Source organism: Salvelinus alpinus, chromosome 32, assembly GCF_045679555.1.
Source record: "Salvelinus alpinus chromosome 32, SLU_Salpinus.1, whole genome shotgun sequence".
NCBI lineage: Eukaryota > Metazoa > Chordata > Actinopteri > Salmoniformes > Salmonidae > Salvelinus > Salvelinus alpinus.
The window spans coordinates 29,717,477-29,777,058 of NC_092117.1; the positions used below are offsets into that span (position 1 = coordinate 29,717,477).

The following is a 59,582-nucleotide window of genomic DNA, read 5'->3' on the forward strand; positions in this document are numbered from 1 at the left end:
AACCTTTTTAAATTTTTATTTCATCTTAATTTAACCAGGTAGGCCAGTTGAGAACAAGTTCTCATTTACCACTGCGACCTGGCGAAGATAAAGCAAAGCAGTGCGAGAGTTAAACATAGACAAAAGTACAGTCAATAACACAAAATAAAAGAAATTGAAAAATCTATGTACAGTGTGTGCAAATGTAGAAGAGTAGGGAGGTAGGCAATAAATAGGCCCTACAGGCGAAAATATTTACAGTTTAGCGTTAATACTGGAGTGATAGATGTGCAGATGATGATGTGCAAGTAGAGATACTGGGGTGCAAGAGGGTAAGTAATAACATGGAGAGGAGGTAGTCTGGTGTGCTATTTACAGATTGGCTGTGTACAGGTAGTTCTTCTTTTGGTGTTTTTCAGAGTCAGTAGAATGGTGTCTTCAGTGTTCTAAGTTTTTATAACTGTGACCTTAATTGCCTACTATTACTCATGTTACTGAGTAGGTGGGTGTGATGGCTTCCGATAGAGAGTTGCTGATGGTTCCTGGGGTGAATGGACTCCATTTTGTGTTGACTGACACAAGAGAACTCCCACGCAATGTCACTGTCAAACACAGAGGGTTGACCAGGGCTGGGAGGGTGTAAAACTATAGTACAATACTGTTGGTCTACTGGGGTTAAAGGACTGAGTCTGTGTCTGTCTTTGCGTGTGTCTGCTAATATGTATGATGTCATGTATATCTTCTCTCCAGACTACCATGGTGGTTTCCAGCTTCAGCCAGCCCAGGACTTTAAGATAGACCGTCTGTCTGGCCTCTCTTAGGTCTCCTGCAACAAACACCACACCTTCCGCTCATGATCCCCTCACCGCTCAAATGGCTCCTCGCCAAGTCCCCACACACCACCCTACGCCAACGCCAACCGATCTACTCCCCACGTAGTGAGAATGGTACGCCCCGGCTCTATGATTAGACCTCATTGCTGTCGGAAGATACCACTCCAGAGCGGGGGTGGTCGCCTGTGAGGAATGGACACAGCGGGAGGGGCAAAATGGACCAATGGGAGTGCAGTGCTGAGAGGGGAGGTAGGAACACTCAACCCCTCCCCCTGAGCCCCCTCCGCAGGACTGAACCCTCTCGACAGGGAGGGAGAGGGGGGACTGGGACAGACAGGGAAGGGGAAACAAGTGAACAGATATTCGCCAGGACAGTCGCAGAATGGTCACCATGGAAACATACCACCTGTACCAGTTCAGGACATGAGATCGCCACGTTGACCATCTTTAAGACGAAACAGTCTCTGGGTGAGTATGCCCATCAGTCAGCCGCCCACTAATCAGTAGCCTAGTACCCGGCCCCACCAGTAGAGGTCAGTGCATCACCTGCTTATTGTTATTAAAAGACCCTTAGTAAGGCTATTTACTGTGTCTCTTTAGTCTACAGCAACAGTTGGTCATCTTCCCCTGTAGATGCAGGATTTCAATCTTGCCAAAGCAGTAACACAACTGATTCAACTTAGTCTTGTACTAAAGACTATGATTTTTAGTTGATTGGCAAAAGCCTACACCTACACTGGCACTCTGTGGAGATATTCCGTGTCTCTACAGGTATCAGTATCTCAGGTGGGATGGAGAATGAGATGATGTTTCCAGGAGGAGCTGCCTCTACCAGTGACGCTCTGATGGTAAGCTTCTTTAGGAGATCACTGTAATATTCCGGCAGCTCATGCTTTAATCCAAGCTGAGCCATATAATACAAGGTGATGTGTTTAGCGATATGTATTGGTCTGTGACGTTTGTAAACAACAGTCAAGTTTGGCCTGGGCTCAGAACTCTGAGTCTACAATACCTGAATGAAAAGGCTTTGCTAGTGTGTGTGCCTGTGTTGGTGTGTCAGGCTTTTGTCTGACTGACAGTCTTATGAGTGGTAGAATGAGAGCGAAGTGGTGGAGAGAGGAAACTATTTTAAGACACCCGCATGCTTCCCATCCAGAACAGTTTGCGTATACACTACATGACCAAAATTACGTGGACACCAGCTCGTCAAACATCTCATTCCAAAATCATGGGCATTAATATGGAGTTGGTCCCCCCCTTTGCTGCTATAGCAGCCTCTACTCTTCTGGGAAGAATTTCCACTTGGTGTTGGAACACTGCTGCGGGTACTTTATTTAAATATTTTTTACCTTTTATTTAACTAGGCAAGTCATATTTACAATGACGGCCTACCCTGGCCAAACCCTAACCCAGACGACGCTGGGCCAATTGTGCGCCGCCCTATGGGACTCCCAATCACGGCCGGTTGTGATACAGCCTGGAATCGAACCAGGGTCTGTTGTGACGCCTCAGGCACTTATATGTAGTGCCTTAGACCGCTGTGCCGCTCGGGATTGTTCAATAACTTGCTTCCATTCAGCCACGAGCATTCGTGAGGTTGGGCACTAATGCTCGCAGTCGGCGTTCCAATTCATCCCAAAGGTGTTCATGGGGTTGAGGTCAGGGCCCTGTGCAGGCCAGTCAAGTTCTTCCACACCGATCTCAACAAACCATTTCTGTATGGACCTCGCTTTGTGCACAGGGGCATTGTCATGCTGAAACAGGAAAGGGCCTTCACCAAACTGTTGCCACAAAGTTGGAAGCACAGAATCATCTAGAATGTCATTGTATGCTGTAGCTTTAACGTTTTCCTTCACTTGAAATACGGGGCCCAAACCATGAAAAACAGCCCCAGACCATTATTCCTTCTCCACCAAACTTTACAGTTGATGCTATGTATTGGGGCAGGTAGCGTTCTCTTGGCATCCGCCAAACCCAGATTCGTCAGTCGGACTTCCAGATAGTGACGTTTGATTCATCACTCCAGAGAATGCGTTTCCGCTGCTCCAGAGTCCAATGGCGGCGAGCTTTACACCACTCCAGCCGATGCTTGGGATTGCGCATGGTGATCTTAGGCTTGTGAGCGGCTGCTCGGCCATTTCATGATGCTCCCGACAAACAGCTCTTATGGTGACGCTGCTTCCAGAGGCCGTTTGGAACTAGTGAGTGTTGCAACCGAGGACAGACGATTCTACTACAAATGTTTGTCTATGGAGATTGCAATGCTTTGTGCTCGAAGCAACAGTTGTGGCAGAAAAATCTGAATCCACTAATTTTAAGGGGTGTCCACATACTTTTGTATTTATAATGCATTATAATGTTTTGTGATGTTTTTGTTCGTTTTGGTCATCAAAGGGTTTTTTCAGCTGTTCGTGCACACTTTTTTCCCCTTCTCGAGGCAAGACTAAGTTCAGTGCCGAAGTCTTCGCCCCTTCGTTGGTTATTGGTCAACAGTAGGGATTGTTCAATGAAGTGTTTGTCATTCAATGATAGCCGACTCGCTTTCATGCAAATTTTTTCACTGGAGAAATACTGCACCAAACATCTTAGTTAGATGTAAAGTTGAGTGACGAAGATATCCTCGGCAAAAACGGCAAAATGAATTCCTTAATTACATACATTGTGACTATTTTGAGGAAGTGTATATTGACAACGGTGTCTGAACATAGTACTGTCTTTCAAGGGAGTATTTGAGTATAATCGTTCGGTTCACCTCGCCGAGTTCGGATGGGCGCCAGCTGACCAAAACATGAGGAAGTCACCTTGCTCACAGCTCTGTGAGGAGAATAGTGTACAATAGCTGAGTGTGTGAGTGTGCGTCTCCTGAATGATATGTAGGGTGTCCACTCCACTCACCCACTCTAACCAGAGTGGGTGAAAACACGCTTTGGTGATGACGTTTCACTTTCTTATGTTATAAAATACATTTGACCAAGACAAATATGATTCTTCATGTTATGAATCGCTCAGTGGGGTCGTTCTCTGACATCATTAATATTATATCCTAGAGGTCATATTTCATAACCTAATACATCCGATAATAAGCACTGAGCTCTGTTGACAGAGTGGTGCAGCCTCATCGGATTTCACGTCTTCCAAGTTGTTTCCGTGGGTCGCAAATAGATAAGTTAGCATGACACGAGCTGAAATAAATGTAAAAGGCTTTGAAAATAAAAAGCTTGTGGTAGGTACGCTCAGTGCTCCGTTGACATTTCACAGAGATACGCCTGTTTTTGTTCATATTAAAATTAAAAGCATAGAATTAAATATGAAAATACAAAATGTCATGTCTCAACATTGATATCGATCTTACCTCTATATTGTTTTATGTCCTCCGGATTTGAGAAGAAAAATGAGTTAGCCTTAATTCTCTCACAGCATCCAGCCTGGCTGACACAATGCTATTCTCCTGATTTATGACCACTGTTCTCTGGCCTCCATTGATTTAGTCACTCTAATTTTGACCATCCTACAAGGGTAAAAACTCCAATAACTTTTCAACGGATTATGATGGAGACCATGGGGTTTCTTAGAGGAGTATCTACACAATTAACATATTATTTTACATATTGGTCAAAATGTTTTTGATTGGACACCCTATAATATCTTAGCCAGAGTGTATTACCAGAAAGAAAGATCCTGAATGAAGCAGGGGGATCAGGTCAGAGGTTACAGTGAGGTGAAATGGGGGTGATGTCTGAGAGACATACTGTAGCTCTGTAACCTAAGAGATACTAGGTCACAGCTCTGTAACCTAAGAGATACTAGGTCACAGCTCTGTAACCTAAGAGATACTAGGTCACAGCTCTGTAACCTAAGAGATACTAGGTCACAGCTCTGTAACCTAAGAGATACTAGGTCACAGCTCTGTAACCTGAGAGATACTAGGTCACAGCTCTGTAACCTGAGAGATACTAGGTCACAGCTCTGTAACCTGAGAGATACTAGGTCACAGCTCTGTAACCTGAGAGATACTAGGTCACAGCTCTGTAACCTGAGAGATACTAGGTCACAGCTCTGTAACCTGAGAGATACTAGGTCACAGCTCTGTAACCTGAGAGATACTAGGTCACAGCTCTCTAACCTGAGAGATACTAGGTCACAGCTCTCTAACCTGAGAGATACTAGGTCATAGCTCTCTAACCTGAGAGATACTAGGTCACAGCTCTCTAACCTGAGAGATACTAGGTCACAGCTCTCTAACCTGAGAGATACTAGGTCACAGCTCTCTAACCTGAGAGATACTAGGTCACAGCTCTCTAACCTGAGAGATACTAGGTCACAGCTCTCTAACCTGAGAGATACTAGGTCACAGCTCTCTAACCTGAGAGATACTAGGTCACAGCTCTCTAACCTGAGAGATACTAGGTCACAGCTTCATTTATTGGTCACGTACAGTAGAGTTTTGCAGATGTTATCGCAGGTGCAGCAAAATTCTTATGTTTCTAGCTCCAACAGTGCAGCAATATCGTGTGTGTGTGTGTGTGTGTGTGTGTGTGTGTGTTGCTGCCGTGAACCTGGTGACAGCACTTCCCAGGTCCGATTAGTGTCATACACTCTGGGGATCTGGTGTCGGCTAAGCCTTTCAGTTTCTAAGAACTTCCCCTTAGAATCCCCCTTTCACACACACATACATATGCATGCGACAGAGACCTTTGAGAAGGAGGGGAAGGACAAGGAGGGAGAGAAATGGTTGGGAGAGAGAGGGAAACAGAGACATGGTTGGTTTGCTCTACTCTGACCCCTCCCCCCCATCTCCAGTTTCTTAACTCAGCCTCACACCTCGCTGGCGTAGTCTGATAGCCGGTCCTTATCTTGTGTGTCTGCTGTCTGTCTCCCACACAGAGACCAAGTAGACAACTACAGCAGGCTTTCCTGTCCCCCTGTTCCTGTCTGAAAACACCCTATCTTTTAGCTAGCCACCAGGTGTGTGTGTGTGTGTGTCTCTCTCTGTGTCTCTCTCTGTGTCTCTCTCTCTGTGTCTCTCTCTCTGTGTCTCTCTCTCTGTGTCTCTCTCTCTGTGTCTCTCTCTGTGTGTGTGTGTGTGTGTTGCTCCTTTTCATCTGTGCTGTTAGCTGAGTAAGGTCACTGTGTAGTCAACAGCACCAGGATTATACTATTTACCCTGTCCTAGAGTTCTGGTGTTGCTGTCTCCAGACATATGACCTGGAGTCTGGACAGTGATCCACTACCTACTAGGAGCAATGCCCATCTAACTAATGTTAAACACACTTACATGTGGATGATGCCTATTGGCTAGACAGGGACAGGGCGAGAGAGAAAGGCCCAAAAAGATAAATATATGTTTACCTACGAGGATGAATGAGATTGTCTAATATTCAAAATTACTTTGCTTTATAGATAAATGGATTGAAGTATTTTGGTGCTGGTGTCACGGAAGGGAAGGCAGCAATGTTTTGGGTTAACCAACGCTATCAAACATTAGTTTCATGAGGGGAGATGTATTTTCAGAGTTCCAACAGGGCCCTGGTTTGGGGGAAATCGAGAAGAGACCTTGTAATGTCACATACCTCTTGCCTTGTGATTGTGTGTGACCCTTCATTGGGGTTGTCAACCAGGTGCATCCTCAGCGAGCCCTGATGACATCACAGGAAGTTCCTCTCCTCAGGGTTCTAGAACTCTTCCTGCATTAAACAATGCATTGTGTGTGTGTGTGTTTTCAACATAACCTTCCGCTGAGGGTAAACCTTGAGCGTGTGTGTGTGAGCGAGCGAGAGAATATGGTAATGAATGTACTGGGATGAAGGAGAGCAGTAGATGCTGAGTGGGAGCCCAGGTCACTGCACAGTAAGCATGTGTTGGCGTCTGTACCTCTAACCTGTCTTTGTGTGTGTCTCCAGGCGAGGTATGAGCTGGTTTCAGTGGACGGTGAGTCTCTGCAGCGTGTGACCCATCCGCATGCAGTGTTCAGCAACAAGGCCAATGACCCAGTGGTGTTCGTCAAGATTTTCAAGGGAACAGCTGACTTGCATCAGAGGAATCCACTGTCAGGCTTACACAAGTACTACACACAGTATTTTTATTGAACCTTTATTTAACTAGGCAAGTCAGTTACAATGACGGCCTACACCGGCCAAACCCGGAAGACGCTAGGCCAATTGTGCGCCGCCCTATGGGACTCCCAATCACAAACATATGTGATGCATTCTGGATTCGAACCAGAGACTGTAGTGACGGCTCTTGCACTGAGATGTAGTGTCTTAGACCGCTGCCCCACTCGGGAGCCCAGTACTACTGGCCTGTCTACAAGGATGCTCTGAGGTGCAGTTCACCCATCCACTGGAAATGATCTGAAATGGTGTTCAAACCAGAACACATGTCGACTTAAAGAGGAGGAGATGGCTCGCTCCAGCTAGGCTGCAATGGAAGGGAATGGTCTATTCTCAGAGGAGAGCAGCATGGGTACCTCGACACTGACCAATAAGCTTGCTTCTCCTCTAGGGCAAAAAGGATAATGGTTGTTTCCATAGCAAACAGGAAATACTGCCAAAATTAAAATGTTTTTACATTTTGTTGTAACTGCAGTCGACATGTGGGACTACTGTGCTTGCTTTGTGTATAACAATAATGTGATAAATACTATTTATCAAAGATGGACTTGATTATATGTATCCTTTTTCTTATATGAACTTACATTTTTGGAGAAAACACCCCATAGAATAAAAAGGTTATCTAGCATTGTCAGAAGTCAGCAGCTAGCTATCCATATTAGTATATGGATCATCAATGGACGGGAACTTTATTTTGTGAAAGCAGAGAACAAAAAACATGCACACGTAACCACACGCACCGTTCCAGGGAGCATCTCAGTCCGTAGGGGTCCTGCCAGAGAGCGATGACTGTATCCAGCGTTGTGAGATTTATAGTCCAGATTAAGCCTCTGTATTATGTCAAAAGTCATCGTTGTAGTTTAATAGATGTCTAGTACATTGGTACAAAATTCAGCTCTGTTTAAAGTAGTGTTTCTGGCCTGTTTAAAACTGTTTCTGGCCAACAGAGCCATGTTTCTGGATCAGGCTTGATGACAGGCTTGTGGACTGAGCCTGTGAAGACGTGTAGGAGTTGGAGAACCTAAATGTTAAATGCAGGATATGAGGACCAGTGGCATGGCTTAAACTAGGACTACAAGTCTCCCGGGTGGCGCAGTGGTCTAGGGCACTGCATCGCAGTGCTAGCTGCGCCACCAGAGTCTCTGGGTTCGCGCCCAGGCTCTGTCGCAGCCGGCCGCAACCGGGAGGTCCGTGGGGCGACGCACAATTGGCCTAGCGTCGTCCGGGTTAGGGAGGGTTTGGCCGGTAGGGATATCCTTGTCTCAGTATGTAATATATAAAATGTATGCACTCTACTGTAAGTCGCTCTGGATAAGAGCGTCTGCTAAATGACTAAAATGTAATGTAAATGGGTGAGAGAAGGTTTGGAGAGAGGGGCTGGGTAGAGAGAAGGTAGAGAGGGGCTGGGGTGAGAGGTGAGAGAGAAGGTAGGAGAGAGGGGCTGGGGTGAGAGAGAAGGTAGGAGAGGGGCTGGGGTGAGAGAAGTTGGGGGTAGAGAGAAGGTAGGAGAGCGGGGCTAGGACTGGGGAGAGAGAAGTTGGGGGTAGAGAGAAGGTAGGAGAGAGGGGCTGGGGTGAGAGAAGGTAGGAGAGAGGGGCTAGGACTGGGGTGGGAGAGGGACTGTGGGTCTGGTGCAGGGAGTGGGGCTAAGGCTGGGATAGATCCATGGAAAAGAGGGACTGCATGGGTCTGGGAAGGGCTGATTCCAGGTCAAAGGCTAAGTTTAGGTTCCTAACTCCAAAGAATCACCAGTGTAGTACATTACGCATAGTGCCTTTTACATTTATGAGACAAAGGGCCTGAGAGATGCTTACATATGACTTGCTGGAGTGTCTGGCTGGTGACAAATGCTGCTGTATAATGTTCAAAGGCAGTATGGTCAAATAAGCTTCTGTTATATACATTTAGTTGATGCATAATACGCACGTAACTAGCATGTAATCAGGTGCATCTATAATGCCTTTTGATCATCATACAAATTGATCACAGTAAATGTTCATTTTATTTACACTTTACACAGTCTTCCTGTGTCTCTGGATCGTGTTCTGTCTTTAATGGAAGTAGTTCAGTTATCAACTGATAAATGTGAATCCTAACTTCCACTTAAGTCACATTTTTACTAAGGCCGGGATTCGTCCAAAGGCGCATTGTGCACTGCACAGTGCTCCATCTCGCCTTTTATATAAATCCCAGCTCTAGTCCTGCATTAATATCAATGGCAGAGAGTGAAAATGTGTTAGGATTCGCCCCGAAAAGCCTTCTTCACTTCAGCCAGTTGCAACATATATATATATATATATATACAGTGGGGCAAAAAGTATTTAGTCAGCCACCAATTGTGCAAGTTCTCCCACTTAAAAAGATGAGAGAGGCCTGTAATTTTCATCATAGGTACACTTCAACTATGACAGACAAAATGAGAAAAAAAATCCAGAAAATCACATTGTAGGATTTTTAATGAATTTATTTGCAAATTATGGTGGAAAATAAGTATTTGGTCACCTACAAACAAGCAAGATTTCTGGCTCTCACAGACCTGTAACTTCTTTAAGAGGCTCCTCTGTCCTCCACTCGTTACCTGTATTAATGGTGTAACAGTATAACTTTAAACCGTCCCCTCGCCCCGACACAGGCGCGAACCAGGGACCTTCTGCACACATCAACAACTGACACCCACGAAGCGTCGTTACCCATCGCTCCACAAAAGCCGCAGCCCTTGCAGAGCAAGGGGAAACCCTACTTAAGTCTCAGAGCAAGTGACGTAACTGATTGAAATGCTAGTAGCGCGTACCCGCTAACTAGCTAGCCATTTCACATCCGTTACAATGGCACCTGTTTGAACTTGTTATCAGTATAAAAGACACCTGTCCACAACCTCAAACAGTCACACTCCAAACTCCACTATGGCCAAGACCAAAGAGCTGTCAAAGGACACCAGAAACAAAATTGTAGACCTGCACCAGGCTGGGAAGACGGAATCTGCAATAGGTAAGCAGCTTTGTTTGAAGAAATCAACTGTGGGAGCAATTATTAGGAAATGGAAGACATACAAGACCACTGATAATCTCCCTCGATCTGGGGCTCCACGCAAGATCTCACCCCGTGGGGTCAAAATGATCACAAGAACGGTGAGCAGAAATCCCAGAACCACACAGGGGGACCTGGTGAATGACCTGCAGAGAGCTGGGACCAAAGTAACAAAGCCTACCATCAGTAACACACTACGCCGCCAGGGACTCAAATCCTGCAGTGCCAGACGTCCCCCTGCTTAAGCCAGTACATGTCCAGGCCCGTCTGAAGTTTGCTAGAGAGCATTTGGATGATCCAGAAGAAGATTGGGAGAATGTCATATGGTCAGATGAAACCAAAATATAACTTTTTGGTAAAAACTCAACTCGTCGTGTTTGGAGGACAAAGAATGCTGAGTTGCATCCAAAGAACACCATACCTACTGTGAAGCATGGGGGTGGAAACATCATGCTTTGGGGCTGTTTTTCTGTAAAGGGACCAGGACGACTGATCCGTGTAAAGGAAAGAATGAATGGGGCCATGTATCGTGAGATTTTGAGTGAAAACCTCCTTCCATCAGCAAGTGCATTGAAGATGAAACGTGGCTGGGTCTTTCAGCATGACAATGATCCCAAACACACCGCCCGGGCAACGAAGGAGTGGCTTCGTAAGAAGCATTTCAAGGTCCTGGAGTGGCCTAGCCAGTCTCCAGATCTCAACCCCATAGAAAATCTTTGGAGGGAGTTGAAAGTCCATGTTGCCCAGCAACAGCCCCAAAACATCACTGCTCTGGAGGAGATCTGCATTGAATTATGGGCCAAAATACCAGCAACAGTGTGTGAAAACCTTGTGAAGACTTACAGAAAACGTTTGACCTCTGTCATTGCCAAAAAAGGGTATATAACAAAGTATTGAGATAAACTTTTGTTATTGACCAAATACTTATTTTCCACCATAATTTGCAAATAAATTCATTAAAAATCCTACAATGTGATTTTCTGGATTTTTTTTCTCATTATGTCTGTCATAGTTGAAGTGTACCTATGATGAAAATTACAGGCCTCTCTCATCTTTTTAAGTGGGAGAACTTGCACAATTGGTGGCTGACTTTGCCCCACTGTATATACACACACACACACACACACACACACACACACACACACATATATATGTATATGTATATGTATGTGTACCAATGCACCACAGGGAATTCCAACAACCATGGGGACATTGTGTATCTTTTAATAAAAAGTCATTTTGTCGAAGAAATTTACAGCATGAAAATATACATGAATGACTACAAACACCACAGATTAATAAACAAAACACTAAATACACAAATATATAATTGTATATTTATGCACTCTAAGGAAGAAAACAAACAAGACTAATAAACAAACGCGTTGCTTTGGTCTAGACGCAGTGGCTACATTTGAAATATATATTTTGTCTGCGTAAAGGACTAGAATGTCGTTCGTTGTTAGACATTTACACAGCAAATGGTTATTATGGGATACTGAAAAACAGTGAGAGATGTGAAAAGGGTTCACTACACCTGTGCTACTTATTCCACTTGTGTTAAAATCATGCTACAGAGGATATGATGGAGGTATCTGTTTCTATGTGATGAACACACATGAAATATTATTTGGATTAAATGCTTTGTGTTAACACATGTAGTCTGAAGATGCCAAACACAACAAATTATGAAGATATGTGACATGAATGATGATGATGACAGCCAAATGAAAGATCAATCTCATTGAACAATGATGACCATTAACGTGCTGACCAATGTAAACCTTGGCTAAAAGCTGGATATTTCCCAAATTTTTGTATATACACTGAACAAAAATATAAATGGAACATGTAAAGTGTTGGTCCCCCCCAAAAAATCACACATTTTCCATATGCACAAAAAGCTTATTTCTCTCAAATTTGTTTACATCCCTGTTAGTGAGCATTTCTCCTTTGCTAAAATAATCCAACCACTTTACAGGTATGGCATAAAAAGAAGCTGATTAAACAGGATTATTACACAGGTGCACCTTGTGCTGGGGACAATAAAAGGCCACTTTAAAATGTGCAGTTTTGTCACACAACACAATGCCACAGATGTGTCAGGTTTTGAGGGAGCGTGCAATTGGCAGCTGACTGCAGGAATGTCCACCAGAGCTGTTGCCAGATAATTAAATGTTCATTTGTCTACCATAATCCACCTCCCACGTTGTTTTAGAGAATTTTGCAGTACGTCCAACCGGTCTCAGAACCGCAGACCATGTGTAACCACGCCAGCCCAGGACCTCCACATCTGGCTTCTTCACCTGTGAGATTGTCTGGGGGGTATTTATGTCATTAATAAAGCTCTTTTGTGGGGAAAAAATTGTCTGGGTCTGGCTCCTCAGTGGGTGGGCCTATGCCTTCCATGGCCCACCCATGGCTGCACCTGTGCCCAGTCATGTGAAATCCATAGATTATGGCCTAATGAATTTATTTCAATTGACTGATTTCCTTATGAACGGTAACTCAGTAAAATCTTTGAAATTGTTGCATGTTGCGTTTATATTACAGTAAGTTGAATCAAAATGCAGCTTGGTCAACAAAAAATTATTGAGTTTGTAAAATATGATGTAAAAAATGATTTTTAATGCATGCAATAGATCACTCCACTCTTTCTAGACATTTTCCAATTCTTATTGATCATCTCATTGGGATATGTGTGGTCCTGCAAAGATATATAAAAATCTTTATTATACTTTGTATATTAAACCCACAATGGTACCGGTGTTACCACAAAATATCTTCAGGCGCTATATAAAAAATATACACATCATCATCATAGATCATATTGATTTTTATTTATCTGTTAAGAATCTTTTTTTATATACTTTGTTTTACTCTGTAATACAAAAGATCACACCTCTAGTTGAATCCATTCTTATGAGAAAGCACAACTGAAGACCACCTTATTAATTCATGGTTCCCAGCATAGACATAGAATTACATTATAGTAAGTGTCACGTTCCTGACCTGTTTTCTGTTGTTTTTTATGTGTGTGATGGTCAGGGCGTGAGTTTTGGGTGGGCAGTCTATGTTTTCCGTTTCTATGTTGGTTTTGGGTTGCCTGGTATGGCTCTTGATTAGAGGCAGGTGTTTTGCGTTTTCCTCTAATTGAGAGTCATATTAAGGTAGGGTGTTCTCACTGTTTGTTTGTGGGTGATTGTCTCCTGTGTCAGTGTCTGTATGTTACGCCACACAGGACTGTTCCGGTTTTTGTTAGTTCGTTCGTTTTATGTAGTCTGTTTTCCTGGTTCATGCGTTCTTCACGTTGTATGTAAGTTCGTGTCCAGGTCTGTCTACATTCGTTTATTTGTTTTGTAATTATTCAAGTGTTTGTCGTGTTTTTCCGTTTTGTCTATTAAATCATTATGTATTCACAACCCGCTGCATTTTGGTCAAATCCCTGCTACTCCTCTTCGGATGAGGAGAAGGAGGAAGCCCGTTACAGTAAGTTTATTTCTATGGTTCCCAGTGGCTGCCAATATGTTGACCAGAGATTTCAGTCCCATCCCCCTTGGAGCTCCCAAGGCAATAACATAACCAGTGTAACAGTTCCATAATGACCGGGGTGTCATGCCTTAGGCTAATCTATCATGCAATGTCCAGCACAAACCCCTACATTATCTGGACCGACTCTGACAGACAGGGAAAGACATGCAATCATGCCACCCACATTATCTACATGTCAGTGAGGGAGTCTCACAGTCAGGGATAGGAAGACTAGGAAGTGTTATTTGTTTTTTTTGAGTGAGGGAGGGAGAGGGGGGGATCTAGTAATACTCGGAAGAGTATTCACAGTCCAGAGTGTGTGACAGTGAGAGAGGACAAGGGAGGGAGGTCTACAGTACAGTTTGGCATTGATGTTTTGTTGCTTTCACTGTGATACCATCAGGGAAAGTGCCACCAAAGGCTTCCTGATCCACGACCCCTGACCTCACGGATCCAAGAAGGCTCCATAACAGTCCCAGCAGCCGTTGCAGCATCAATATCTTTGACGGGCAGCTTTAGTTTTAACCAATAAATGTTTGTTTTTTCCTTTGATATGAAAATCTGTGCTAGTTAACAGGAAAGAGAGAGAGATTTGTTTCTTCCTTTGATATGAGAGCGAGATCTCCCAAGCTGCACTCTCTCTTATTGCTACATGCTTCTATCTCTTCTGTGTCCATACAAAGAGGTCAACTACATGAGAAAGACAGAACAGTCACGTCCAGAACTGAAAAGAGCATTATGAATTTTTGTGCAAAATGATCCCAGGTATTCTCTTGGTGTAGCCTAGTTTGTGTCTTAGCCGGTGTTGATAACTGAATGGTTGCACTTACTATGTGCCAAGAATCCTTATACATTCCATTAAAATACTCCAGTGTTTCTGTAACTCAGAAAAGACCAGGCTGTAGCTTAAAATTGCTACGTCTAGATCAGTTGATGATCCATTGAATAGTGTATATGTAACATGAGAACACATTGTAAAAGTGGGACTTTTGCTCTGAGTCCTGTGGACAAACGTAAACACAGTCGAGGGGTGATGTCATCTTTATTGTGATGTCATCATTATGTGCTGGTCGTCAGATAGTCACCCCTGTGTGCTATATACAGATATGATTTCACTTGATCTGAGATCTGTGCCCTTTTTCTGCGACTCCCATTGCTTTCAATACCCTGATTTGAGCAAGGTTTGAGTGATGCCTGCTTGTTTCTCAAGTCAAAAGTCATAGTATACGTCCCATAGAGTGCTGGTACTATAGCTGGGAAATCAAACCCATGTGAGAAGGCAATGAGGATGTGTTGGTCTGAGGGTGAATCTCAATCTGGAAAGGAAGCCACTTTAAACTGTTGAGATACACCCTAAACTTCTTTCAAGTCCGAATGACGAAGTGATGGAGTCCTTTCTGACTGCAGGTAGTCAGCTGTTCCTGTGAGGGCCTAGAGGAGGGTGCATCCCAGTGTCTAGTAGAGTAAATCAACCCTGAGACAGAGATGCTCCCTTAATGTCCATGACAGCATACACACTTAGAAAAAAGGGTTCCAAAAGTATACTTCGGCTGTCCCCATGGGGGAACCCTTTTTGGTTTGAGGTTCTGCCTGGAACCAAAAGGGTTCTATCTGGAACCAAAACTAGTTATTCAAAGGGTTATCCTATGGGAACAGACAAAGAACCCGTTTAGGTTCTAGATAGCACATTCTTTCCCAAGAGTGTAGAGAAGTAAAGAGTGCTGGTACTGTGGTTAGGGGAGTAAGTCCAGGTACACCCTCTGTAGTCTGGATGCAAATTTAAAACGGTAACCTGTTCTCTATCCAAAATAAGTGCACTACATAGCGAATAGGGTTCCATTTTGGACGCAGACCTCTCAGTAGCAGTGATGGGGAAATCAGATCAAATCAGGGTGCTGGTACTAATTGTCATGGGAGCGAGAGGACACTGGGGTTAGACAACGCCCCTATCTGGTCTCTAAATCTCACTGGGGTTAGACTACGCCCTGTCTGGTCTCTAAATCTCACTGGGGTTAGACTACGCCCTGTCTGGTCTCTAAATCTCACGGGGGTTAGACTACGCCCTGTCTGGTCTCTAAATCTCACTGGGGTTAGACTACGCCCTGTCTGGTCTCTAAATCTCACTGGGGTTAGACAACGCCCTGTCTGGTCTCTAAATCTCACTGGGGTTAGACTACGCCCTGTCTGGTCTCTAAATCTCACTGGGGTTAGACTACGCCCTGTCTGGTCTCTAAATATCACTGGGGTTAGACTACGCCCTGTCTGTTCTCTAAATCTCACTGGGGTTAGACTACGCCCCTGTCTGGTCTCTAAATCTCACTGGGGCAAGAGGACACCCTTGTATGGTCCCTCTAGATCTCAGTAGCGGCGATCTCCTCGAAGTGGATGTCGTTGCTGCCGCTGTGGATGTCGTAGTCCTCTACATCTCTGTTCTCCAGCTCTAGACTGAGCTCTCTCATCACTCTCTCCAGATCTCTGTTCCTCCTGTACATCTGGATGTAGTTCTGCTGCAGCTGCTTCTGGTAGCGGATCACCTTTTCCTTTTCCTGCTGCCAGACCCTCCTCTCCTCCTCAAATCCGCCCAGCTGCTCCTCACTGCTCCTCCTCTCGTACATCAGCTCTGCCCTCAGCCTCTCCACCTGACACACAACACATGGATTGATTGGTTGATTAACTGATTGATGGAAGTTATTTGATCATTTCAAAATCCATATGAAGTTGTTCTATCACAATGTTAAAACAATACACAACAGAGCAGTATAAGTATTATTCAAGCACTATTCTGCAATGAAAATGGTAAAAAAATTATTGAAACATTGTTTTTTCAAGTGTGTGGTTTTAACATGTATTACAGTACAGGTTTTACTGTCTGAACACCAATAGAGAAACCACAGAAACTAGTGCAATGGTGTGAGGGTTGGGGGTTCATATGAGACTGAAAGAAAGTATAAACATCGTTGTTGTTGGAGCTCACCTGTTGCCTGAGTCCCAGCACAGCTTCAGCACTCTGCCTCTGAGCCTTGGTCTCATCACTCTCCCCTCCCCAACCCAGCCTCCCCTCCTCCGCCTCTCGGTGCCCCACAGAGGGGCTGAGGCCCTCCCTTCCACCCCCCACGCCCCTGGGAGAGGGGCAGGCTCATACATTGGCCCTTAGTGGCTGGTGCCTGGCCTCCAGGAAGATAACCTCCTTCCTGATTGGCCAGGGCATCTCGGAGGCGGGCCAACTCTTCCTCCAAGCGTCCGACTTTCTCGCGGAGCAGCTCGGCTTCGCTCTTCCTGCGCTGGAGCTCATTCTCGCAGACCTCCAGCTCCAGGGAGCGTGTTCGTAGGGCCGACCCAGCCTCCTGGGTCGTAGCCTGGCTGTTCTGGAGATCGGACCTGACCTCTCTCAACTGGGACTTCAGGACCACCAGCTCCCCGCCCTTCTGGCTCAGCTCTGACTGGCACTCCTTCAGTTGCTGTTTCAAAAGGGAGATCTCACCTGATTTCTGACACACCTGGGGAGGGAAGGAAGGAGGAAATGAGGGAGAATAAATATTTTGTGAATATTGAGATCACTTACTTTGAAATGGTGTACATGAATCAACCCTAATGTCTGACCCACCCACCTCCCACTTGGTCTCTTCTAGGCGTGGTCCCAGCTGGGTCTGCTCTCTCTGTATAGAGGCACACCTCCTCTCCAGCTCTTCCCTGTTCTGCAGCAGAGAGGAGAAGTCCTCCTGAAGCTTCTTCTTCTCTTGCTGCAGTTGGAACACCTGAAATAAAGACACAGACAGTTACATGCTGACCACACCGCTCACGTCGCATTTGCGAGCATTGCAAAATAAATTGTAACATACATGTTATTCAATTATTGCACCCACACTGCTCGCGTGCCCCATTGAGCGTCTGCGTTGCCAAGCGCTAATATAGAAGTCAGTTCTATTTGTGACGCTGAATGGAGTGCAAGTCCTGCCTCTCCCATCTCCTCATTGGTTTATAGAAGCAGATACCCACGTGCCATCTCCTCATTGGTTATGCCCATGTGGGTGATTGAAAGATGAACTGAGTTCGGTCGGTCATCGTGGTAACTATGGAAGTTAGATGCCAATCGCCATATAAAGTCCAAAGAAGAAAAAGCCTGGAAGGAGGAGGGATGACTAGAAACGATTCGGTTGACCGTTTTATGTGTGGATTAATTTTCGGAGTAGAGGACCTTGTGCATTTCAGGTAAGATAGCAACTCAACGTTTATATCCCAGGACAAATTAGCTAGCAACAGCAAGCTAGCTAGCTAAATTGCCATAAATGTTTAATGCTTTTCAACCTGTCCCCAAATTAATATAATTGGTTCAGAGTTTGTTTTGATATTTCAACCTGCGTGTCGGGATCGCGTTTGGTGTGGGGAACAAAATCAATTTGCGCACAATGGTGCACGTGCGCGGCCTGTTTGGGTACGGTGTTAGGGTGACATTTTGACAGTCCGAAAATGAAGAGACGCTACCGAAACAGAAGTAACATATCATACAGTAATAAACAATAATAATAATAGCTTTTTATGTAACTTGCAACAATACCTGTCACACAAAGAAGGGCCCTGCTTCTCAAACTAAGTTGACTGAAGTATCTCTGTCTGTTACCTGTAGCTGTAAGGCCTGTTGTACTCTCTGGGCCTTCTGTGAAGCCTGTTTCATCTTAGAGGAACAGCTCTGTCTCAGCTCTTCCAGCTCTCTCTCACAGCGAAGCTGCTTCTTCTCGTATACCTACAGGACAGGAGGTCAGGGGTTAGACGTCACAGTTTAGAGGTTACATACAGTTACCACATCCAGAGGTCAAACTGTGAACCAGCACTAGTATGGCTCAAAAGTATACACTGAACAAAAATATAAATGTAACATGTAATGTGTTGTTGCCATGTTTCATGAGCTGAAATAAAAGATCCCAGACATTTTCCATACGCACAAAAAGCTTATTTTTTCGCAAATTATGTGCACAAATGTGTTTACATCCCTGTTAGTGAGCATTTCTCCTTTGCCAAGTTAATCCATCCACCTGACAGGTGTGGCATATCAAGAAGCTGATAAAATAACATGATCATTACACAGGTGCTCCTTGTGCTGGGGACAATAAAAAAACACTCTAAAATATGCAGTTTTGTCACACAACACAATGCCACAGATGTCTCAAGTTTTGAGGGAGCGTGCAATTGGCATGCTGACTGCAGGAATGTCCACCAGAGCTGTTGCCAGACAATCTAATGTTCATAAGCCACCTCCCACATCGTTTTAGTGAATTTGGCAGTACGGCCAACAGGCCTCACAACCGCAGACCATGTTTAACCACGCCAGCCCAGGACCTCCACATACGGCTTCTTCACCTGCGGGATCGTCTGAAACCAGCCACCCAGACAGCTAATGAAACTGAGGAGTATTTCTGTCTGTAATAAAGCCCTTTTGTGGGAAAAACTAATTCTGATTGGCTGGGCCTGGCTCCCAAGTGGGTGGGCCTAGGCCTTCCCAGGCCAATCCCTGGCTGCGCCCCTGCCCAGTCATGTGAAATCCATAGATTAGGGCGTAATTTATTTATTTAAATATCAACTGTATCATTGAAATTGAAGCATGTTTCATTTATATTTTCGTTCAGTATATATGGAATAATTGAGCTTAGTAATAGAACCAGCAGAAATGACAGAAACAAACATTTTAATCATATTGCTCCTCGAGGAAACACTTTAGGCCTGCTTAAATCCCCTCTCACCTGACAGATGGCGGCCTCGTTCTCGTCCAGGTTCTTTCTGAGTTGCTGCAGCTCCAGGTCTCTCTCCCTCAACTTCTCCTGCAGCTCCCTAACCACCCCCTCGTAACCCTCCAGGGTCGGGGGCGAGCGCCCACACGACCCGCTGTCCGACAGGGGCTGGCCTCGCCCACTCAGCGACCCTGTGCTCTTACTGGACGACGACCGCCCGCTGTCCGAGTTTGAGTGACCGTGGGAGGTAGAGTGGGCGTGACCTCCGTTGATCCCCGACCCTCCGTTTGTGGTGGTGGTTCTCCCAGGCTCCGGGCCCACCCCGGACCCCACAGACCCTGAACCCGACCCGGAGGCCTCGCTATTGGCCAGGCTGCTGTGGGTGGGCAGGCTGGACAGGGAGTTACGGCCAGAGTCTGACATGGAGCAGGAATGGCTGCTGCGAGCGTTGCGTCCTCCGCTGTATGAGTTCCTCTTGCTATCTGAGGAAGAGGACGAGCCGACCAGAGGTACAACGTTCCCGTAGCTCCCCGTGCCATTGACCACGTTATTGAACACGGTATTCACGTTATTGACCACTGTATTTCCGTTATTCCCGTTGATAGACAGGGGCATGAGGAGGTTGAGGCTGCCTTGGCTCTCAGAGAGGTTGCCCCTGGTCTCGGGGAGAGGTACTGCACTGAGTGGCGGTTCTTCGGGACCACCGGTTTGAACGCGGTGGGACGGATCAGAACCTTCTCCATGTTCTGCAATGGAAGACAGTATTTGTTAATGAAGACAGTATTTGTTAATGAAGACATTATTTGTTAATGGGAGACAGTATTTGGTAATGAAAACACTATTTGTTAATGAAGATAGTATTTGTTAATGAAGACAGTATTTGTTAATGGAAGATAGTATTTGTTAATGGTTCCTGTTGTTCGTATCAAGTGCATTTCCAGAAAACTCACTTTAATACATCTTAACATTGTTGTTTTTAACGATAAATAATGAATTATTATCATGTTCATGATTTTCCTTATTGCCTGATATCAAAATCAATTGAATCTAGACAAGACCCTCTCAATCCTGTAGTATCATAGCTCCGACCAACACTTTACTGGCATTTCCTTGTTAAATAAAGGGAAAGAAATATAAAAGAAACTGACGTTGGTGATTCATACCAGCAGTGTTAATTAGAAATGCCTGGTCTCCTCCCATTGAAGACAGGCACACTGATAGGACGGAAGGTCATTCTGAAAGCTCTGATTGGCTTCATTAATAGTCACAGGTTTCCAGTACGCAGCTTTTGTAATGATTTTGAGTATAACTTTTTGAGGCTCTGAGGACCCGTGCCAAATCTTTTCAGCCTCCTGAGGGGGAAGAGGTGTTGTGTCCTTTTCACAACTGTAGATGTGTGTGGACCATGACAGTTCCTTAGTGATGTGGACACCGAGGAACTTGAAGCTCTCGACCTGCTCTACAAGAGCCCTGTCGATGTGGAAGGGGGCGAGCTCGGTCCTCCGTTTCTTGTAGTCCACAACCAGCTCCTTTGTCTTGTTGACGTTGAGGAAGAGGTTGTTGCCCTAGCACCGCACTGCCAGGTCTCTGACCTCCTCCCTGTTGGCCGTCTCATCGGCATCGGTGATCAGGCATACCACCATTGTGTCATCAGTAAACGTAATGATGATATTGGAGTTGTGCACTACCACACAGTCGTGGGTGAACAGGGAGTACAAGAGGGGACTAAGCACGCACCCGATGGGCCCCCGTGTTGATGGTCAGTGTGGCGGATGTGTTGTTGCCTACCCTTACCCACTGGTCCAGGATCCAGTTGCAGAGGGAGGTGTTCAGTCCCAGGGTCCTTAGCTTAGAGATGAGCTTGGAGGGCACTATGGTGTTGAACTCTGAGCTGTTTTCAATTAACAGCATTCTGACATAGGTGGTCCTCTTGTCCAGGTGGGAGAAGGCAGTGTGGACTGCAGTAGAGATTGCTGTCATGCAGAGCAGTGGAATGACTCTTCAGCTGTGAAAAGCTGCCTTGTCTCATTGAGGCTCTCTGCTCCCTCTGATACCTGTTGACCCTCACCTGCACATCTCTGGAGTTCCATTCATGAAGTGTGTCGTGTCTTTGGCTATGCCGGATTAAGTGATATGACATGCTATTCTATAAAATCCTTTCTCTGTAATTAATATTACCTGATTGAGCTAATCATGTAAATGTAATTAACTAGAAAGTTGGGGCACCACAAAATAATATTTATAGAGCAGTTATCTTCTGAATAAACTCTTAAAGACCTAGTAATATTTTACATCAATAGCAGTCAATATTAATCGTCACCTTATTTCAGTCTCATCTGAAAGTTGTAAATTCTTGGTTATCTTCACAAACCCTGGCTAACAAGTTGAATCAGCAATAGAAAATTGGGTTTAATTATTTATTAACTAAATACCTAACTAATCACACAGAATTACATATACACAGAATTAATCATACGTTGATTACAAATTATATCATAAAGGAAAACGTCCCTAGCGGACGGAACAGATATGACAGCTGGTTACACAAAGAAAAGGGGGCTGGGTTTGAGTGAAAGAGCGGGAAGACTGAAGAACAAAGGGAGAAGCGATGTCTCTATCGTAAATACAGAATCTTATGCATTCTAAATTACCGCCCATTTGGAAAAGGAAAATGCAATAAATATTTACTCTGAGCTGCGCTTCGGTAGGTTGGTGGTAGATGGAAGGCCTTTGTCCTTTGAAGAATGTCTCTGCTGATAAATTGGATGCGTTGTAGTAACGTCGTTGTGTGGTAGACGGGATACTCTGTCTGTTCTTTCCTAGCCCACGTTTGCAGCTGCTGTTGCTAAGTCAACGGCTAGGAGGTATCAGTTCTGTAGTGAATAAGAGTTCAAAGTTCATACCATTCGCAACCAAAGCTCACGCTGAGGTTGGCTTCGTTCTGTAGTCATTTTCTTGTTTAAAAAAATTACGGCTAGCCAGGGGCACACTCCAACACTCAGACATTATTTACAAACAATGCATTTGTGTTTAGTGAGTCCACCAGACCATAGGCAGTAGGGATAACCACGTGTTCTGTGGATAAGTGTGTGAATTTCACAATTTTCCTGTCCTGCTAATGATTCAAAATGTAACGAGTACTTTGGGTTGTCAGGGAAAATGTATGGAGTAAAAAGTACAATATTTTCTTTAGGAATGTAGTGAAGTAAAAGTTGTCAAAAATATAAATAGTAAAGTACAGATACCCCACCAAAACAACTTAAGTAGAGCTTTAAAGTATGTTTACTTACAGTGGGAAGACAAAGTATGTGAACCCTTTAGAATTACCAGGATTTCTGCATAAATTGGTCAGAAAATTGTATCTGATCTTCATCTAAGTCACAACAATAGACAAACAGTCTGCTTAAACTAATAACACACAAACAATGATAATTGTTCATGTCTTTATTGAACACACTGTGTAAACATTCACAGTGCAGGTTGGAAAAAGTATGTGAACCCTTGGATTTAATAACAGGTTGACCCTCCTTTGGCAGTGTAACCGATGTGAAATGGCTAGCTAGTTAGCGGTGGTGCGCGCTAATAGCGTTTTAATCGGTGACGTCATTCGCTTTGAGACCTTGAAGTAGTGGTTCCCCTTGCTCTGCAAGGGCCGTGGCTTTTGTGGAGCGATGGGTAACGATGCTTCGTGGGTGACTGTTGTTGATGTGTGCAGAGGGTCCCTGGTTCGCGCCCGGGTATGGGCGAGGGGACGGACGTAAAGTTATACTGTTACAGCAGCAATAACCTCAACCAATATAGGATATTTTGCCAGTTGCGCTGTGGAACATCCAGGTGCTCTTTTGCGAACTTCAGACGTGCAGCAATGTTTTTGTTGGACAGCAGTGGCTTCTTCCATGCTCTCCTCCCATGAACACCATTCTTGTTTAGTATTTTATGAATTGTAGACTTGTCAACAGAGATGTTAGCATCTTACAGAGATTTCTGTAAGTCTTTAGCTGACACTCTAGGATTCTTCTTAACCTCATTGTGCATTCTGCTCGGTGCTCTTGCAGTCATCTTTGCAGGACGGCCACTCCTAGGGAGAGTAGCAACAGTGCTGAAATTTCTCCATTTATAGACAATTTATAGGCTGACTTACTTTTGTAACCCTTTCCAGCTTTATGAAAGTCAACAATTCTTAATCTTAGGTCTTCTATCATCTATTTTGTTCGAGGCATGGTTTACATCAGGCAATGCTTCTTGTGAATAGCAAACCCAAATTTTGCTTGTGTTTTTTATGGGGCAGGGCAGCTCAAACCAAAATCTAAAATCTTCTCTCATTGATTCGACTCGAAGTTAGTTGACTCCTGACTCCAATTATCTTTTGGAGAAGTCATTAGCCTAGGGGTTCACACACTTTTCCCAACCTACACTGTGAATGTTTAAATTATGTATTATTCAATATAGACAAGAAAAATACAATAATTTGTGTGTTATTAGTTTTAGCACACTGTTTGTCTATTGTTGTGACTTAGATGAAGATCAGATGACATTTTATTCCAAAGGGTTCACATCATTTTTCTTGCCACTAAGTACTTCACACCACTGTGTGAAACCCATTGAACATAGCATTGCTCTCAGCATGCTTCCCAAACCAAACATCCATCCCTGTGGCAATATTAGGGGGTAGAACAGTAATCATCTATCTTGTAACCAGATGTGAATTTGTAAGCCATGACATCAATATGAGATTAACCCTTTGACGCTGTCACGACTTCCACCGAAGGTGGCTCCTCTCCCTGTTCGGGCGGCGCTCGGTGGTCGTCGTCACCGGCCTACTAGCTGCCACCGATCCCTTTTTCTTTTATGTTGGTTTTGTCTTGATTGTTTTCACCTGTTGCTTATTTCGGTTCATTAAGGGTCTATTTAAACTTCCAGTGCCCGTCTGCTTTTTTGCGGGCTTATTCTTACTGTCAGTGGTGAAGTTGTATTCCTCCTGCGTAATTTGTTGTATGTTATTTTCCTTGTTTTTGGAGACATACCTGTTTTATGGTCATTGCCTGTTTGTTGGCTAGACCAAGCGAAATAAACACATCTATTGGAAGTATTGCTCTCTGCGCCTGACTCTACACCCACCACTCCTAGAATTCCATGACAGACGCATACCATTACATATTTGTGATCATTGTTGAGTGGTCCCTGCAGCGTACTATCGCAAATATGTGTTTGGAACAGGAGCAACAGAATGTATGATGCAACACATACGTTTAAACAGCATTATTGTCTTAAAAGCATCTAAACAATATTTTGTGCTATTTTTCTTCAATTTCACCTTTTATTGTAAAAGATAAATGTGAACTTCCTCATCCAAGCATCACGGAACACATCCACAGCCAAACTCTATAAACCAGTCTAAATAACAGGCAAATAATAAAGTTAGCGACCTAACAGCTAGACTTGTTTACAATGTACCACATCTCTAGTAAGCACATGAGAGAAATGTAATATTGTTTAGAAAAGAGATACATTTCAGCTAAGCTAACAGCAGCTAAATTCTTTATGATGGCAGCCATGTTTGTTTATGTTTAACAAGCTAAAAACTCCCTTATCCCAGAATGCCATTCACTATAAGACGCAAATAAACAAAGTCAAAGTTGGCAGCGCCCATTGTCCGAAAAATATCAACTTAGTATGACCACTTTTCAGCATATTACAAATCTTCGATGTGCTTGCTACAGTGTATTCAAGAACCGGAGCACATGACTTGACAAGTCGTTTACAGTTTTTGACGAATCACAAAGCAAATCAAATGCTATCACCTCACAGATCATCACCCCAAATACAAGTCTACTGCCTAGACGTAGCGCGAAAGCTAAACAGGATTGACAGATTTATTTAAAACCATTTTAGGGGGGTATATGGGGGGGTCATTTCATTTGTGGGGGGTTTTCAATTCATCGGGGTAGAAATGGGGGAAGGTATCATGAGGGGATATGATGGAGGAAATATTACTATGATGGGTGATTCATCAATAAACACAGATGTTTATAATCTGAATAAAAATAAAACTCCTGGGAAGGAGGGGTCTAAGCTGGCAACCCAGAGTAACCATACCTAGAATCTAAGTCAGTCATGACAAAAAATCGTAACTCTTGACAGACACTGATAGCCTTTGAGTATAGAGATAATGTCCGGTTTCAAAAGGAAACGCCTCACTGATGAGGAGGTACAATAAATATTTTGTAATTCTGAAGAACCTGTGTATGAGAGTGACAAGGGTGCCCAGTCCAACCTTGCAGGCAATGAGCATCCCTCACCTTCCCAAGATGCTGGTGCTACTGCCAATCTTGTAGGCTGTAAGGGAGAAGAGGTTGAAGTTGAGGAGGTCGCTCCCCGCTGCTGGAGATCCTGTCACATCAAACAATCAGAGATAGACTTTAATGACACCCTGTCTGGTGTACAAAGCACCCTGCCTACCTCCTCAGAGGCAGAGTGTTTTAAACTGTTCCTTGAGGAATTGGTGGAGAGTGTGGTGCAGGAAACCAACAGGTATTATCGTTATCATATTACAGAAAACCCCAAGGCTCTTTTCAAATGTATCAAAATTCATAATGCCTTTAGCCTACTAAATGTGCATAATTTGTTTGCAAGTATTCTCATGAACTGAAAGAAAAGACTGTCGCTGGCATAAAAGGGAAGTTCTCAAAATGGGTGAACAATACCATCAGTGAAATATATACCTTCCAGGTCGCGGTGCTGCTGATGGGGCTAGTGAAGAAGGGCTCTGTGAGGGACTACTGGACCACTGACCCCATTTTGAGGGTCTTGGCATATCTGGGTCAGTGGTGATCACCATACTGCAGCCTTATTTATTTAAAAAATATATATATTTAACTAGGCAAGTCAGTTAAGAATTTTTATTTATTTACAATGACAGCCTAGGAACAGTGGGTTAACTGCCTTGTTCGGGAAAAGAACGACAGATTTTTAACTTGTCAGCTTGGGGATTCTATCTTGCAACCTTTCGGTTACTAGTCACTATAGTATCTGGTCAATATAACGGATCATCTGTGACTACATATAAAATTAGTCAAAACCGAATTGCACGGCGGGAGAATAACGTCACGTTCGTCTGTAGCTGTACCCCAACTAGCCACAACCACCTGACGAGGGACTTAAAGAGCTACTTAAAAATTCCACTCCGACGCATGCTGCTGCTAGCTAGCAGGCGGTTTTAAGAAATAATGCTGAACAGATCTGTGAAGTCAACTTTTTGTGTCTCGATTTTCTTTAAACACAATGCAGGCCAAGGGATTTGCTGTAGTCCACCACCAGTAAAGGTAACCGTACGTTATCTTAGGTAGGTTGCCTAGTAGCAAACTTAACGCTAGTTAGTTATGTTACTGACAACTAGCTAGCTTGCGAACGATTGGTTAGCAGTTGCTAACCGCATTACCTAGTTAGCAAAATACAATAAAAAGTTAAATCTAAATAGCTAACGTTAAATACATCGCCAAATACGATTTGGGCGTTTGTTGCCATTTAGCTAGCTAGCTAGCTAGCTCGTTAGCTAGCTAGGAAGTTGGCTGGCTAGCAGCTAGCTAGCTAGGAAGTTGACTGGCTAGCTTGGTCAGATCAGTTGTATGGTAATTTTTATAGCCCATGTATGTATTGGAAAGACACGGGTAGTCGCAAATTGCTAAAAATATATAATTTACCAGTCTGACAGCGAGTCTGATTCCCGGGGGGGTCTGAAAAAGAATTTACAGTATTTATCAATATTAAATAAATGACCAATTGCTGCTGGTGACTGGTTGTACCGTAAAGTGACGTTGATATTCCTTTTTTTAATAAGTTGTTCTGTCATATCTAACAATCGACTGTTCTCAGTTTAGAGATTGTCATCAGGGCTTTTTGACGAGTTTGTTTTTGTAGTTTATTGGTGCAAAATGGATGTTAAGATGGAGGACGATGAAGCAGAGAGATCCCAAGTAACCATTTGGTCTGATTCAATTAATGCCTGCATAGATTACCCACATTCTCCAGTGTCAGGAAACACAGAAACAAGTTATCTGGAAACCAAAACCAATTCAACATATGAACATGACTATACAGTGATCCAAACTACCAACAATTTATCAGACAGTTATTTTCCTTCTGAGATTGATGTAAAGCTTGAGGAGAATGACATGGGAATATCCCCAACTGTCCCATGGTCTTCATGTTCCTATGTGGGTTTACCAAAAGAGCATTCACATGTACCTTCCATCAGTTCCCAAACAACAAGTCAAGGGCAGATTTTACGTCTTTTCCCTGAAAAGACAGGCACAAGTGATGGGGAGAATAACGCTGTCAAAGTGGTTTATTTCTGTAATGCCCAAGATCCCGTTAGTACATCCGAAGGGCATTTTCTCAAAGAGGAGTCATGGCATGGATCACCGTCCAGTGATATTCCCATAGCAAATGCATTCACCCTATGTGGTTCATTTGAAGCTCAAATCAACCCATCTTCACAGGTGTTTAGCGTAAACCAAACCCAGACCAATATTGAATTGCCATTGCCTGCTGAAAATGTTCATCTAGCAAGATATAGTACTGACATTCCTTCTGTGCTAACCTCACCTGCTACAGAAAGCGGATGTAATTTAGCTGTATCTACTAGATCGAGGCCTATTCTTTCTGATTACTGTGAGCCATTCAACTTTCCTTCTGATGAAGACGAAGACTACAATGGCGATGGAAGACGAAGACTTCAATGCCAAAAAACAGTAGAGGATGAGTATATACGGCAGTGTCGTGTCAGTTACTCAAGGAAAACCCCAAGACATTTTGGAACGTATTGGAAAGCTCCATACAAGAAGTGCAAGGAAATGGGTGTAGTTTTCAATGTTGGATCTGGAGCGAAACAGAAACTTGATCGTCATTTACTGACAAATGGTGTAATGGTTGAGGTGTCTGAATATGCTAAAGAGATTAAAAGAGCTCACCGGCATGTTATCTATGATATTCTAGAATACAACTTTGATCTTGGTGTTGGTAGTGAATTACAATTTGATTTTGGCAGCCGGATTATGTTAAAACTAAAAGACATGAAAAAGAATTACCAGAGGACACCTGGATGGTTAGCAGAAGTGTTTGAATTTCCTGATCCAAAGACAATGAAAGCAAGTAACAGCTCTCTTCGATGGGCAGGGTCCAATTTGCATAACGGCGTCTCAAAAAATCGAACACCCTTTGACACCTGTATAAAGGTTGTGGACCTGATATCTCCTCCGCATGTGAAGACTGAAAGCCTCTTTACTGAGACAGTTTTAACACGGTGTGCGGATGAGACTGCACTCCTTGGCCCTGAAAATGGACCTAATGAAATATGCACAAAGGATGAGGCTCATCTGGATGTGATCTATCTTCAACATGTCCAGACAGAAAGCGTCTTCACTCAGACAGACATAACAATGGAGCAATCCTCAATGATGCCCACATTAGAAGAAGCATTGGAGTACCTCTACCCTCTCTGTAAGGAAAAAGGACTTGACCTGGATGTGAAATCTAAATGTGTGAAAAAGGAGAAACTTGACTTGCATCTATTGACCAGAGATGTAATGTTTGAAGTGGCTGATTTTGCTTCAGACGTGTGTGGAAATTACAGGCAGATTGTCTGTGATGTTCTAGACCAAAATTTTGATCTGGATTTACAAAGTGGGAAAACTGAGCTGGCTCAAGAGATTATGGTTGCGTTAGGAGCAGTTTTGCAGAAAAAGTCACGTTTACATGGTCGAAAGAGATGTGAATTTTACAAGGATACTTTCATGAAAAAATGTCGCAAACGAAAGAATCCTGCAGAGATTTGCAGTAACCAGAATTTCACTACATCATCACTTGAGCTGAAATACCGAAGACGGAAAGAAGTAACAAAAAGGAGGAGGTTGGATTTAATGAGAAAAAAAAAAGAAATGGACATGTTATTAGCCAGGGTGTCGAAGGGAGGCGATTTGCTGGAAGTCAGACAAGTAGAACCTCATTGGGTCCAGCTAGAGAGCATCTCTGATAAGATTGACCTTGCACTTTGTGCTGATGAAACGAAGCAAAATGTTACCAACTTAGACCATTCAAATGTGACGTTTAACACCAAAGAACTGGTGAAAGACTGCTACCCACTCTGTCATGAAATAGGTCTGGGCCTTGATGTTGCATCCAAACCTGCATTCACTCACTGTGGTTATTTTGAAGCTCAAATCAACCCAACTTCACAGGTGTTTAGCGTAAACCAAACCCAGACCAATATTGAATTGCCATTGCCTGCTGAAAATGTTCATCTAGCAAGATATAGTACTGCCGTTCCTTCTGTGCAAACCTCACCTGCTACAGAAAGCGGATGTAATTTAGCTGTATCTACTAGACCGAGGCCTATTCTTTCAGATTATTGTGAACCATTCAACTTTCCTTCTGATGAAGACGAAGACTACAATGGCGATGGAAGACGAAGACTTCAATGCCAAAAAACAGTAGAGGATGAGTATATACGGCAGTGTCGTGTCAGTTACTCAAGAAAAACCCCAAGACATTATGGAATGAATTGGAAAGCTCCATACAAGAAGTGCAAGGAAATGGGTGTAGATTTCAATGTTGGATCTGGAGTGAAACAGAAACTTGATCGTCATTTACTGACAAATGGTGTAATGGTTGAGGTGTCTGAATATGCTAGAGAGATTAAAACAGCTCAACCGCGTGTTATCTATGATATTCTAGAATACAACTTTGATCTTGGTGTTGGTAATGAAGTACAATATACATTTTCCATCCGGACTATGGCAAGACTAAAAGACATGAAAAAGAATTACAAGAAGAAACAACCTGGGTGGTTAGCAGAAGTGTTTGAACTTCCTGATCCAAAGACAATGAAAGCAAGTAACCGCTCTCTTACATGGGCAAGGTCCATTTTGCATGACAGCGTCTCAGAAAATCGTACACCCTTTGACATCTGCATAAAGGAGGAGCCTGTTGTGGACCTGATATCTCCTCCGCATGTGAAGACTGAAAACCTCTTTACTGAGACAGTTTTAACACGGTGTGCGGATGAGACCGCACTCTTTGGTCCTGAAAATGGACCTCATGAAATATGCACAAAGGATGAGGCTGATCTGGCTGTGATCTATCCTCAACATGTCCAGACAGAAAGCGTCTTCACTCAGAAAGACATAAAAATGGAGGAATCCTTAATGATGCCCACAATAGAAGAAGCATTGGAGTACCTCTACCCTCTCTGTAAGGAAAAAGGACTTGACCTGGATGTGAAATCTAAATGTGTGAAAAAGGAGAAACTTGACTTGCATCTATTGACCAGAGATGTAATGTTTGAAGTGGCTGATTTTGCTTCAGAAGTGTGTGGAAATTACAGGCAGATTGTCTGTGATGTTCTAGACCAAAATTTTGATCTGGATTTACAAAGTGGGAAAACTGAGCTGGCTCAAGAGATTATGGTTGCGTTAAGAGCAGTTTGGCAGAGAAAGACACGTTTACATGGTCGAAAGAGATGTGAATTTTACAAGGATACTTTCATGAAAAAACGTCGCAAACAAAGGAATTCTTCAGAGTTTTCAAATCACCAGAAGGCCACTACAGTAACACTTGAGCCGAAATACCAAAGACTGAAAGAAGTAACAAAAAGGAGGAGGTTGGCTTTCATGAAAAAAAATAAGAAATGGACATGTTATTAGCCAGGGTGTCAAAGGGAGGCAATTTGCTGGAAGTCAGACAAGTAGAACCTCATTGGGTCAAGCTAGAGAGCATCTCTGATAAGATTGACCTTGCACTTTGTGCTGATGAAACGAAGCAAAATGTTACCAACTTAGACCATTCAAATGTGACGTTTAACACCAAAGAACTGGTGAAAGACTGCTACCCACTCTGTCATGAAATAGGTCTGGGCCTTGATGTTGCATCCAAACCTGCATTCACTCACTGTGGTTATTTTGAAGCTCAAATCAACCCAACTTCACAGGTGTTTAGCGTAAACCAAACCCAGACCAATATTGAATTGCCATTGCCTGCTGAAAATGTTCATCTAGCAAGATATAGTACTGCCGTTCCTTCTGTGCAAACCTCACCTGCTACAGAAAGCGGATGTAATTTAGCTGTATCTACTAGATCGAGGCCTATTCTTTCTGATTACTGTGAGCCATTCAACTTTCCTTCTGATGAAGACGAAGACTACAATGCCGATAGAAGACGAAGACTGCAATGCCAAAAAGCGGTAGAGGATAAATATATACGGCAGTGGCGTGTCAGTTACTCAAAACATAACCCAAGAGATTGTGGAAAGTATTGGAAAGCTCCATACACGAAGTGCAAGGAAATTGGTGTAGATTTCAATGTTGAATCTGGAGTGAAACAGAAACTTGATCGTCATTTACTGACAAATGGTGTAATGGTTGAGGTGTCTGAATATGCTAAAGCGATTAAAAGCGCTGAACAGCGTGTTATCTATGATATTCTAGAATACAACTTTGATCTTGGTGTTTGTAATGAAGTACAATATACTTTTTCTGCCCGGACTATGGCAAAACTAAAAGACATGAAAAAGAATTACAAGAAGATACAACCTGGGTGGTTAGCAGAAGTGTTTGAACTTCCTGATCCAAAGACAATGAAAGCAAGTAACCGCTCTCTTACATGGGCAAGGTCCAATTTGCATGACAGCGTCTCAGAAAATCGTACACCCTTTGACATCTGCATAAAGGAGGAGCCTGTTGTGGACCTGATATCTCCTCCGCATGTGAAGACTGAAAGCCTCTTTACTGAGACAGTTTTAACACGGTGTGCGGATGAGACCGCACTCTTTGGTCCTGAAAATGGACCTCATGAAATATGCACAAAGGATGAGGCTGATCTGGCTGTGATCTATCCTCAACATGTCCAGACAGAAAGCGTCTTCACTCAGACAGACATAACAATGGAGGAATCCTTAATGATGCCCACATTAGAAGAAGCATTGGAGTACCTCTACCCTCTCTGTAAGGAAAAAGGACTTGACCTGGATGTGAAATCTAAATGTGTGAAAAAGGAGAAACTTGACTTGCATCTATTGACCAGAGACATAATGTTTGAATTGGCTGATTTTGCTTCAGAAGTGTGTGGAAATTACAGGCAGATTGTCTGTGATGTTCTAGACCAAAATTTTGATCTGGATTTACAAAGTGGGAAAACTGAGCTGGCTCAAGAGATTATGGATGGGTTAGGAGTAGTTTGGATGAGAAAGACACGTTTACAAGGTCGAAAGAAATGTGAATTTTACAAGGATACTTTCATGAAAAAACGTCGCAAACAAAAGAATTCTGCAGAGTTTTCCAATCACCAGAAGGCCACTACAGTAACACTTGAGCCGAAATACCAAAGACTGAAAGAAGTAACAAAAGGAGGAGGTTGGCTTTAATGATGAAAAAAGAAGAAGAAATGGACATGTTAATAGCCAGGGTGTCGAAGGGAGGTGATTTGCTGGAAGTCAGACAAGTAGAACCTCATTGGGTCAAGCTAGAGAGCATCTCTGATAAGATTGACCTTGCACTTTGTGCTGATGAATCGAAGCAAAATGTTACCAACTTAGATATGTGAAGTTTAACACACAAATGGGTGTAAGAGTGCTACCCGATCTCTCATGAAATAGGTCTGGACATTGATGTTGCATCCTAACCTGCAAAAACGAAACTGGAATTGAATTTACTGACTAACAGTGTCGTTATCGAGGTTCATATATACTTGCGTAAGAATCATTGAGGTAAGATTGGAAAAGATGGGTGGATATTTTGTTTGCTCTCTGATATTCTAGAATACAATTTTGATCGTAGTTTGCAAAATCAGAGACGTTATCAAGCTCAATTATGGATTTAGAGTAAAGTGACGGTTCGAAAACACAAACCTGAGCTCTTGGGAAAGGGTAAAATGTCGAAAGAAGTGTTCATAATACCTAATGTGATTTCAAAGCCGTGCAACAACAAAAAAAAGTGCTTTCAGATAATTTTCCTAAAAGAATGTCAAAGAAATCTCAGGGAAAACCATGGAACAAGATGCAAGACTGGTATACCCTAATCATGGCAAACACTATCGCCACGAAGAGCATTTAATCAAAGATTGTTCATGGCATGGCTCAACGCCAATTGATATTCTGACAGGAAATGTATTCAGCCTCCCAGAATTGTCACTACGCATTGCAGAAAAGGGTTCTTTTGAAAGTCAAGTCAACCCAACTTCAGATATTTAGCCAAACACCAACTGAACGACAACATCAGGCCAACAATCTCCCAAAACATGGTACTGCCATACCTTTTGTTCTATCCTCATCTGCTACAGCAATCGGCTGCAATGTAGAACTACCTACTAGTCCTCCTCTTCCAGCCAATTGTGAATCATTTGAACTTTCCCTCTGAAGTCTTGAATGTCAAAACTGTAGAGGATGAATATAAACTCAGCAGAAAAAGAAATGTCCTCTCACTGTCAACTGCATTTATTTTCAGCAAACTTAACATGTGTAAATATTTGTATGAACATAAGATTCAACAACTGAGACATAAACTGAACAAGTTCCACAGACATCTGACTAACCGTAATGGAATAATGTGTCCCTGAACAAGGGGGGTCAAAATCAAAAGTAACAGTCAGTATCTGGTGTGGCCACCAGCTGCATTAAGTACTGCAGTAAATCTCCTCATGGACTGCACCAGATTTACCAGTTCTTGCTGTGCGATACCCCACTCTTCCACCAAGGCACCTGCAAGTTTCCAGACATTTCTGAGGGGATTGGCCCTAACCCTTATCCTCCGATCCAACAGTTCCCAGACGTGCTCAATGGGATTGAGATCCGGGCTCTTTGCTGGCCATGGCAGAACACTGACATTCATGTCTTGCAGGAAATCACGCACAGAATGAGCAGTATGGCTGGTGGCATTGTCATGCTGGAGGGTTAATACAACTTTGATCTTCTTTTGCAAAATGAGTAACGATATGACTTTAAAAATGGCCAGAAGCAAGATGCATTACAAGAGAAGAAAACCTGGGTGGTTAACAGAAGTGTTTGAACTTCCTGATCCAAAGACAATGAAAGCAGGACAATACTCCCTTAAAACAATATTGGCATACAGTGCCTTCGGAAAGTTTTCAGACCCCTTGACTTTTTCCACATTTTGTTACGTTACAGCCATATTGTAACATTTATTAAATTAAACAATGTCCTTAGCAATCTGCGTTCAAAAGTGCTACCCACGCTGCAAGGAAATAGGCCTGGACCTCGACATTGCATCCAAACCTGCAAAAAACAAAACTTACATTTCAGTTACTGGTAATGGTGTAAATATTTAATAATAGGATGTAAAAAGGCTAAAGGATATGCATCTTTTCTCTATGATAGCCTAGAATACATTTTTGATCTTAAAGTGGAACTGACAGCGTTTTAGCAATATGTAATCTTAGATCTGTTCATATACATCCCAGGAAGATTATATATATATATTTTTACCGTTTTCAGACACGTGATCACTTTTAGATATGGTCGTTTTTATAAATTCATTGAATGTTTGAGAATGAAGTATAGTAAGGCATTTGTGAAAATTCTATAAGAATATAGTCAGAGGTGTCCACATACTTTTGGGATTTGTGTTAACGGTTAAATCTTTAAATAGTGGATTTTGCAGATTCCCTTGGCCTCCTGTTGGTTCACTTTTGTTCTTGCTGTGAAGACTGATTTATTTCTAGACGTATTTTTTCTTCCCCATTAAACGACATGTTCATTGACTAGCCTAACTTTTCTACCTTTCAAAGCCTCTGTAGATGAACCTCCTGATCTTTTTTGATGTAAATAAGGTGAACAAGGATATTTTTTCTAAATAAGAGTAGCCCTAGGCATTGGTAAAAAAATCCTATGGATAATCTTTTTCTTTTTGCAAGTTTGTTTTTCAGCCATTTTTGGAGTGACTTATCAGTGGGCTATTTCTATTTCATAAAAAAAAAAAATTTGAGGAGAGATTAAGAAAGACACTGCATCAAGACTTGCTTTGCAGTTACCCATACTTTTCTATTCTAAGGTCAACTATGAAGTGAAAGTATTTTTATTTTTAAGGACACTTTCATTGACATTCTCAGGTGTTCCTCTGACACCTGTGGCATTACAAGGTATGCAAGTAAATGTGTGACTGAGATGCACATTGCAGCTTTTTCTACTGCTTGCCATTCAAACTTTAAAACTTGCAAACCGGTCTATCCGGGATCCTTGAGACATCGCTACCGCATTGTTTTGAAACACCATGGAAACACTAAGAATGTACAGCAACTTTTTTTTAATGTCTACTTGGCATTTTCTTTGTTGGACTTTTTGTCACCTTTTTTAGACAAATGAGTGGATTGTCTTTGTTTATATTTTAATGAATAAATATCTACTTTTTTTGTCATTTAGACACTTATCCAAGTGCTTACAGGTTCGTGGATGTTTTTGTGATATACATTTTTCTGAGCAGATGTTAGTTTCAGCCATTTTTGGAGGCTGATTTATTTTATTTTTTTCCTTTTTTTTCTTGGGAGGATTAACACACTTTTTTGAAAGTCTTCATACTTCTCCCATTTGTGGACTGCCTAAAAGGAGTTTCTTTCTGGCATACTTTGGAGTGTCTTTGGAACAAAGGGTATGTAGCCTTTATGCTGCATTTTTGTTAATGAAATGTTAACTGTTAATTAGCTTATTCAAGACTTTTGCTATTTCAGTTATCATCTTGTGTTATCATGTAGTGTTGTAAATGTATATTTCTTAATTTCCACTCTTGAATGTATTTTGTAATCACTTGGGCCCTCCCTTGAAGCGACCACTATCCCCCAACCCCTAGGATTAGAAAGTATTTGATATGTTAAGGCCATATGGTAATAGCTCCAGCATGCCTTCTGATGGTCTTTCAGCATTTGAGCCATATTCTTTTCCTATCTAAGTGTAAGGGTTAGTAGTGTTTGCTGGATCCTGCCCTGTTCTGGTAACTGAATACACATTTCTTCCCAGGTGCTGCGTCTCTGTGTCAACCGGCTGAGCATGCGCCCCAAAAGCAGAATGGTCTTTCCGTCCTTTCTGCCAAGTTTGACAGAACTCTTCAGAAGTGAGTAGCCTACCTCAAAGCCCTGAAGGGGTGTTATAGTCAGAGAATCAACTGGCAGCTTTAAAAAAAAAAAAAAAAAAAAAAACTTTTTTAAATTTTTATTTCATCTTAATTTAACCAGGTAGGCCAGTTGAGAACAAGTTCTCATTTACCACTGCGACCTGGCGAAGATAAAGCAAAGCAGTGCGAGAGTTAAACATAGACAAAAGTACAGTCAATAACACAAAATAAAAGAAATTGAAAAATCTATGTACAGTGTGTGCAAATGTAGAAGAGTAGGGAGGTAGGCAATAAATAGGCCCTACAGGCGAAAATATTTACAATTTAGCGTTAATACTGGAGTGATAGATGTGCAGATGATGATGTGCAAGTAGAGATACTGGGGTGCAAGAGGGTAAGTAATAACATGGAGATGAGGTAGTCGGGTGTGCTATTTACAGATTGGCTGTGTACAGGTAGTTCTTCTTTTGGTGTTTTTCAGAGTCAGTAGAATGGTGTCTTCAGTGTTCTAAGTTTTTATAACTGTGACCTTAATTGCCTACTATTACTCATGTTACTGAGTAGGTGGGTGTGATGGCTTCCGATAGAGACTTGCTGATGGTTCCTGGGGTGAATGGACTCCATTTTGTGTTGACTGACACAAGAGAACTCCCACGCAATGTCACTGTCAAACACAGAGGGTTGACCAGGGCTGGGAGGGTGTAAAACTATAGTACAATACTGTTGGTCTACTGGGGTTAAAGGACTGAGTCTGTGTCTGTCTTTGCGTGTGTCTGCTAATATGTATGATGTCATGTATATCTTCTCTCCAGACTACCATGGTGGTTTCCAGCTTCAGCCAGCCCAGGACTTTAAGATAGACCGTCTGTCTGGCCTCTCTTAGGTCTCCTGCAACAAACACCACACCTTCCGCTCATGATCCCCCTCACCGCTCAAATGGCTCCTCGCCAAGTCCCCACACACCACCCTACGCCAACGCCAACCGATCTACTCCCCACGTAGTGAGAATGGTACGCCCCGGCTCTATGATTAGACCTCATTGCTGTCGGAAGATACCACTCCAGAGCGGGGGTGGTCGCCTGTGAGGAATGGACACAGCGGGAGGGGCAAAATGAACCAATGGGAGTGCAGTGCTGAGAGGGGAGGTAGGAACACTCAACCCCTCCCCCTGAGCCCCCTCCGCAGGACTGAACCCTCTCGACAGGGAGGGAGAGGGGGGACTGGGACAGACAGGGAAGGGGAAACAAGTGAACAGATATTCGCCAGGACAGTTGCAGAATGGCCACCATGGAAACATACCACCTGTACTAGTTCAGGACATGAGATCGCCACGTTGACCATCTTTAAGACGAAACAGTCTCTGGGTGAGTATGCCCATCAGTCAGCCGCCCACTAATCAGTAGCCTAGTACCCGGCCCCACCAGTAGAGGTCAGTGCATCACCTGCTTATTGTTATTAATGGCCCAGTCTGAAAAATACCCTTAGTAAGGCTATTTACTGTGTCTCTTTAGTCTACAGCAACAGTTGGTCATCTTCCCCTGTAGATGCAGGATTTCAATCTTGCCAAAGCAGTAACACAACTGATTCAACTTAGTCTTGTACTAAAGACTATGATTTTTAGTTGATTGGCAAAAGCCTACACCTACACTGGCACTCTGTGGAGATATTCCGTGTCTCTACAGGTATCAGTATCTCAGGTGGGATGGAGAATGAGATGATGTTTCCAGGAGGAGCTGCCTCTACCAGTGACGCTCTGATGGTAAGCTTCTTTAGGAGATCACTGTAATATTCCGGCAGCTCATGCTTTAATCCAAGCTGAGCCATATAATACAAGGTGATGTGTTTAGCGATATGTATTGGTCTGTGACGTTTGTAAACAACAGTCAAGTTTGGCCTGGGCTCAGAACTCTGAGTCTACAATACCTGAATGAAAAGGCTTTGCTAGTGTGTGTGCCTGTGTTGGTGTGTCAGGCTTTTGTCTGACTGACAGTCTTATGAGTGGTAGAATGAGAGCGAAGTGGTGGAGAGAGGAAACTATTTTAAGACACCCGCATGCTTCCCATCCAGAACAGTTTGCGTATACTCTACATGACCAAAAGTATGTGGACACCAGCTCGTCAAACATCTCATTCCAAAATCATGGGCATATGGCGTTGGTTCCCCCTATTGCTGCTATAGCAGCCTCTACTCTTCTGGGAAGAATTTCCACTTGGTGTTGGAACACTGCTGCGGGTACTTTATTTAAATATTTTTTACCTTTTATTTAACTAGGCAAGTCATATTTACAATGACGGCCTACCCTGGCCAAACCCTAACCCAGACGACGCTGGGCCAATTGTGCGCCGCCCTATGGGGCTCCCAATCACGGCCGGTTGTGATACAGCCTGGAATCGAACCAGGGTCTGTTGTGACGCCTCAGGCACTTATATGTAGTGCCTTAGACCGCTGTGCCGCTCGGGATTGTTCAATAACTTGCTTCCATTCAGCCACGAGCATTCGTGAGTTTGGGCACTAATGCTCGCAGTCGGCGTTCCAATTCATCCCAAAGGTGTTCATGGGGTTGAGGTCAGGGCTCTGTGCAGGCCAGTCAAGTTCTGGCCTGCACAGGGAAGTCACATGCGGAAGTCACCTTGCTCACAGCTCTGTGAGGAGAATAGTGTACAATAGCTGAGTGTGTGAGTGTGCGTCTCCTGAATGATATGTAGGGTGTCCACTCCACTCACCCACTCTAACCAGAGTGGGTGAAAACACGCTTTGGTGAGGACTTTTCACTTTCTTATGTTATAAAATACATTTGACCAAGACAAATATGATTCTTCATGTTCTGAGTCGCTCAGTGGGGTCGTTCTCTGACATCATTAATATTATATCCTAGAAGTCATATTTCATAACCTAGTACATCTGATAATAAGCACTGAGCTCTGTTGACAGAGTGGTGCAGCCTCATCGAATTTCACGTCTTCCAAGTTGTTTCCGTGGGTCGCAAATAGCTAAATTAGCATGACACGAGCTGAATTAAATGTAAAAGGCTTTGAAAACAAAAAGCTTGTGGTAGGTACGCTCAGTGCTCCGTTGACATTTCACAGAGATACGCCTGTTTTTGTTCATATTAAAATTAAAAGCATAGAATTAAATATGAAAATACAAAATGTCATGTCTCAACATTGATATCGATCTTACCTCTATATTGTTTTATGTCCTCCGGATTTGAGAAGAAAAATGAGTTGGCCTTAATTCTCTCACAGCATCCAGCCTGGCTGACACAATGCTATTCTCCTGATTTATGACCACTGTTCTCTGGCCTCCATTGATTTAGTCACTCTAATTTTGACCATCCTACAAGGGTAAAAACTCCAATAACTTTTCAACGGATTATGATGGAGACCATGGGGTTTCTTAGAGGAGTGTCGACACAATTAACATATTATTTTACACATTGGTCAAAATGTTTTTGATTGGACACCCTATAATGTCTTAGCCAGAGTGTATTACCAGAAAGAAAGATCCTGAATGAAGCAGGGGGATCAGGTCAGAGGTTACAGTGAGGTGAAAGGGGGGTGATGTCTGAGAGACATACTGTAGCTCTGTAACCTGAGAGATACTAGGTCACAGCTCTGTAACCTGAGAGATACTAGGTCACAGCTCTGTAACCTGAGAGATACTAGGTCACAGCTCTGTAACCTGAGAGATACTAGGTCACAGCTTCATTTATTGGTCACGTACAGTAGAGTTTTGCAGATGTTATCGCAGGTGCAGCAAAATGCTTATGTTTCTAGCTCCAACAGTGCAGCAATATCGTGTGTGTTTGTGTGTGTGTGTGTGTGTGTTGCTGCCGTGAACCTGGTGACAGCACTTCCCAGGTCCGATTAGTGTCATACACTCTGGGGATCTGGTGTCGGCTAAGCCTTTCAGTTTCTAAGAACTTCCCCTTAGAATCCCCCTTTCACACACACATACATACGCATGCGACAGAGACCTTTGAGAAGGAGGGGAAGGACAAGGAGGGAGAGAAATGGTTGGGAGAGAGAGGGAAACAGAGACATGGTTGGTTTGCTCTACTCTGACACCCCCCCCCCCTCCCTCCCTATCTCCTGTTTCTTAACTCAGCCTCACACCTCGCTAGCGTAGTCTAATAGCCGGTCCTTATCTGGTGTGTCTGCTGGCTGTCTCCCACACAGAGACCAAGTAGACAACTACAGCAGGCTTTCCTGTCCCCCTGTTCCTGTCTGAAAACACCCTATCTTTTAGCTAGCCACCAGGTGTGTGTGTGTGTCTCTTTCTGTGTCTCTGTGTGTGTGTGTGTGTGTGTGTGTGTGTGTGTCATTTTCATCTGTGCTGTTAGCTGAGTAAGGTCACTGTGTAGTCAACAGCACCAGGATTATACGATTTACCCTGTCCTAGAGTTCTGGTGTTGCTGTCTCCAGACATATGACCTGGAGTCTGGACAGTGATCCACTACCTACTAGGAGCAATGCCCATCTAACTAATGTTAAACACACTTACATGTGGATGATGCCTATTGGCTAGACAGGGACAGGGCGAGAGAGAAAGGCCCAAAAAGATAAGTAAATGTTTACCTAAGAGGATGAATGAGATTGTCTAATATTCAAAATTACTTTGCTTTATAGATAAATGGATTGAAGTATTTTGGTGCTGGTGCCACGGAAGGGAAGGCAGCAATGTTTTGGGTTAACCAACGCTATCAAACATTAGTTTCATGAGGGGAGATGTATTTTCAGAGTTCCAACAGGGCCCTGGTTTGGGGGAAATCGAGAACAGACCTTGTAATGTCACATACCTCTGGCCTTGTGATTGTGTGTGACCCTTCATTGGGGTTGTCAGCCAGGTGCATCCTCAGCGAGCCCTGATGACATCACAGGAAGTTCCTCTCCTCAGGGTTCTAGAACTCTTCCTGCATTAAACAATGCATTGTGTGTGTGTGTGTGTGTGTGTGTGTGTTTTCAACATAACCTTCCGATGAGGGTTAACCTTGAGCCTGTATGTGTGAGCGAGCGAGAGAATATGGTAATGAATGTACTGGGATGAAGGAGAGCAGTAGATGCTGAGTGGGAGCCCAGGTCACTGCACAGTAAGCATGTGTTGGCGTCTGTACCTCTAACCTGTCTTTGTGTGTGTCTCCAGGCGAGGTATGAGCTGGTTTCAGTGGACGGTGAGTCTCTGCAGCGTGTGACCCATCCGCATGCAGTGTTCAGCAACAAGGCCAATGACCCAGTGGTGTTCGTCAAGATTTTCAAGGGAACAGCTGACTTGCATCAGAGGAATCCACTGTCAGGCTTACACAAGTACTACACACAGTATTTTTATTGAACCTTTATTTAACTAGGCAAGTCAGTTACAATGACGGCCTACACCGGCCAAACCCGAATTGTGCGCCGTCCTATGGGACTCCCAATCACAAACATATCTGATGCATTCTGGATTCGAACCAGAGACTGTAGTGACGGCTCTTGCACTGAGATGTAGTGCCTTAGACCGCTGCGCCACTCGGGAGCCCAGTACTACTGGCCTGTCTACAAGGATGCTCTGAGGTGCAGTTCACCCATCCACTGGAAAAGATCTGAAATGGTGTTCAAACCAGAACACATGTCGACTTAAAGAGGAGGAGATGGCTCGCTCCAGCTAGGCTGCAATGGAAGGGAATGGTCTATTCTCAGAGGAGAGCAGCATGGGTACCTCGACACTGACCAATAAGCTTGCTTCTCCTCTAGGGCAAAAAGGATAATGGTTGTTTCCATAGCAAACAGGAAATACTGCCAAAATTAAAATGTTTTTACATTTTGTTGTAACTGCAGTCAACATGTGGGACTACTGTGCTTGCTTTGTGTATAACAATAATGTGATAAATACTATTTATCAAAGATGGACTTGATTATATGTATCCTTTTTCTTATATGAACTTACATTTTTGGAGAAAACACCCCATAGAATAAAAGGTTATCTAGCATTGTCAGCAGCTAGCTATCCATATTAGTATATGGATCATCAATGGACGGGAACTTTATTTTGTGAAAGCAGAGAACAAAAAACATGCACACGTAACCACATGCACCGTTCCAGGGAGCATCTCAGTCCATAGGGGTCCTGCCAGAGAGCGATGACTGTATCCAGCGTTATGAGATTTATAGTCCAGATTAAGCCTCTGTATTATGTCAAAAGTCATCGTTGTAGTTTAAAAGATGTCTAGTACATTGGTACAAAATTCAGCTCTGTTTAAAGTAGTGTTTCTGGCCTGTTTAAAACTGTTTCTGGCCAACAGAGCCATGTTTCTGGATCAGGCTTGATGACAGGCTTGTGGACTGAGCCTGTGAAGACGTGTAGGAGTTGGAGAACCTAAATGTTAAATGCAGGATATGAGGACCAGTGGCATGGCTTAAACTAGGACTGGGGTGAGAGAGGGGCTGGATAGAGAGAAGGTAGGAGAGAGGGGCTGGGGTGAGAGAAGTTGGGGGTAGAGAGAAGGTAGGAGAGGGGCTGGGGTGAGAGAAGGTAGGAGAGGGGCTGGGGTGAGAGAAGGTAGAAGAGAGGGGCTGGGGTGAGAAGTTGGGGGTAGAGAGAAGGTAGGAGAGGGGCTGGGGTGAGAGAGAAGGTAGGAGAGGGGCTGGGGTGAGAGAAGTTGGGGGTAGAGAGAAGGTAGGAGAGAGGGGCTAGGACTGGGGAGAGAGAAGTTGTGGGTAGAGAGAAGGTAGGAGAGGGGCTGGGGTGAGAGAGAAGCTAGGAGAGAGGGGCTGAGAGGGTGGGAGAGGGACTGTGGGTCTGGTGCAGGGAGTGGGGCTAAGGCTGGGATAGATCCATGGAAAAGAGGGACTGCATGGGTCTGGGAAGGGCTGATTCCAGGTCAAAGGCTAAGTTTAGGTTCCTAACTCCAAAGAATCACCAGTGTAGTACATTACGCATAGTGCCTTTTACATTTATGAGACAAAGGGCCTGAGAGATGCTTACATATGACTTGCTGGAGTGTCTGGCTGGTGACAAATGCTGCTGTATAATGTTCAAAGGCAGTATGGTCAAATAAGCTTCTGTTATATACATTTAGTTGATGCATAATACGCACGTAACTAGCATGTAATCAGGTGCATCTATAATGCCTTTTGATCATCATACAAATTGATCACAGTAAATGTTCATTTTATTTACACTTTACACAGTCTTCCTGTGTCTCTGGATCGTGTTCTGTCGTTAATGGAAGTAGTTCAGTTATCAACTGATAAATGTGAATCCTAACTTCCACTTAAGTCACATTTTTACTAAGGCCGGGATTCGTCCAAAGGCGCATTGTGCACTGCACAGTGCTCCATCTCGCCTTTTATATAAATCCCAGCTCTAGTCCTGCATTAATATCAATGGCAGAGAGTGAAAATGTGTTAGGATTCGCCCCGAAAAGCCTTCTTCACTTCAGCCAGTTGCAACATATATATATATATATACAGTGGGGCAAAAAGTATTTAGTCAGCCACCAATTGTGCAAGTTCTCCCAATTAAAAAGATGAGAGAGGCCTGTAATTTTCATCATAGGTACACTTCAACTATGACAGACAAAATGAGAATTTTTTTTCCAGAAAATCACATTGTAGGATTTTTAATGAATTTATTTGCAAATTATGGTGGAAAATAAGTATTTGGTCACCTACAAACAAGCAAGATTTCTGGCTCTCACAGACCTGTAACTTCTTCTTTAAGAGGCTCCTCTGTCCTCCACTCGTTACCTGTATTAATGGTGTAACAGTATAACTTTAAACCGTCCCCTCGCCCCGACACAGGCGCGAACCAGGGACCTTCTGCACACATCAACAACTGACACCCACGAAGCGTCGTTACCCATCGCTCCACAAAAGCCGCAGCCCTTGCAGAGCAAGGGGAAACCCTACTTAAGTCTCAGAGCAAGTGACGTAACTGATTGAAATGCTAGTAGCGCGTACCCGCTAACTAGCTAGCCATTTCACATCCGTTACACTCACCCCCCTTTCAACCTCCTCCTTTTCCGCAGCAACCAGTGATCCGGGTCAACAGCATCAATGTAACAGTACAACTTTAAACCGTCCCCTCGCCCCAACATGGGCGCGAACCAGGGACCCTCTGCACACAACAACAACTGACACCCACGAAGCGCCGTTACCCATCGCTCCACAAAAGCCGCGGCCCTTGCAGAGCAAGGGGAAACCCTACTTAAGTCTCAGAGCAAGTGACGTAACTGATTGAAATGCTAGTAGCGCGTACCCGCTAACTAGCTAGCCATTTCACATCCGTTACAATGGCACCTGTTTGAACTTGTTATCAGTATAAAAGACACCTGTCCACAACCTCAAACAGTCACACTCCAAACTCCACTATGGCCAAGACCAAAGAGCTGTCAAAGGACACCAGAAACAAAATTGTAGACCTGCACCAGGCTGGGAAGACTGAATCTGCAAAAGGTAAGCAGCTTGGTTTGAAGAAATCAACTGTGGGAGCAATTATTAGGAAATGGAAGACATACAAGACCACTGATAATCTCCCTCGATCTGGGGCTCCACGCAAGATCTCACCCCGTGGGGTCAAAATGATCACAAGAACGGTGAGCAGAAATCCCAGAACCACACGGGGGGACCTGGTGAATGACCTGCAGAGAGCTGGGACCAAAGTAACAAAGCCTACCATCAGTAACACACTACGCCGCCAGGGACTCAAATCCTGCAGTGCCAGACGTGTCCCCCTGCTTAAGCCAGTACATGTCCAGGCCCGTCTGAAGTTTGCTAGAGAGCATTTGGATGATCCAGAAGAAGATTGGGAGAATGTCATATGGTCAGATGAAACCAAAATATAACTTTTTGGTAAAAACTCAACTCGTCGTGTTTGGAGGACAAAGAATGCTGAGTTGCATCCAAAGAACACCATACCTACTGTGAAGCATGGGGGTGGAAACATCATGCTTTGGGGCTGTTTTTCTGCAAAGGGACCAGGACGACTGATCCGTTTAAAGGAAAGAATGAATGGGGCCATGTATCGTGAGATTTTGAGTGAAAACCTCCTTCCATCAGCAAGGGCATTGAAGATGAAACGTGGCTGGGTCTTTCAGCATGACAATGATCCCAAACACACCGCCCGGGCAACGAAGGAGTGGCTTCGTAAGAAGCATTTCAAGGTCCTGGAGTGGCCTAGCCAGTCTCCAGATCTCAACCCCATAGAAAATCTTTGGAGGGAGTTGAAAGTCCATGTTGCCCAGCAACAGCCCCAAAACATCACTGCTCTAGAGGAGATCTGCATTGAATTATGGGCCAAAATACCAGCAACAGTGTGTGAAAACCTTGTGAAGACTTACAGAAAACGTTTGACCTCTGTCATTGCCAAAAAAGGGTATATAACAAAGTATTGAGATAAACTTTTGTTATTGACCAAATACTTATTTTCCACCATAATTTGCAAATAAATTCCTTAAAAATCCTACAATGTGATTTTCTGGATTTTTTTTCTCATTATGTCTGTCATAGTTGAAGTGTACCTATGATGAAAATTACAGGCCTCTCTCATCTTTTTAAGTGGGAGAACTTGCACAATTGGTGGCTGACTAAATACTTTTTGCCCCACTGTATATATACACACACACACACACACACACACACACATATATATATATATATGTATATGTATGTGTACCAATGCACCACAGGGAATTCCAACAACCATGGGGACATTGTGTATCTTTTAATAAAAAGTCATTTTGTCGAAGAAATTTACAGCATGAAAATAAACATGAATGACTACAAACACCACAGATTAATAAACAAAACACTAAATACACAAATATATAATTGTATATTTATGCACTCTAAGGAAGAAAACAAACAAGACTAATAAACAAACGCGTTGCTTTGGTCTAGACGCAGTGGCTACATTTGAAATATATATTTTGTCTGCGTAAAGGACTAGAATGTCGTTCGTTGTTAGACATTTACACAGCAAATGGTTATTATGGGATACTGAAAAACAGTGAGAGATGTGAAAAGGGTTCACTACACCTGTGCTACTTATTCCACTTGTGTTAAAATCATGCTACAGAGGATATGATGGAGGTATCTGTTTCTATGTGATGAACACACATGAAATATTATTTGGATTAAATGCTTTGTGTTAACACATGTAGTCTGAAGATGCCAAACACAACAAATTATGAAGATATGTGACATGAATGATGATGATGACAGCCAAATGAAAGATCAATCTCATTGAACAATGATGACCATTAACGTGCTGACCAATGTAAACCTTGGCTAAAAGCTGGATATTTCCCAAATTTTTGTATATACACTGAACAAAAATATAAATGGAACATGTAAAGTGTTGGTCCCCCCCAAAAAATCACACATTTTCCATATGCACAAAAAGCTTATTTCTCTCAAATTTGTTTACATCCCTGTTAGTGAGCATTTCTCCTTTGCTAAAATAATCCAACCACTTTACAGGTATGGCATAAAAAGAAGCTGATTAAACAGGATTATTACACAGGTGCACCTTGTGCTGGGGACAATAAAAGGCCACTTTAAAATGTGCAGTTTTGTCACACAACACAATGCCACAGATGTGTCAGGTTTTGAGGGAGCGTGCAATTGGCAGCTGACTGCAGGAATGTCCACCAGAGCTGTTGCCAGATAATTAAATGTTCATTTGTCTACCATAATCCACCTCCCACGTTGTTTTGGAGAATTTTGCAGTACGTCCAACCGGTCTCAGAACCGCAGACCATGTGTAACCACGCCAGCCCAGGACCTCCACATCTGGCTTCTTCACCTGTGAGATTGTCTGGGGGGTATTTATGTAATTAATAAAGCTCTTTTGTGGGGAAAATATTGTCTGGGTCTGGCTCCTCAGTGGGTGGGCCTATGCCCTCCAAGGCCCACCCATGGCTGCACCTGTGCCCAGTCATGTGAAATCCATAGATTATGGCCTAATGAATTTATTTCAATTGACTGATTTCCTTATGAACGGTAACTCAGTAAAATCTTTGAAATTGTTGCATGTTGCGTTTATATTACAGTAAGTTGAATCAAAATGCAGCTTGGTCAACAAAAAATGATTGAGTTTGTAAAATATGATGTAAAAAATGATTTTTAATGCATGCAATAGATCACTCCACTCTTTCTAGACATTTTCCAATTCTTATTGATCATCTCATTGGGATATGTGTGGTCCTGCAAAGATATATAAAAATCTTTATTATACTTTGTATATTAAACCCACAATGGTACCGGTGTTACCACAAAATATCTTCAGGCGCTATATAAAAAATATACACATCATCATCATAGATCATATTGATTTTTATTTATCTGTTAAGAATCTTTTTTTATATACTTTGTTTTACTCTGTAATACAAAAGATCACACCTCTAGTTGAATCCATTCTTATGAGAAAGCACAACTGAAGACCACCTTATTAATTCATGGTTCCCAGCATAGACATAGAATTACATTATAGTAAGTTTATTTCTATGGTTCCCAGTGGCTGCCAATATGTTGACCAGAGATTTCAGTCCCATCCCCCTTGGAGCTCCCAAGGCAATAACATAACCAGTGTAACAGTTCCATAATGACCGGGGTGTCATGCCTTAGGCTACTCTATCATGCAATGTCCAGCACAAACCCCTACATTATCTGGACCGACTCTGACAGACAGGGAAAGACATGCAATCATGCCACCCACATTATCTACATGTCAGTGAGGGAGTCTCACAGTCAGGGATAGGAAGACTAGGAAGTGTTATTTGGCTTTTTTGAGTGAGGGGGGGAGAGGGGGGATCTAGTAATACTCGGAAGAGTATTCACAGTCCAGAGTGTGTGACAGTGAGAGAGGACAAGGGAGGGAGGCCTACAGTACAGTTTGGCATTGATGTTTTGTTGCTTTCACTGTGATACCATCAGGGAAAGTGCCACCAAAGGCTTCCTGATCCACGACCCCTGACCTCACGGATCCAAGAAGGCTCCATAACAGTCCCAGCAGCCGATGCAGCATCAATATCTTTGACGGGCAGCTTTAGTTTTAACCAATAAATGTTTGTTTTTTCCTTTGATATGAAAATCTGTGCTAGTTAACAGGAAAGAGAGAGAGATTTGTTTCTTCCTTTGATATGAGAGCGAGATCTCCCAAGCTGCACTCTCTCTTATTGCTACATGCTTCTATCTCTTCTGTGTCCATACAAAGAGGTCAACTACATGAGAAAGACAGAACAGTCACGTCCAGAACTGAAAAGAGCATTATGAATTTTTGTGCAAAATGATCCCAGGTATTCTCTTGGTGTAGCCTAGTTTGTGTCTTAGCCGGTGTTGATAACTGAATGGTTGCACTTGCTATGTGCCAAGAATCCTTATACATTCCATTAAAATACTCCAGTGTTTCTGTAACTCAGAAAAGACCAGGCTGTAGCTTAAAATTGCTACGTCTAGATCAGTTGATGATCCATTGAATAGTGTATATGTAACATGAGAACACATTGTAAAAGTGGGACTTTTGCTCTGAGTCCTGTGGACAAACGTAAACACAGTCGAGGGGTGATGTCATCTTTATTGTGATGTCATCATTATGTGCTGGTCGTCAGATAGTCACCCCTGTGTGCTATATACAGATATGATTTCACTTGATCTGAGATCTGTGCCCTTTTTCTGCGACTCCCATTGCTTTCAATACCCTGATTTGAGCAAGGTTTGAGTGATGCCTGCTTGTTTCTCAAGTCAAAAGTCATAGTATACGTCCCATAGAGTGCTGGTACTATAGCTGGGAAATCAAACCCATGTGAGAAGGCAATGAGGATGTGTTGGTCTGAGGGTGAATCTCAATCTGGAAAGGAAGCCACTTTAAACTGTTGAGATACACCCTAAACTTCTTTCAAGTCCGAATGACGAAATGATGGAGTCCTTTCTGACTGCAGGTAGTCAGCTGTTCCTGTGAGGGCCTAGAGGAGGGTGCATCCCAGTGTCTAGTAGAGTAAATCAACCCTGAGACAGAGATGCTCCCTTAATGTCCATGACAGCATACACACTTAGAAAAAAGGGTTCCAAAAGTATACTTCGGCTGTCCCCATGGGGGAACCCTTTTTGGTTTGAGGTTCTGCCTGGAACCAAAAGGGTTCTATCTGGAACCAAAACGAGTTATTCAAAGGGTTATCCTATGGGAACAGACAAAGAACCCGTTTAGGTTCTAGATAGCACATTCTTTCCCAAGAGTGTAGAGAAGTAAAGAGTGCTGGTACTGTGGTTAGGGGAGTAAGTCCAGGTACACCCTCTGTAGTCTGGATGCAAATTTAAAACGGTAACCTGTTCTCTATCCAAAATAAGTGCACTACATAGCGAATAGGGTTCCATTTTGGACGCAGACCTCTCAGTAGCAGTGATGGGGAAATCAGATCAAATCAGGGTGCTGGTACTAATTGTCATGGGAGCGAGAGGACACTGGGGTTAGACTACGCCCCTATCTGGTCTCTAAATCTCACTGGGGTTAGACTACGTCTGGTCTCTAAATCTCACTGGGGTTAGACTACGCCCTGTCTGGTCTCTAAATCTCACTGGGGTTAGACTACGCCCTGTCTGGTCTCTAAATCTCACTGGGGTTAGACTACGCCCCTGTCTGGTCTCTAAATCTCACTGGGGTTAGACTACGCCCTGTCTGGTCTCTAAATCTCACTGGGGTTAGACTACGCCCTGTCTGGTCTCTAAATCTCACTGGGGTTAGACTACGCCCTGTCTGGTCTCTAAATATCACTGGGGTTAGACAACGCCCTGTCTGGTCTCTAAATATCACTGGGGTTAGACTACGCCCCTATCTGGTCTCTAAATCTCACTGGGGTTAGACAACGCCCTGTCTGGTCTCTAAATCTCACTGGGGTTAGACTACGCCCTGTCTGGTCTCTAAATATCACTGGGGTTAGACAACGCCCCTATCTGGTCTCTAAATCTCACTGGGGTTAGACTACGCCCTGTCTGGTCTCTAAATCTCACTGGGGTTAGACTACGCCCTGTCTGGTCTCTAAATATCACTGGGGTTAGACAACGCCCCTATCTGGTCTCTAAATCTCACTGGGGTTAGACTACGCCCCTGTCTGGTCTCTAAATCTCACTGGGGCGAGAGGACACCCTTGTATGGTCCCTCTAGATCTCAGTAGCGGCGATCTCCTCGAAGTGGATGTCGTTGCTGCCGCTGTGGATGTCGTAGTCCTCTACATCTCTGTTCTCCAGCTCTAGACTGAGCTCTCTCATCACTCTCTCCAGATCTCTGTTCCTCCTGTACATCTGGATGTAGTTCTGCTGCAGCTGCTTCTGGTAGCGGATCACCTTTTCCTTTTCCTGCTGCCAGACCCTCCTCTCCTCCTCAAATCCGCCCAGCTGCTCCTCACTGCTCCTCCTCTCGTACATCAGCTCTGCCCTCAGCCTCTCCACCTGACACACAACACATGGATTGATTGGTTGATTAACTGATTAATGGAAGTTATTTGATCATTTCAAAATCCATATGAAGTTGTTCTATCACAATGTTAAAACAATACACAACAGAGCAGTATAAGTATTATTCAAGCACTATTCTGCAATGAAAATGGTAAAAAAATTATTGAAACAAGGTCGGTCATTGTTTTTTCAAGTGTGTGGTTTTAACATGTATTACAGTACAGGTTTTACTGTCTGAACACCAATAGAGAAACCACAGAAACTAGTGCAATGGTGTGAGGGTTGGGGGTTCATATGAGACTGAAAGAGAGTATAAACATCGTTGTTGTTGGAGCTCACCTGTTGCCTGAGTCCCAGCACAGCTTCAGCACTCTGCCTCTGAGCCTTGGTCTCATCACTCTCCCCTCCCCAACCCAGCCTCCCCTCCTCCGCCTCTCGGTACCCCACAGAGGGGCTGAGGCCCTCCCTTCCACCCCCCACACCCCCACGCCCCTGGGAGAGGGGCAGGCTCATACATTGGCCCTTAGTGGCTGGTGCCTGGCCTCCAGGAAGATAACCTCCTTCCTGATTGGCCAGGGCATCTCGGAGGCGGGCCAACTCTTCCTCCAAGCGTCCGACTTTCTCGCGGAGCAGCTCGGCTTCGCTCTTCCTGCGCTGGAGCTCATTCTCGCAGACCTCCAGCTCCAGGGAGCGTGTTCGTAGGGCCGACCCAGCCTCCTGGGTCGTAGCCTGGCTGTTCTGGAGATCGGACATGACCTCTCTCAACTGGGACTTCAGGACCACCAGCTCCCCGCCCTTCTGGCTCAGCTCTGACTGGCACTCCTTCAGTTGCTGTTTCAAAAGGAGATCTCACCTGATTTCTGACACACCTGGGGAGGGAAGGAAGGAGGAAATGAGGGAGAATAAATATTTTGTGAATATTGAGATCACTTACTTTGAAATGGTGTACATGAATCAACCCTAACGTCTGACCCACCCACCTCCCACTTGGTCTCTTCTAGGCGTGGTCCCAGCTGGGTCTGCTCTCTCTGTATAGAGGCACACCTCCTCTCCAGCTCTTCCCTGTTCTGCAGCAGAGAGGAGAAGTCCTCCTGAAGCTTCTTCTTCTCTTGCTACAGTTGGAACACCTGAAATAAAGACACAGACAGTTACATGCTGACCACGCCGCTCACGTCTCGTTTGCGAGCATTGCAAAATAAATTGTAACATACATGTTATTCAATTATTGCACCCACACTGCTCGCGTGCACCATTGAGCGTCTGCGTTGCCAAGCGCTAATATAGAAGTCAGTTCTATTTGTGACGCTGAATGGAGTGCAAGTCCTGCCTCTCCCATCTCCTCATTGGTTTATAGAAGCAGATACCCACGTGCCATCTCCTCATTGGTTATGCCCACGTGGGTGATTGAAAGATGAACTGAGTTCGGTCGGTCATCGTGGTAACTATGGAAGTTAGATGCCAATCGCCATATAAAGTCCAAAGAAGAAAAAGCCTGGAAGGAGGAGGGATGACTAGAAACGATTCGGTTGACCGTTTTATGTGTGGATTAATTTTCGGAGTAGAGGACCTTGTGCATTTCAGGTAAGATAGCAACTCAACGTTTATATCCCAGGACAAATTAGCTAGCAACAGCAAGCTAGCTAGCTAAATTACCACAAATGTTTAATGCTTTTCAACCTGTCCCCAAATTAATATAATTGGTTCAGAGTTTGTTTTGATATTTCAACCTGCGTGTCGGGATCGCGTTTGGTGTGGGGAACAAAATCAATTTGCGCACAATGGTGCACGTGCGCGGCCTGTTTGGGTACGGTGTTAGGGTGACATTTTGACAGTCCGAAAATGAAGAGACGCTACCGAAACAGAAGTAACATATCATACAGTAATAAACAATAATAATAATAGCTTTTTATGTAACTTGCAACAATACCTGTCACACAAAGAAGGGCCCTGCTTCTCAAACTAAGTTGACTGAAGTATCTCTGTCTGTTACCTGTAGCTGTAAGGCCTGTTGTACTCTCTGGGGCTTCTGTGAAGCCTGTTTCATCTTAGAGGAACAGCTCTGTCTCAGCTCTTCCAGCTCTCTCTCACAGCGAAGCTGCTTCTCCTCGTATACCTACAGGACAGGAGGTCAGGGGTTAGACGTCACAGTTTAGAGGTTACATACAGTTACCACATCCAGAGGTCAAACTGTGAACCAGCACTAGTATGGCTCAAAAGTATACACTGAACAAAAATATAAATGTAACATGTAATGTGTTGTTGCCATGTTTCATGAGCTGAAATAAAAGATCCCAGACATTTTCCATACGCACAAAAAGCTTATTCTTTCACAAATTATGTGCACACATTTGTTTACATCCCTGTTAGTGAGCATTTCTCCTTTGCCAAGTTAATCCATCCACCTGACAGGTGTGGCATATCAAGAAGCTGATTAAATAACATGATCATTACACAGGTGCTCCTTGTGCTGGGGACAATAAAAAAACACTCAAAAATATGCAGTTTTGTCACACAACACAATGCCACAGATGTCTCAAGTTTTGAGGGAGCGTGCAATTGGCATGCTGACTGCAGGAATGTCCACCAGAGCCATTGCCAGACAATCTAATGTACATAAGCCACCTCCCACATCGTTTTAGTGAATTTGGCAGTACGGCCAACAGGCCTCACAACCGCAGACCATGTTTAACCACGCCAGCCCAGGACCTCCACATACGGCTTCTTCACCTGCGGGATCGTCTGAAACCAGCTACCCAGACAGCTAATGAAACTGAGGAGTATTTCTGTCTGTAATAAAGCCCTTTTGTGGGAAAAACTAATTCTGATTGGCTGGGCCTGGCTCCCAAGTGGGTGGGCCTAGGCCTTCCCAGGCCAATCCCTGGCTGCGCCCCTGCCCAGTCATGTGAAATCCATAGATTAGGGCGTAATTTATTTATTTAAATATCAACTGTATCATTGAAATTGTAGCATGTTTCATTTATATTTTCGTTCAGTATATATGGAATAATTGAGCTTAGTAATAGAACCAGCAGAAATGACAGAAACAAACATTTTAATCATATTGCTCCTCGAGGAAACACTTTAGGCCTGCTTAAATCCCCTCTCACCTGACAGATGGCGGCCTCGTTCTCGTCCAGGTTCTTTCTGAGTTGCTGCAGCTCCAGGTCTCTCTCCCTCAACTTCTCCTGCAGCTCCCTAACCACCCCCTCGTAACCCTCCAGGGTCGGGGGCGAGCGCCCACACGACCCGCTGTCCGACAGGGGCTGGCCTCGCCCACTCAGCGACCCTGTGCTCTTACTGGACGACGACCGCCCGCTGTCCGAGTTTGAGTGACCGTGGGAGGTAGAGTGGGCGTGACCTCCGTTGATCCCCGACCCTCCGTTTGTGGTGGTGGTTCTCCCAGGCTCCGGGCCCACCCCGGACCCCACAGACCCTGAACCCGACCCGGAGGCCTCGCTATTGGCCAGGCTGCTGTGGGTGGGCAGGCTGGACAGGGAGTTACGGCCAGAGTCTGACATGGAGCAGGAATGGCTGCTGCGAGCGTTGCGTCCTCCGCTGTATGAGTTCCTCTTGCTATCTGAGGAAGAGGACGAGCCGACCAGAGGTACAACGTTCCCGTAGCTCCCCGTGCCATTGACCACGTTATTGAACACGGTATTCACGTTATTGACCACTGTATTTCCGTTATTCCCGTTGATAGACAGGGGCATGAGGAGGTTGAGGCTGCCTTGGCTCTCAGAGAGGTTGCCCCTGGTCTCGGGGAGAGGTACTGCACTGAGTGGCGGTTCTTCGGGACCACCGGTTTGAACGCGGTGGGACGGATCAGAACCTTCTCCATGTTCTGCAATGGAAGACAGTATTTGTTAATGAAGACAGTATTTGTTAATGAAGACATTATTTGTTAATGGGAGACAGTATTTGTTAATGAAAACACTATTTGTTAATGAAGATAGTATTTGTTAATGAAGACAGTATTTGTTAATGGAAGATAGTATTTGTTAATGGTTCCTGTTGTTCGTATCAAGTGCATTTCCAGAAAACTCACTTTAATACATCTTAACATTGTTGTTTTTAACGATAAATAATGAATTATTATCATGTTCATGATTTTCCTTATTGCCTGATATCAAAATCAATTGAATCTAGACAAGACCCTCTCAATCCTGTAGTATCATAGCTCCGACCAACACTTTACTGGCATTTCCTTGTTAAATAAAGGGAAAGAAATATAAAAGAAACTGACGTTGGTGATTCATACCAGCAGTGTTAATTAGAAATGCCTGGTCTCCTCCCATTGAAGACAGGCACACTGATAGGACGGAAGGTCATTCTGAAAGCTCTGATTGGCTTCATTAATAGTCACAGGTTTCCAGTACGCAGCTTTTGTAATGATTTTGAGTATAACTTTTTGAGGCTCTGAGGACCCGTGCCAAATCTTTTCAGCCTCCTGAGGGGGAAGAGGTGTTGTGTCCTTTTCACAACTGTAGATGTGTGTGGACCATGACAGTTCCTTAGTGATGTGGACACCGAGGAACTTGAAGCTCTCGACCTGCTCTACAAGAGCCCTGTCGATGTGGAAGGGGGCGAGCTCGGTCCTCCGTTTCTTGTAGTCCACAACCAGCTCCTTTGTCTTGTTGACGTTGAGGAAGAGGTTGTTGCCCTAGCACCGCACTGCCAGGTCTCTGACCTCCTCCCTGTTGGCCGTCTCATCGGCATCGGTGATCAGGCATACCACCATTGTGTCATCAGTAAACGTAATGATGATATTGGAGTTGTGCACTACCACACAGTCGTGGGTGAACAGGGAGTACAAGAGGGGACTAAGCACGCACCCGATGGGCCCCCGTGTTGATGGTCAGTGTGGCGGATGTGTTGTTGCCTACCCTTACCCACTGGTCCAGGATCCAGTTGCAGAGGGAGGTGTTCAGTCCCAGGGTCCTTAGCTTAGAGATGAGCTTGGAGGGCACTATGGTGTTGAACTCTGAGCTGTTTTCAATTAACAGCATTCTGACATAGGTGGTCCTCTTGTCCAGGTGGGAGAAGGCAGTGTGGACTGCAGTAGAGATTGCTGTCATGCAGAGCAGTGGAATGACTCTTCAGCTGTGAAAAGCTGCCTTGTCTCATTGAGGCTCTCTGCTCCCTCTGATACCTGTTGACCCTCACCTGCACATCTTTGGAGTTCCATTCATGAAGTGTGTCGTGTCTTTGGCTATGCCGGATTAAGTGATATGACATGCTATTCTATAAAATCCTTTCTCTGTAATTAATATTACCTGATTGAGCTAATCATGTAAATGTAATTAACTAGAAAGTTGGGGCACCACAAAATAATATTTATAGAGCAGTTCACTTCTGAATAAACTCTTAAAGACCTAGTAATATTTTACATCAATAGCAGTCAATATTAATCGTCACCTTATTTCAGTCTCATCTGAAAGTTGTAAATTCTTGGTTATCTTCACAAACCCTGGCTAACAAGTTGAATCAGCAATAGAAAATTGGGTTTAATTATTTATTAACTAAATACCTAACTAATCACACAGAATTACATATACACAGAATTAATCATACGTTGATTACAAATTATATCATAAAGGAAAACGTCCCTAGCGGACGGAACAGATATGACAGCTGGTTACACAAAGAAAAGGGGGCTGGGTTTGAGTGAAAGAGCGGGAAGACTGAAGAACAAAGGGAGAAGCGATGTCTCTATCGTAAATACAGAATCTTATGCATTCTAAATTACCGCCCATTTGGAAAAGGAAAATGCAATAAATATTTACTCTGAGCTGCGCTTCGGTAGGTTGGTGGTAGATGGAAGGCCTTTGTCCTTTGAAGAATGTCTCTGCTGATAAATTGGATGCGTTGTAGTAACGTCGTTGTGTGGTAGACGGGATACTCTGTCTGTTCTTTCCTAGCCCACGTTTGCAGCTGCTGTTGCTAAGTCAACGGCTAGGAGGTATCAGTTCTGTAGTGAATAAGAGTTCAAAGTTCATACCATTCGCAACCAAAGCTCACGCTGAGGTTGGCTTCGTTCTGTAGTCATTTTCTTGTTTAAAAAAATTACGGCTAGCCAGGGGCACACTCCAACACTCAGACATTATTTACAAACAATGCATTTGTGTTTAGTGAGTCCACCAGACCATAGGCAGTAGGGATAACCACGTGTTCTGTGGATAAGTGTGTGAATTTCACAATTTTCCTGTCCTGCTAATGATTCAAAATGTAACGAGTACTTTGGGTTGTCAGGGAAAATGTATGGAGTAAAAAGTACAATATTTTCTTTAGGAATGTAGTGAAGTAAAAGTTGTCAAAAATATAAATAGTAAAGTACAGATACCCCACCAAAACAACTTAAGTAGAGCTTTAAAGTATGTTTACTTACAGTGGGAAGACAAAGTATGTGAACCCTTTAGAATTACCAGGATTTCTGCATAAATTGGTCAGAAAATTGTATCTGATCTTCATCTAAGTCACAACAATAGACAAACAGTCTGCTTAAACTAATAACACACAAACAATGATAATTGTTCATGTCTTTATTGAACACACTGTGTAAACATTCACAGTGCAGGTTGGAAAAAGTATGTGAACCCTTGGATTTAATAACAGGTTGACCCTCCTTTGGCAGTGTAACCGATGTGAAATGGCTAGCTAGTTAGCGGTGGTGCGCGCTAATAGCGTTTTAATCGGTGACGTCATTCGCTTTGAGACCTTGAAGTAGTGGTTCCCCTTGCTCTGCAAGGGCCGTGGCTTTTGTGGAGCGATGGGTAACGATGCTTCGTGGGTGACTGTTGTTGATGTGTGCAGAGGGTCCCTGGTTCGCGCCCGGGTATGGGCGAGGGGACGGACGTAAAGTTATACTGTTACAGCAGCAATAACCTCAACCAATATAGGATATTTTGCCAGTTGCCCTGTGGAACATCCAGGTGCTCTTTTGCGAACTTCAGACGTGCAGCAATGTTTTTGTTGGACAGCAGTGGCTTCTTCCATGCTCTCCTCCCATGAACACCATTCTTGTTTAGTATTTTATGAATTGTAGACTTGTCAACAGAGATGTTAGCATCTTACAGAGATTTCTGTAAGTCTTTAGCTGACACTCTAGGATTCTTCTTAACCTCATTGTGCATTCTGCTCGGTGCTCTTGCAGTCATCTTTGCAGGACGGCCACTCCTAGGGAGAGTAGCAACAGTGCTGAAATTTCTCCATTTATAGACAATTTATAGGCTGACTTACTTTTGTAACCCTTTCCAGCTTTATGAAAGTCAACAATTCTTAATCTTAGGTCTTCTATCATCTATTTTGTTCGAGGCATGGTTTACATCAGGCAATGCTTCTTGTGAATAGCAAACCCAAATTTTGCTTGTGTTTTTTATGGGGCAGGGCAGCTCAAACCAAAATCTAAAATCTTCTCTCATTGATTCGACTCGAAGTTAGTTGACTCCTGACTCCAATTATCTTTTGGAGAAGTCATTAGCCTAGGGGTTCACACACTTTTCCCAACCTACACTGTGAATGTTTAAATTATGTATTATTCAATATAGACAAGAAAAATACAATAATTTGTGTGTTATTAGTTTTAGCACACTGTTTGTCTATTGTTGTGACTTAGATGAAGATCAGATGACATTTTATTCCAAAGGGTTCACATCATTTTTCTTGCCACTGTAAGTACTTCACACCACTGTGTGAAACCCATTGAACATAGCATTGCTCTCAGCATGCTTCCCAAACCAAACATCCATCCCTGTGGCAATATTAGGGGGTAGAACAGTAATCATCTATCTTGTAACCAGATGTGAATTTGTAAGCCATGACATCAATATGAGATTAACCCTTTGACGCTGTCACGACTTCCACCGAAGGTGGCTCCTCTCCCTGTTCGGGCGGCGCTCGGTGGTCGTCGTCACCGGCCTACTAGCTGCCACCGATCCCTTTTTCTTTTCTGTTGGTTTTGTCTTGATTGTTTTCACCTGTTGCTTATTTCGGTTCATTAAGGGTCTATTTAAACTTCCAGTGCCCGTCTGCTTTTTTGCGGGCTTATTCTTACTGTCAGTGGTGAAGTTGTATTCCTCCTGCGTAATTTGTTGTATGTTATTTTCCTTGTTTTTGGAGACATACCTGTTTTATGGTCATTGCCTGTTTGTTGGCTAGACCAAGCGAAATAAACACATCTATTGGAAGTATTGCTCTCTGCGCCTGACTCTACACCCACCACTCCTAGAATTCCATGACAGACGCATACCATTACATATTTGTGATCATTGTTGAGTGGTCCCTGCAGCGTACTATCGCAAATATGTGTTCGGAACAGGAGCAACAGAATGTATGATGCAACACATACGTTTAAACAGCATTATTGTCTTAAAAGCATCTAAACAATATTTTGTGCTATTTTTCTTCAATTTCACCTTTTATTGTAAAAGATAAATGTGAACTTCCTCATCCAAGCATCACGGAACACATCCACAGCCAAACTCTATAAACCAGTCTAAATAACAGGCAAATAATAAAGTTAGCGACCTAACAGCTAGACTTGTTTACAATGTACCACATCTCTAGTAAGCACATGAGAGAAATGTAATATTGTTTAGAAAAGAGATACATTTCAGCTAAGCTAACAGCAGCTAAATTCTTTATGATGGCAGCCATGTTTGTTTATGTTTAACAAGCTAAAAACTCCCTTATCCCAGAATGCCATTCACTATAAGACGCAAATAAACAAAGTCAAAGTTGGCAGCGCCCATTGTCCGAAAAATATCAACTTAGTATGACCACTTTTCAGCATATTACAAATCTTCGATGTGCTTGCTACAGTGTATTCAAGAACCGGAGCACATGACTT

At 43.6% G+C, this 59,582-nt stretch overlaps 2 protein-coding genes and 2 pseudogenes across 2 annotated transcripts in view; 2 read left to right on the forward strand and 2 right to left on the reverse strand.

Annotated features, from left to right (window-relative positions):
- The window catches only part of LOC139562623 (PDZ domain-containing protein 7-like), a 17,536-nt gene extending 10,067 nt beyond the window's left edge, over nt 1–7,469 (forward strand). Inside the window, exons 3-5 of the mRNA XM_071380442.1 lie at nt 730–1,280; nt 1,584–1,660; nt 6,713–7,469. Of these exons, the coding sequence (XP_071236543.1) occupies nt 1,028–1,280; nt 1,584–1,660; nt 6,713–6,898 (516 nt within the window). The 5' untranslated portion in view covers nt 730–1,027 and the 3' untranslated portion in view covers nt 6,899–7,469. The remainder of the gene's footprint in view (nt 1–729; nt 1,281–1,583; nt 1,661–6,712) is intronic.
- A 5,970-nt stretch (nt 7,470–13,439) lies between these two features.
- Nucleotides 13,440–19,988, reverse strand: LOC139562330 (leucine zipper putative tumor suppressor 2 homolog; annotated as a pseudogene).
- Nucleotides 19,989–35,076: 15,088 nt separating this feature from the next.
- LOC139562625 (PDZ domain-containing protein 7-like) lies at nt 35,077–42,196 on the forward strand. Its single transcript, XM_071380443.1, has 5 exons — nt 35,077–35,852; nt 36,218–36,311; nt 37,124–37,675; nt 37,994–38,070; nt 41,454–42,196. Exons 3-5 carry the CDS (start codon nt 37,423–37,425, stop codon nt 41,637–41,639), a joined length of 516 nt encoding a protein of 171 aa, XP_071236544.1. The 5' UTR covers nt 35,077–35,852; nt 36,218–36,311; nt 37,124–37,422; the 3' UTR covers nt 41,640–42,196.
- A 7,611-nt stretch (nt 42,197–49,807) lies between these two features.
- On the reverse strand, nt 49,808–54,646 carry LOC139562401 (leucine zipper putative tumor suppressor 2 homolog; annotated as a pseudogene).
- Between the last annotated feature and the right edge of the window lie 4,936 nt (nt 54,647–59,582).

Bases quoted from the DNA above. Each gene is read 5' to 3' on its own strand.
- LOC139562625 (XM_071380443.1), top strand. From the start codon at position 37,423: ATGAACCAATGGGAGTGCAGTGCTGAGAGGGGAGGTAGGAACACTCAA. The intron at 37,676-37,993 runs GTGAGTATGCCC...GTGTCTCTACAG, and splicing joins TAAGACGAAACAGTCTCTGG to GTATCAGTATCTCAGGTGGG. The intron at 38,071-41,453 runs GTAAGCTTCTTT...GTGTGTCTCCAG, and splicing joins CTACCAGTGACGCTCTGATG to GCGAGGTATGAGCTGGTTTC.